This window comes from Acomys russatus, chromosome 6 (genome assembly GCF_903995435.1).
Source record: "Acomys russatus chromosome 6, mAcoRus1.1, whole genome shotgun sequence".
In the NCBI taxonomy this organism is placed as follows: domain Eukaryota; kingdom Metazoa; phylum Chordata; class Mammalia; order Rodentia; family Muridae; genus Acomys; species Acomys russatus.
Genome location: NC_067142.1, coordinates 77,677,388 through 77,748,203, shown reverse-complemented (window position 1 = coordinate 77,748,203; position 70,816 = coordinate 77,677,388). Strand labels below are relative to the sequence as shown.

Here is a 70,816-nt window from a genome sequence, read left to right as displayed (position 1 = left end):
CTCCAGGCCAGCCAGGGTTATACAACAAGGTACTGTCTCAACTAAAAAAAAAAAAAAAAATTAAGGAAACAAACAAGGTAGATAGCTCTTGAAAAAGAACACCTGAGGTTGACCGCTGGTGTGTTCTGTCTCCCCTACCCTCCCACCCCCGCCCCTGCCTGGCTGCCTGCCTCCTACCCCCCCCCCCTACACACACAGACGCACACACACATTCGTTTTTATTCTCCACCCCCCCCCAAATTACTACTAAGAAAATGGCAAGGTTTACTGGAAGAAATAGATCAAGTAAACAGACTTTGTATTTGAATAGTACACATGCCTATTCTGCTTGCTATAATTAAAAACTTAAAAGATCTTGCTTTTTAGAAAGAATAGAAGAAGAAAAATTAGGAAGCCAGGTATAGTGGCCTAGGTTGGTAATCCCAGTGCTCAGGAGGTAGAGACAGGACAGACAGGAGCTCCAGCCCAGCCCAGGCTGCAGAACAAATGTGAGGGCAGCCTCTCCACTACATGACAGCATTTTAAAAGAACACAAAGAACTCACATAGAAAATACCACAGAATAGTTAGATGAAATAAAAACTCTAAAGGGCAAAGAACAATTTTAGAGAATATACTCAAACAAAGCACAGTAAAAAGAATGGGAATATTTTAACAGTTCTTTTGTAAAAATGGGAAGAAACAAATATTTTATTTCTTAAGACTATAATGACTATGGAAGAAAGAGGATTTGAAGTAAATTCTCACTTTGAAACATTAAAAATGCATTTGAGCCAGCAGGAGGGCTCACTTGGTAAAGGTGCTTGCTGCCAAACTGGCAACCCAAGGTAGAAAGAGACCAGCTCCCACCAACTGTCCTCTGAGCTCTCCAAGTGCATCATGACACATGTACAGACACTTGGCACACAGGCAAAACTTAATTTTTAAAATGAATTTGTTCTGTTTCCTGGGATACTTGGACTTTATTTTCAACAGAACAAAAAGCAAACTTTACTAGTTTCTCTAAGTTTTATAAAAGGTCAATAAAGCAAAGGTCAGAAATAAATACCAACACAGCTATTACAGCAGTTATTAAAACTTGGTTCCTATAGTGGCATTTTTCATGATTTATCGATTTATACCTCAACTCAATTTTTACTGAAATGCATGCACTGTTATGGCAAACAAGTACTGTTTGACAGTCAATGTGTTCTCATGAAGTTGAACACATTCATGTAACTGCCACCCAGATCAAGTAATAGAACATGACCAGAGTCCAGAACCTTCTGGTGAGATTTAGGAACCTCTCAGCTACTCGATCCTCAAGGGCTGCCTGGCTGTTCCACCTGCTTTTGTGCCATTTCTCTTTCTCTTCCTGTACTCCAACCCCACACACGGCCTTCCCAGCAAGCCCTGACACAGACCTTCTAGTCAAACACTAGGAAACCTGCGTACCGTAAGAACGCTTATCAGCTTCGCTCTTGGTGCCTTCTCTCTCTTAAGAAATTCATATAAGTAGACATGAGCGTTGGGGTTTGATGGGAACTTTTCATCATACGCATAATTGGTGAGTACCTCTCGGGCGCCATCTTGATCACCATAGAATTCTAGCATCTGTATAAAATAAAGTATGTCTTAGATTAATTCTGTAAAATAACTCCACAGAAAGAAGATACAAGCTTACTGCTGAGAACAGTAAAAATAAATAAATATCACAGAAGTGACAAATACGGTATAGTGGGCGACAGCAACACGACGCTTGCTTTCCCAGCATTCCTACGACTTCTACAAAACAAGATCAAAGGTCTACATGTAGTCTCATTTTTCCCTGTATTTGTTCCTGGAAAATGTAAAACCTCAATGTAAGAACTGTTCTATAAGAAACACAAGTTCCCAAAGCAGAGAACACTATAATGCCCAAGAGAGTGATCAACTGTGTTAGCACCCTCCTAGCTTCAGCCCCAAGCAGTGCATTGTAACTATAGCTCCAATCTCTGAAGACACTCACAGGTGAACAAAATGGGCACTTCAGGACTCAATTCTCACAAAGCAGCACCCAAGCCCTCAGTCCTTCTGCAGCGACTCCAAGACACCAGGACAGCTCTACAAACTGCCTAGTGTTCCTCACCCCACACTTTGTGATTTAGGTGATTTTTACCCACTTCTTTCTACATGCTACCACGTCTTTAGCAACTATCCTGCTTTTTCTTTATGTTCAACAATAAAACACAGATTTTCCATTGACAGTTATAGTGCTAAGCATTTTATAGGTGTCTGGTATGACAGGTGTTAGTTACCTTTCTTGTCACTGCCACCAAGAACTTAACCAAGGCGCTAAAAGGAGGAAGGATTTAGCCAAGCAGTGGTGGTGCATGCCTCTAATCCCAGCACTCAGGAGGCAAAGGCAGGTGGATCTCTGAATTCAAGGCCAGCCTGGTCTACAATATGAGTTCCAGGATGTCGGGGGGCTGGGGGAGGGGGGAGAAAAAGAAGAGGAGGAGGAGAGATTTTTCTGAATGTATCGTTCAGAGAGCTAGAATCCATCAAAATAGAAGACATGGGTGCAGCTTAGCCCCTGAAAGCATGCAGCACCCACTTGTCACATGACACTGAACAGGAAGAGGTCAAGAGCTGGCCCCTCCAGTGGCCCACTTCCTCCAGCTAGGCCTACCACATAAAGGTTCCACTGTCTCACAAAGCAAGTGACTGAGCATTCCACATGAGTCTTTGTGGGACATTTTACATTCAAACCATAAAAAAGTACAGGGGTAAAACTAAACAAGACAAACCTACACAGCATGTTAATAAAATAAGCAGAAATTATTTACACTAAAAAAGAAAAAAATTAGGCATTTTCTGTTTCCTTCTGATTAGATAACAAAAATCAAACTGATACAATCCTGTATTTGTTTCTTGAGACAGAGTTGTACTATGAATGTAGCCAAGCTAGCCTTAAAATCACTTTATACCTCAAGCTGACCTCAAACTTGCTGCAGTCCTGCCTTGGGCTTCTCAGTGCTGGGACCAGGGCATCACCACCCCAGTCTATGCAATCAACAGCTTACCTCCACGTAACTCTTCACAAAAGGGTCCCACACCCCAGGAATTTTAATCAGTGCACATATATTCGCAGATGTCTTGCAGCTCTGGCTGAGCATTTTTTGGGATTTCACAGTGTAAACACAATCATCCTTATCTGCTGAGAAATAAGAGATTGGGAAATTCATCTTAGAGAAGCCATGAGCAGAGCTCCAGTGGGTGGCTCACTGAGCCCTGAAAAGTGTAAGGAGAACACGCGCGCTACTATGGACATGGCAACATCAGGGTCTTGGCAAATTCAGTTTACGCACCCATAAAAAGCAATGATACACCACACCCAAGACTAGCATAGCAGCTGACTATCAATTAGTGCAAGACCCACCCTCTAAACCAAATCAACAGTCATCTCAACAGAGGCAGAAAAAGACAAAGTTCAGTAGCTCTTTATGTGATACAACAGTCACCAGTCTAGGAACGCAAGGCCTCAGCCTGCGTCAGTGCTCTTAGCCACTGAGTCATCTCCAGCCCCACAGCTCGTAGAGCTCTTAATGAATTTTGTTTTTAGGTATTCTGTGTGCCAGGATCATGTCATCTGTACAGGAACGGTTGCATTTTCCTGCTTCGTTGCCCTGACGAAAACCTAGTGTACTGAAAAGAAGTAATGAAAGGGGATGCCTGGTCATTTTCTCAGGTTTCATTAGCTATTTTGTAAATTAAATTTAAAAAAATAAATAATTCAGATAGATATATCACACTCAAACTATAATCTAAGTGACTATTAATTACAGAAGGCATATTTACTGTATATATCACACAGTAAGATTTTTACTATGGTAAAACTGAATAAACTAGACATATTCAATGATATATGTGTCTGAAAACTAATGCTGAGCAAAACATGTGAGGCCCAAAATACAGTACAGTATGAGTCCAAGTATAAACTATTCAGACTCATCCAAGGCTGAGCTGCATCATTTACAGTAGTTATATGGGAAGAATATAAATAAAGTCAGGGGAGTTGTCTTAGCTAGGGAAACACCGTGAGCAAAGCAAGCTGGGGAGGAAAGGGTTTAGCTGGCTTACACTTCCTTGTCGCTGTTCATCACTGTAAACAGAGTAGGAACCTGGAGCTGAGGCAGAAGTCATGGAGAGGTGTTACTTACCAGCTTGCACAGCCTTTCTTAAGCACCTAGGACCACCTACCCAGTAGGGGACCTACCCAGAGGGGGACCCACCCACAATGGACTGCTCCCCCTCCCCCAACAATCACTACTTGAGGAAATGCCCTGCAGGCTTGCCCTCAGCCTAATCACATGGAGGCATTTTTTTCAACTAAGGTTCCCTCTTCTCTAGTGACTCCAACTTGTGTCAAGTTGACAGAAAACTGGCCAGCACAGGAGTGATTACAAGTTAGGTGCGGAAGAAAGGAAGAAGACTGACACACTGGCGACCAGCGGGCTAAGGTGAGAGCAGTGACCAGTTCCTTAACCTGTGTGGTGGTGACAGAGACAGGAATTGTACTCTTTAAACTCCATAAGAGCCTTGAAGCAAAGGTAGTTTTCAAAAGCAATAGCTAACAGAAGCCCAGAGGATACTGCAAAGCAAAAAAGCGCATTGATATTCTTTTCCCAGTGGCTGGATAAGTATTAGTCTGTGCTTAGAAATGAGACCTGGAAAGCAGATTAATGATATGGAAGTAAATGTAAGAAAAAACAGCCAAGCGTGGTGGCGCACGCCTTTAATCCCAGCACTCAGGAGACAGAGGCAGGTGGATCACTGTGAGTTGGAGGCTAGCCTGGTCTACAAAGTGAGCCTAGGACAGCCAAGACGACACAGAGAGACCCTGTCTCGAAAAACAAACAACAAACAAAAACACTAAACAAAAAGAAGAAAGAAGAAAGAAAAGAACAAGAAAGGAAAGAAAGAAGAAAGAAAGAAAGAAAGAAAGAAAGGAAGAAAGAAAGAAAGAACAAAAACCAGATCCCTAGCATTCCTTAGGTTTGAAGGAGGAGCTCGTCAATGAGCAAGCTCATTAAACCGGACAGACACACAGACAGCTGTGGCGGGTTCAGGTCCTCAGCCACATCCTCAGAAGGCTAGAGAAACTAGTGTTTTCATCTCTCTGACTAGTGGCTTTGTTGTTGTTGTTTTTGAAATTGGGGTCTCACTATATAGTCCTGGCTGGCCTGGAACTCACTCTGTAGACCAGGCTGGCCTCAAACTCAGAGTTCTGCTTTGCCTCTGCCTCCAGAGTACTGGGCTTAAAGGTGGTTACCTTTGATAAAATTACATTAAAGTACCAATGACTCTAAAATAGCCATCACTCAACCACCTATTATATGGGCAGGAATGGTTTTCAGTTGTTTTTTGTTTTGTTTTCTTCATTAAAGACACTTGAGGTTAAAGATCTTCTGAAAGCTCCACCTCAGTCATACTACAGAATAAACCATTAATTGCATGCAAAAAAGGAATGTACAAAGTTACCTATCTACAAGAGTGGTAAACATCACAGCCCAAATAGTCACCAAATAACATGAGTTCTAGTGCCACATGGAAGAGGAGTAGATAACAATGTAGATGCTCTTTCCGCCCCCCCCCCCCCCCCCCCGCTCCCTTTTTTAAGGCAAAGGCAGGGTTTCTCTATGTCACACTAGCTGTCCTGGTCTCGCTTTGTGGACCAGGCTGAACTCGAACTCACAGAAATCCACCTGCCTCTGCCTCTGCCTCTGCCTCTGCCCCTGCCTCTGCCTCTGCCTCTGCCTCTGCCTCTGCCTCTGCCTCTGCCTCTGCCTCTGCCTCTGCCTCTGCCTCCGCCTCTGCCTCCCCAAGTGCTGAGATTAAAGACATGCACCACCACACCCATCTATAGGTGCTATTTTTTTTAACTCTATTTTATTTGGGGCTTCCTTAACAGCTCTACTTCCCTTCCAGCCCCAACCATAGGTAGGAAAGACAGAAGGTTAGAAGGGACACGGGCAGAGTTCTCTTTAACTACTTCCAGCTGGTCAGGGTGGGTGGGTTCTTTGGGGCAACACCAATCTCAGTTGTCAGGATATCCAGGAGCAGCAGCCCCCTTCCTTCTCTGACCATCTCCTCCTCCCGCCCACTCCCACCCCCTCCCACCCCGAAGCGTCCCTGGAAGCATCTCTCACTTTTTTTCCCAAAGTGCAGCCCCTGTCTCTGGATTCTGGTATTTATACCATTTCAAGAGTCCTCTGAATAAAACTAACTGCAGGTGGCCAAGACCACGCCCTCTCCACTCCACATGAGGCATTCTCAGCTGTGGATAAACTAAAAGCTGTTCCATATCTCACACCTGGGACTAAAACAAAACCCTGTTTATGTAACATAAGTGAATTTCTAAAGAAATAAGAACTTCCACTACATAACAACTTTAAAACTCACCTATCAGTTTTTACTAGTAAGTGTTGTTAGCTTGCTTGAATTTTTGAGACAAGATCTGGTAATATAAGCCAGTCTGACCTCAAACTCCAGATAGCTTCTGCCTCCCAAGAGCATATCTGTACAGGAATTTTTGTTTTTGCTTTTTTTTTTTGTTGTTGTTGTTGTTTTTCAAGACAGGGTTTCTCTGTGTATGTAGCCTTGGCTGTCCTGGACTCACTTTGTAGACCAGACTGGCCTCAAATTCACAGCAATCGCCTGCCTCTGCCTCCCAAGATTAAGGTGTGCACCACCACACCCGGCGTCTGTACAGATATTTTAATCCAGAAACACGTCTGCTGTGGCAAGGGATGACATCCAAAGACCTAGGTCTGTGTGTCCTGGCTGGAACCACAGGAGACAGGGACAAGCAGATCTCTGAGTTCAAGGCCAGCCTGGCATAGAACAAATTTCAGGTAAAGAAAAGCTTAGGTCCAGGCGTAGTGGTGCAGGCCTCAAATCCCAGCACTCAGAAGACAGAGACTTGCAGATTTCTGAGTTCTAGTCGGTGCCGCTCAGGCAGCTGGCTGAGTATGGGAGTTGAAAAGCAGGCAAGCTGATCCATGGCAGTTCAGAAGCAGTATTACCAGGAGAGATTTAGAGATGGGCTGAAGAGACAAGGAGCCAGATAATGAAAAGCCAGAAGATTAGAACATATTGCCAAAGTTAGAATGCGGCCAAGCAGAGCAATTCAGTCAGAAGCTGAGAGAAGCCAGATTGAATCTGGCAGAGAGGAGTTTAAGCCAGACAACTGAGTTCAGAAAGAGCTAGAAAGGGTGAGCTTGCTCAGAAGTAAGTCTCAGAGGCTGAAAACATTCTAGGCCTAGATTAGATTGTACAGAGGCTAGAAGCTTCCAGGACGCAGTAAGCCTCCAGGATGAAAAATTAGCCAAATAAAAGTTACTTTTACACAAATCTCTTTTCTGTGGCATCTAGATGAGTTCAGTGGTCTGTGTGATCCTCGCTCCCCTTCACCATAAGAAAGTTGGCTGTGCTGACTCACCAAGCTTTGACAACTCCATCTTCTTTCTGGACCAAGTGTAGTGCTGTAAAAGCCCTTTGTAGGCCTGAACAAGGTTGATTAACACTTTCTGAGAAGATGACTTTTCACCGTATCTCCATGTCTCTGCATCACTCAGATTTCTGTTTGCATCCTCCAGCATCCCATGATGTAAAAGATACAGTGCATGTTGTAAGGAGATCTGCACCAATAAGAAAAACCCACTGTGGCTGAAGTCATTACAGGATGATTAGCCAGAAAACTCAGTAAGGACAGAACATGCTGGCCAGAATCTTCATATAAAACTGAACTCTCAACCAGGCACATGCCTTTAATCCCAGCACGCAGGAGGCAGAGGCAGGGGACTCTCTGCGTTCAAGGGCAGCCTGTTCTACAGAGCGAGTTCCAGGACAGCTAGAGCTACACAGAGAAACCCTGCCTCAAAAAACAGAACAAAAAAAAAAAAAGGTGAAAGCTCACACAGTGGTATAGTCCATACTCTGTCATGTACACTTTTCAATCAAGCAAAGAAAGACATATGAAACAACTAACACTAAGTAATTGAGAGTAAAATTATATATACAGAATACAGTGCAACACCAAGAGAAAACTGGGCACAAAACCCATATTATAAGCTCAACTAGTCAGTCCCTCGATGCTTCACCTTCAGCCTTCACGAGAGACTGCACACGACAGTCTTCTCATACACCTAATGCCTGCTGGATCTACAGTCTAACAATTCATCCGTGTCAGATACACTCAAACACATCCTGCCAAGGAGTGTTGAAGAATGGATTTAGTTCAGGCAGGAAAGAGTATCCCAGCACCAGAAAGGTTGAGGTAGGACCGTGAGTTCAAAACTAGCCTGGACTACATAGGAAGGCCCTGTCTCAAAAAGGGTGATTACAGTTGGGGGATGTGGAGCTAGGAAGAGGTGTCAGTGGATAAACTATTCTGAGAAAGCAGATCATGAATCTCCAGAACCCACCAATCAAGTTGGGTGCGCATAGGGTGGACAGAGGACAGAGCAAACTGCCTAGCCAGACTAGGTAGCTGGAGCCAGTCATCGCTTAGTTAGCAAAAACCTGCCTCAATAGGTAAGGAAGATAGGTAATAGATCAGAAAGCCTCCCAGCGTCAACCTCCAGACTACACACACACACACCCCAGAAAGCTGAACAAGAAAAAACAAAACTACATGACAAGAATGCAAGCCAACACCTTTATGGTCAGGAAAAACATAACAATCAATTATTTATAAAGGTACTAAAGAGCAGCGCTCTTTTACTTAGGAGTCTACACAAAGAAGGGACTATAATTCTGTGCCATGGTCTCGGTCCCCTCTGCAGAAAGCTATTATTAAAAAACAGGAATTTGAGAGAAGGTTCTATCCAAACATCAGCGACGTTACAACATTTGAACACGTTTAAGTTCCTAACTTGTCCCATGGTTTTTTTTTTTTCAAAAATGCCAGCTCACTCAAGTAACTTCAGCAAACGCATGAGGGTCTGGTCTGTGTACACAGTGATGTGCAGCCTCATCTCTCAAGGACCACACTTGACAGCCAGAGGCAGAACCACGGGGCTCCATTAGACCCCACGAAAGGTGGCTGAACACGCGGACGTGAGCAGTCCACACACAGAAGGGTCCTCCTGCCTCTCCTTATCCCGAAGCGCTTATCTATTTTCTTCTCAGCATTGATACAAGCAATTATAAACAATCACACAAGTCTACATTCTCACCTTTAAATAATTCAAGACGCCAATATTCTTCATCCGGTCAGCAAAGCTACTGAAAGTCTCCACACTGCTTTTGGGGTGATAAAATAGAATTTCGCTTCCAAGCTTCCAAATGATCTATCAAAGCAGAAATAGTAAAATAATAAATCCTTACCTTATCTGGTTTCTTCCCACAAGACTTTGTTTTTCCTGGTTATAACATTTAAAAGCAACTTGCACTCCCACTCCATGGAGACCAGCGCTGCCAGCCCTTCCCAGAGTTCAGATAGTGAACCAGCACTCCTAACTAGGGGATCACTGCTACCTCCCAAACGCCGTCGTACTGGTGACACCTCTGTTGCTGTGGTAACACCACAACCACAGCACCACTTAGAAGAAGACTGTACCAGAGGGATAGTCCATGACGGCAGGAGCAAGCGGCTCATGTCTCAAATGGCAAGCATGAAGCAGGGAGCGCACTAGAAATGGCGGGAATCTTTAAACTCTGCAAGCCTGCCGCCAGGGACAGGCGTACTTCTTCCAGCAAGGCTGTGCCTCCAAACCCCACAAGCAGTGCCACAAAAGAAACTAGTATTCAAAGGCCAGAGCCTGTGTGGCATTCTCATCCAAACCATCACAGCAGGTAAGAATAACAGTCCCATTATTAAATTAGTACTCTTTACACCATTAGTACACCATTAAGATGCATACTAAATATGAACTTTAAAAAAACAGTATAAAATGGCTAAGTCGGAAAGTAGGTTCCTACAGTGCTGGCTCCCTGGTACCATCTCAATCTCATCCAAACGCAGAAACAGACATGCCCACGTTCCCGGGCACGGCATCCACACTGAGTATACGTGCAGTACATTTAGGATGTCAATCTAAGAAAATTTATTAGGAAAGACAAGTTTTAATGAAATATTGTTCTCAGATCACATTTGGTGACAGAGCTTGAGCTCTGCTTCTCTCAAGGGAGCAAATGTCTATTTCTCTATCAACCTAAAGTAGATTAATAAAATCGCGTGTCTTTAAAAAAAATTTTTTAGAAGGTTGGCTCTGCCTCTGCCTCCCCTTGCTGGAGCTACAGGTATGCACCTCCACATCAGGAGTGCTGGGTAAAAAGCACGGGCAGGTATGAGAGTGAAGTCACTTAACGGGGCCTTGAAGAGGTTGGCAATGGCTGAAGACAGATCCTTCCAAGCAGAGGAAATTACAGGTGGAGTATGGCTGGTCTGGTCCATGAAAAGCAAGGGCGGTGAGGCTAGAGAAGAGAACCCAAGCTGGAGGGAAGAGGTCAGGGACAGATGAGGAAGAGAAGACGCACAGCCTGAAGGAAGCCCACAGCAGGCAGGGCACTGCAGCTGCTGCTCTAGAGAAGTGGGGGAAGGCCATTGGTGTTTTCAGTAGGAGAGGAACACGGTCAGTGTGTGAGGACCTCGGTCTGCACCATTAATCAGTAGGGAAATGCAAATCATGACAAGGAGACCGACCTCACAACCTCAAGTATCAGAAGAAGAGGAGGAGGAGGAGGAAGAAGAGGAGGAAGAGGAAGAGGAAGAAGAGGAAGAGGAAAAAGAGGAAGAGGAGGAGGAAGAAGAATGTCAATAAGAATGTGGAGAAGTTAGAACATTAAATGTTGCTGGTGTAATATAAAATAGCAAAGCCACTTGGGTAAGAAGTCTGGTAAAACCTTGGGGGATTAAAAATACTGTCCTCATAAGCCCTATAATTCCACTCCTCGGTATATACCAAAAAGAAATTAAAGAAAGCACTCTGTGAAAACACATGTGTGAATGTTCAGGGAACCCGCTGATAAACGGATGCATAGAATGTGGCAGATCATACAGTGGAAACTGACAATAAGAGGAGTGGGTAAGCCAGGCATGGTGATGGCATGCCTGTAATTCTGACACTCAGGAAGCGAAGGCAGGAGGATCAGAAGGCTTCTGTGGGTGGAGCTGGAAGTGAGACTGCCAGCAAGCAGCTGTGCCTCCAGCAGCGTCATGCTCTCGTGTACCTCAGGGGCAGCCTGCTTCTTGTAGGTGTCTGAGTCCTCCAGGGTCTGTAGGTAGCTGTGCATGCACTCCGCTGCTTGCTGCCACTGGTGCTTCAGCAGGGCTTCTTGGATCAGGGTTAGACAAGCACTCGTAGTCTGGGCAAAGTCCTTCCTCCTCTTCCCGCCAGTCACTGTAACAATGGACAGAATTCCTCTGGGTCAGGATTCGACAGACGCAAGCTTTAACAAGGGACTGCTGACCACCTAGCCCACCCCAGGAGCAACCACTAACTTACACAAACCCTGCCACACAATATTAGCTCTAGTGGCTTCCCCAACCCATGATTAATGTCAACAGGTAGTTGGGGGCAGGTTTCATGCAAGTAGTCACTGCTGTGATACATATACTCTTTCCATACTCTTGCGATTAGCTGACATAGATAAATCAAAGGAGAATTTAAAAACCAAGCTGGACATGAGGGCACATCACTGTAATCTAAGCACTACAGAGGCTGGCAGGACTGAGTCCAAAGACAGCCTGCACTACATAAGAAAAGTCTGTCTCAAAACCAAACAATTCAAGCATCCTAAATATTAGATATCCCTGTGCTACCGGGCTCCCTATATCTTATAAATCTGACCGTTCTTTTACTAAATAATTTGGAAAGAACCTTCCAAAGGCACGGGCACCAGTATTTAAAATGGAAAAAAGTCATCAATGCTATCCTAGTGAAATATGGTCTTTATGACCTACTGTGTTCAGAGAACTCAACGTGAACCTTTTAAGATCAAGTTTCCAGTAATTCAGTGATAGGAAATGCATAAAGATTAAAGCAGTTGTAAACATTAGCACCTGTTAAGTCTATACAGTACTGACAATCTCCATGTTAAGAGTACTTGGGCTTAGTCACACTATTATAAGAGACATAGGTTACACTGAGACCCCTTTTCCCTTCTAACAGATTCTGTTTAGCTAACAGGGGTATATTTGTTTTTGTTTTGTTTCTGGTTTCCTGGGACTCAGAGGGTCCAGGCTGACCTCAAGCTCACCAGGCAGCCAAGTATTACTTTGGATTCCTTCTGCCTTGTCTCACAGATGTTGGGATTAGAGGTGTGCACAACCATACCCAGCTCTGGGCTCTAGTCATCCAGCTAAATTCCCTTATTCAAGCAAGTAATTAGAGACCAACAGGGACTAGGCAAAGGTACTTTGAACACAATGTAGGCAGGTGCTCGAGAGATGGCACCAAGGTTAAGATCATGTGCTGCTCTTAAAGAAGGCCTGAGAATTCAGTTCCGAGCACCCACATCAGGCAGCTCACAGCACCTATGACTCCAGATCAGGGAATCTGACACCCTCTTCTGGCCTCTGTGGGCACCACATACATGGTACACACACATACATAAATGCTCATACACATAAAAACCAAAATAAATTTAACATAATAAAATAAAATTAAAATTAAACAGTCAGGGCAGAGGCTATAGGTCAGTGGCAGTAGAGGCTATGTGCAAGACTCTGGATTGAACCCCAGCATGCTCAAAACAAACAAAAAGAGCGCACAACCACGTGCATATCCATATCTGCTCCTTCCTAACACTGACCTTCTAGAGAGCTCTGCCTGTGTTCAGGGCCTTACAGCCAGAATGTACAGAACAGCTGAGGCAAAAGATGGGGCTGGCAAAAGGAATGCTTCTAATGCTGCCCTCTGTATGATTTCCAAAATCTGTCTGTCAAAACTGCAGAGACACTGGTCATTCCCCCCCGCCCCCCCGGAACTCAGAGATCTGCCTGCCTCTGCCTCCGAGAGGTAGGATTAAAGGTGTGCGCCACCACACCCAGCTTTGACACTGGTAAACTTTAAGAGCTCCTCCCTCATGGAACTTCAGATATACTGCTTAAACGCCTTTTACCACCAGTCACTTCCTCTTGTGACTCACTATATCTCCAAACTTACTTACAGAAACTGAAACAAACATAACAGAATTGATGCTGAATCTTTCCTCCACAGAGAAAGAAAAATAGAGGCCAGGCAAACTGTGTGGTGCACACCTCTAATCCTATCCTGGCTAGAGAACCAAGTCTGCGGTCTGCCTGGCCAAGAGCAAGATTCCGCCCAAAAATCAGATGTGCGTGCTGGAGAGAGGGGGATAAATACATGACAATTACCATGGATTTATAAACTAACTAGGAAAAAGTGATACCCTATCTATTTTGTTGAGATAAAATACAAATTAAGATTTACTCTAAGAGTTAAGTCCCAACAATCTCCCAACAATACTTTTGTTATTTTGTTATTTTGTCTGTACACAGCCAACAGTCATAGTCATGTCTCAAAGCAAAAGAAATTTTACTACTTACAATACACGACATTAAGAGTGTATATGTAGTGACATACACTTAGTGCAAAAAAGCACTATTTTAAAACTACCATGTAGCCGAGTGTGGTGGTGCAATCTTTTGATCTCAGTACTCAAGAGGTAGAGGAAAGTGGATCTCTGAGTTCAAGACCAGCCTAGTCTACAATGCAAGTTCCAGGACAGCCAGGGCTACACAGAGAAACTTGCCTTGAAAAAAACAAAATAATAAATAACAAATAACCTTCCATCCATTAAAAGCCTTTTTACTCATCTTTTGAGAAATGGTAGCATAATATATTACTTTATGATTTAGATTCCACCAGATCTATGTTGAAAGTAACATAATTTCATTTTAAAATCCATCATGTGGTGAAAATGTTTTCATTGCAACTATTAAACTTGAAATTGCCAAGACAAAATGGGAGCTAAATTCTAGGAGCCAAGAAAAGCATGAAAAGTAGTAAGTAAAGTGCGGATGGAGGTGTACGTGAAGATCTGTCTCACACAGAGCAGCCGGCTCCTTTATAGTCTCACAGAAGTTAACCCATTACAAACTCTCTCTGCTTGGGGCACAGTGGCGCACACGCCTGTAATGCCAGCACTCAGGTAGGATCTCTGTGAGTTCGAAGCCAGCCTGGTCTTCAAAGTAAGTCCAGGACAGCCAAGGCTACACAGAGAGACCCTGTCTTGAAGAAGGAAAATAAAAAATCTTGTCTGCATCAACATTAGGTTAAAAACAAAAATAAATAGATATGTCTTCTATGTGTTCCTTGATGAGAGGTCATATTTTCTTCATCTGCAAGCCCCAATATTTTGCCAATGCCAAAGATATATAAGTGCTCAGTAAAAAAGAACTAAAAATCTAAAAATAAATATAGCTATCATAATATAGACTATGTATTATTAAATGCAAAAAAACTAAAAAATTATTTCTTATAATTTCATTTTTGTCTACAGCTATAAGGAAGAAAAGAAAAACTGCCCATCTAGTCTTAAAAAGATAATCAGGCATCATGGCTCACACCTGCGATCCCGGCACTGGGAGGCTGAAATAAAAGAACAGCCATTAGTTCTAAACCAGCCTGAGCTACATAAGTGAGCTCAAGGCAAGCCCGGGATAAATAGCACAAGCCTGTCTCAACAACAACAAATGAAAATACAAAATAAAATAAAATAAATGAAAAAAAGGAATAAGATGAAGAGCAAACGAGCAAACTAGCTTGGTTATTCATTTTGTGTCTGTGTTTAATCTTAGCACACCTTGGGATTACAGTGACAGGCTTCACTGCTGGTTCACATACCTACAGTTTCCATGTGCTTCTGACGCCATGGGAAATGCATTCCTGTCTCAGACAGCACAGACGTTTCTCTGTTCTGCTCTGCCACAGCAAGCTCTGCCAGTTCTTCATTGAAATAGCTCATATCTATTCCAAACTGAGAGTGACAGTTAGTTTAGGTAGCTGTTAGTCCACAGCCAACTGAACTGTACAGAAAAGTGGCCATCTTTCCAACTAATAAATATCATTTGAGCAACAAAACCCATTGTTCTTTTAAAGTAAAGGTTGAATCTGTTTACATCAACAACAGCCTAAACAAAGGTTCCACTTTTAAAAAAAACAAGAGTCAACACTGGAGAGATAGCTCAGCGGTTAGGAACACATGCTGCCCTTATAGAGGACCTGGGTTCAGTTCCCAGCACCCACACAGCAGTTCATAGCCTTCTGGAAACCCCAATTCCAGGGCATCCAACAATCTCAAGATGCATATATGAGGGAAACAATCACACACAAGATAAAAATAAAATAAGATAAATTTTTTAAATCCATAAAAAATAAGTACCGCAAAGCTCTGTATCAAGTACGTACAAAAACAACACATCCTTAACTGCAAAGTAAAAAAGTTAAGCTGCAGAAAGAATCTGAAGAATACATAACTACAATAATAGCAGCAGCTAGTATTTACAGGAACTACATACCTAGCCCATAAATTATCTAAGAAATCATCATAGTAACCTTATTTCCTTCCATGTTAGGACTGAAAAACTGGCACTTAGACAAATTATGTAACTTGACCAAAAAAAAAAAAAAAAAAAAATAGGGTCTAGGAACCACAGAGCACACAGAGTAGCTGATATGACAAAAATGGCTAAGGGGTGGGCAGGCGACCATGGCAAATAAATGACTCTACAAAAGCAGCCATATGCCAGAGCTTGGATTTAATTGTCAAAATGCTCAGGCCCTCTGTTCTGTGTATCTATCAATTACTGAAGCACCTGGTACTGTGACTTAGAATTCCACCAAATTTCCCTCCTTTTCTGCAATCCGACAGCATTACCCTAGTTCGGCACACCCTCAGCCTTGTCCAGATTAGTGCATTGGTGTTGCTTTTTTTGTTTTCTGCGGTGCGGGAGACCGAACCTGGAGCCTGCTGGCAAACGATTTCTTTTTCTAATATTACACTTTGTTTATGGGCGGGAGTAAGCCACCGCGCACGTGTGGAGATCAGAGGATAGCTTCCATGGGTCCTTCCACCATGGAGATCCCGGGGCTCGAACTCCCCGGGCTTGACGGCAATCGCTATTACCTGCTGAGCTATCTCCCAAGAGTTGGCCTGCCTCAAATTTTGCTTCTCCGCCTTAAGTCCGGATTAAGCTCTTTAAATATCAACCTCAACCGTTCGGCAAAATTTGAAATACCTGGTTTTGAAATCGACCCACCACACACGATAAGCGCATCTAACGTACACACTTCAAGTGTTCAAACTGGCGTGGTGGAGGTTGCCACGGTAACCAAAATTTAGCGGTCTCTAACTCACGGTCTCAGAACCCAGGATTACAGGAAAGAGGAAACGGCAGGGAAAAAAAAAAAGTAGACGGGTCATACCTCTTCCGGTTCCACTGGAGACGCAGGGCGCACAGACCACGCGAGTAGCTAAACACCCGCTTCAGAGTTTGCCGGTCTCCACACTGTAGATCGCCACAGAGAATCCTCTCCGGAAGCAGGGTTAATGAGCGCTTCCTGTGAGTTCGCGTGTAACCAGCCTGGCGGGCGTTCGAGTAGCGCGCAGGCGTGGCTCCGCCCCTCTCTTGTGCACTGCCTATGGGAATGCTGAGGAGCTTCTCCGGCTCTGAAGAGGACTGTGAAAATAAACCGGAAGTGAAAGTTGATTTCCGCCTTCACCTTGGTTTGGCTTAGGTTTACATCCTAGTCTGTGCCGTTACGAAATTGGAAGATTTCCATCGAGGAGGTTTAGGGCAGATGACCGTAGAGAATGACCAGAGATGCAAAAATGCTATTTGAAGAACTGATCTGTTAAATGGACAGACTAGCACAAGAGATGTGAACGAGCGTTAATGAGTAAAAGCTAAAGGGTATAAATGCATAAATGAACGCATATATGTGCATGTTTAATAATACTATGCATAAATAAAGCATAAAAGCAACTTTACAGTTAATGGGAGAAAAGACATGTGCATGATGAAGGCTGCATAAATGAGGCATGGACTCCTCCAATACTCTGGATTTACTGCTCAGGGATGGAACTGAGTATCGTGGAAATCAAAGGGTCTGTGAAAAGAGTTTGTACAAAGACTGTTTTTTTTTAATGCTATAGATAGTTTATCCTATGTTTTCTATATAAACAAATATGCAGTAGCCATAAGCATTAGAGAAAAGTTTTTTATACTGTTCTTTGTGTCATTGGTGCTTGCCCCTAAGCCTGATTTGGTGTTGTTGTTGTTGTTGCTGCTGCTGTTTTTGTTTTATTTTGGTTTTGGTTTTCTAAGACTGAGTCTCAACATAGAGCAGGTATCCTGGAATTCACTCTGTAGACCAGGCTACCCTCAAACTGATAGATCCACCTGCCTCTGTCTCTCCCTCCTAAGTGCTGGGATTAAACCTGAACTCTTAACTACAGGCAAAGCTAAACTAACTGATGATGTGGCCAAGGAGAGGTGGTCACACACACAGTAAGATGGTGATCAGATTGTCATCTGGAAGCTTGGTTCATCAAAATGACTCAACTGACTGTTTGTTCATGCTCATAAAAATAGGGGAAAATACTAGGCAGTGGTGATCATCCTGGTCTGCAAAGCAAGTTCCAGGGCTACAGAGAGAAACCCTGTCTCAAAAAGGGGGGGAGGGCATGTTTTGATATCAAATTTTTCAAACATCTCTTGACATTTGGAATAAAAGTGATAAAAATCTGGGATAACAATTTAGATGTAATATGAATAAATTAATAAAATATATTAAAGAAAAAAGTGATAAAATTCATTCTCTCTATATTTCTTACCACTCCCCTTCGCCACAGTACAATTCTGAGTGAAAATGTGTTGAGAAGGAACATACACAAAACCTTTCCAGACCCCAACCTAAAAGAATGTGTGCTTCAATGGAGAGGAAAATACAAATGCTTTTCACTAAAGGAGCAACTTAACAATGGTGGTGAACTACATTTCCTAAAAGCTTTGATTATGTCTTATAAAATATTATCCCCATCGACCTTTTCTGTATTTTTTTTCTGTATTAAAAAAAAAAAAAAGCTTCACACAACCAAGCAATTAAAAACATCACAAATAGCCTACACTCCAATATAAAAGTATGAGTTAAAGGGAAATATGGCAAAAATAAAAGCATAGAGACAGAGCCAACCTGCATGGCAGCATAGAGAAAACTTATCCAACCATGGGTTTCCCTGAAATACATGGGCTAGGATTCTACCCTATGCTGAGACTTGAGGAAAATCCGCTCTAAAAGACACAGCTTCATTTTTCCCTCCTTGTTTGGTACCCTGAACCAGGGTGAAAGAAACCCACCCTGGCCTTCTGGAGAAAGAGTCTGGATAAAGAGCTCCTGGCATATTAGCACCATGTGGAGAGCACAGCCATCATCCAGCGCCTTGGTTCAAGACTCATAAAAAAGATAAAAAGGCAATGATCTCAGACCTTAGAACATTCCTTGACAAAATGCAGCTATGTGAGTAGTTCCAGGAGACAACAGGTATAGCCAGAGTGAGCTAGGTAGGCCCGACACAAACTTCCGGTTCAACCCCTGAGTGACAAATGGTGGTTAGCTTTAGGCGCTAAGTTTGGCAGTGTTGACTAAGGAGCTATGAGCAAATGGTATTCTATCTATTCTTGCCCTGGCCTTTAAGATACACCTTTGGCTTTTGTTGTAAAGGAGTACTCCTGCCCACAAGTTTAGAATTCATGACTAGGTAATTTAACTGAGGGGTAGATCTATTCCAATCAGTGTGGCCACCACAAAACAGCCACCAGACAATGGAAGGAGGCCATTTTAACCCAGCTCATGTGAAGGAAGTCCTGTGAGTTCAGCCATAGACTCACAGAAGACCATTCAGCTAAGTCCAGACATAAAGTAAGGAGAAATAAATGACTTTTATTTTTAAAATAATTAAATTCATTACATAGTAAGTATAAGATAAGTGTTGATCTGTTTCCACATGGCGAGCCAATTTTAATTCTGGGGTTCCCTTTAGAATTTCCAGTGGTGAAGTTTTGTCGCTAGTGTCCTTGTTTTCGTTTCAGTTTTGAAGACTATTTACACTGGGCTGGCAGGTTTTTTTCCTTCCAGCTCTTTAAACATTCCCATTGACTTTTAGTCTGACTTCTGATGAGATTAAACCTCAACTGTCTTTACTGATTGGTGGTGTGGGCCACTTGTCTCTGGCTGCTTTCATTTTTCTCTCTACTTGATTATGTATTGGCAGTGGCATATTGATCTAGGTTGAATTTTTTTTTTTATTAGACTTTATACACATCAAGTCTCCTACACCCATAAGTTGCTTGTTTGTTAATTTGAAAATGTTTGTAAACATTTGTTTTTGCTTCAGATTAATTTCTGTTTAATCATGTCCCTGCTTTCAAATACTTTGAGGACTCCCCATTATTTATGTGTAACGCCACCTAGTAGTAAGAGATTGTAATAGAATCTCGGCTCACTTTTTTCTTTATGATCCTTAGACCTGATAATTCCTGTTGGTCTGTCTTCAAATTAACCTTGGTTGGTTGGCAGTGTAAAATCTTCTGATAAGCCTGTGCCATTATTTTTTTTAATTTAAAATATTATGTTAATTTATTAAATAACTTATCTTATGTGCATTGCTGTTTTGCCTATATGTACATCTGTGAGATGGTGCCAGCGCCCCTGGAACTGGAGTTAAAGGCAGTTGTGAACTGCTGTGAATTGAACGCAGGTTCTTCGAATGAGAAGCCCATGTTCTTAACCACTGAGCCAGCTCTCCAGGCCCAAAATATTGTTACTTCTGTATTAGAATTTTTTTCCAAAAAATTTTCACTTATATCCTGATAGGCCCTATTTGTTCACCATACCTATGTTTTCCACTAAGTCTTTGGACTAATTTAATTTTTTTCAAGACAAGCTCTCACTATGTAGCCATGGCTGTCCTGGAACTCACTAGGCAGACCAGGCTAGCCTCAAACTCATAAAGATCCACCTGCATCTGCCTCCAGAGTTCTAGAATTAAGGGCATGTGCCACTACACCCATTCAACACAGTAATTTAAATTTTATTTCAACCAATTCTAACATGTGCCGTCTCACAGATATCTTATTATTCATGGCTTTTTTTTTTCCTTTGAAAGTTTCATTTTTCTCTTCCTCCTCTTCCTCCTCCTCCTTCTTCTTCTTCTTTTTGCAATCTGATAAGGTTGAATACTATTGTGAACATTTATAGATTATAGGAAGTTTATATTGTCTGTTTCTAAATTGTAATGGTTAATGTTAATTCTCAGTCTGCGTTCCTTAAAATGCCTAGACTGAGAGTGTATCTGATGATGTTTCCAGAGACAGATCATCAGGGCTCTCAACTAATCAGTGGCTGGAATGGATGCTTAGTATTACCATTCTAAAACTAGGAGGCAGGGCCCAGAGGTAGAAGCCATCTCTCCAGCCCCTAGTCATTTTTTTTCCCAGTTTTTGGAGACAGGGTTTCTCTGTGTAGCCTTGGCTGTCCTTGACTAGCTTTGTAGACCAGGCTGGCCTCAAACTCACAGAGATCTGCGTGCCCTTGCCTCCCAAGTACTGGGATTAAAGGCGTGCACCACCACCGCTCAGGCCTAAAGTTAATTTTTAATAATCATGTGCTAGTGCTATGGCCATAATTAAACATGCCTAATCTGAACTGAGATACATTGTAAGGTTAAAGTAAATATTGGAGTCCAGAGACTTCATAGGAAGTAAAGAATGTAAAGTGGCCCATTAATCTTTTTACACCTATTACAGCTTGAATATGCCATTTTGGATAGATGGAGTTAAATAAAAGGTATCGCTTAAATGGATCTAACCTGTTCTAGCAGATCTAACCTGCAGCAGCAGCAGGAAGGACAGTGAAGCAGCATACAAGAGCCTACAACCTATATATTCAATTTCCGTCAGTGACTCCAGTAATGTGATAGTTATCTGTTCTTATTGAGAATCTAATAGGTAAAGAACAGTTACCTCGGAAGTCCAACTGTGCTGTGTGATCTGTTCCCATTGGGTCTAGTACTAATTACTTTTCTTTTTGTTTTTGGTTTGTTTTTTGTTTGTTTTTTTCAAGACAGGATTTCTCTGCATAGCCTTGGCTGTCCTGGACTCACTTTGTAGACCAGGCTGGCCTCGAACTCACAGCGATCCACCTGCCTCTGCGTCCCGAGTGGGATTAAAGGCGTGCACCACCACGCCCGGCTACTAATTATTTTTCTAAGGGATGTTACAAAATACCGAACAGGCGGGATGGAGAGATGCCTCAGAAGTTAAGATCACTTGCTGCTCTTCCAGAGCAGCAGAGTTTGGATCCCAGCACCCACACTTTGTGGCTTATAACCAGCTGCAAGTCCAACTCTAGGAGAATGGAACATCCACCCTCTCCAGGCCTCCAAAGTCATTGCGTGAATGTGGTATAGATGCCCACACACGTACAACACATGTATAAATAAAAATTAAAACAACAAAAGCAACGGGAGCTAGGAAGAGCTTGTTTTGGCTGACAGTTTGCTGGGATGGTTCATTTTAATGGGGAATTTGTGGTGGTAAGGGTGTGAAACAGCTGGTCTCATTTCTTTCAACACTCTAGAATCATGGTCACATTTATTCTGGCTTGCTTTCTCTTTTTATTCAGTCCAGGACCCAGACCAATAAAATAATGCTACCCAAATTCAGGGTGGGTCTTCCCTTCTCTGTTAAATTCTGGAGATGCCCTCATAGACATATCCAGAAATGTATTTGTGGCGATTCTAATTCTCACCAAGTTGACAGCCAAGATTAACCGTCACAGATTCCTTGGACATCTTCCGAAGTACCGAGGATGACCAATCACAGAAAGCCCAGCTTCCGCCACACCCAGTTTTAGAAGCTCACCTTTACACCTGGATCCCATCTGCTTCCTACAGCCAGCATATCGAATCTCTTTTGCTCAGGTTATGGTTTTGTTTTAGCATTTTAATAGATATACTTTGTTCTTTTTTTTTTTTTTTTTTTTTTTGATTTTTCAAGACAGGGTTTCTCTGTGTAGACCAGGCTGGCCTGGAACTCACAGCAATCCGCCTGCCTCTGCCTCCCGAGTGCTGGGATTAAAGGCATGCGCCACCACGCCCGGCTATTTTGTTCTTTTTTTAATATAGATTTTTGGTTTGTGTTTTGGGTGTTTTGTTTGATTCGTTGTGCTTTGTTTGTTTGGGTTTTGGGGGGGCCTGTCTTTTAAAAAACACTTTTAAATGTACATCGGTGTTTTGCCTGCATGTATGTCTGTGTGAGGGTGTCAAATCACTTTGAGCTGGATGGATTACTGACAGTTGTGAGCTGCCGTGTGCGTGCTGGGAGTTAAACTTGGGTCCTCTGGAAGAGCAGCCAGTGCTCTTAACTACTTAAGCCATCTTTCCAGCTCCTTTTTGGGGGGTTTTCAAGACAAAGTTCTCTCTGTGTAGCTCTGACTTTCCTAGAACTTTCTATGTAGACCAGGATAGCCTCAAACTCAGAGATCTGACTGGCTCTGCCTCCTAAGTGCTAGGATTAAAAGCATGCACCACCACCGGCAAGATGCACATGAGACAAGTGCCAGAGAAACTACATTAATCTATTGGTTGTTCAGAGGGCATAATCCTTGCAAAGTTACTCCATATTTACTTTTTTTTTTTTTAAATAAGGTCTTAGTATGTAGCCCTAGCTGGCCCTCAGCCTCTGCCTCTGCCTCACTGCTGAGATTAAAAGTGTGTGCCACCATACCAAGCCTGTTTAACAGCAATATTATAGCACAACCATGAGTAAAGAGGACAACCAGATCTCCAGATCAACAAGGCACCTTTAAAGACTTGCCCTAAAGATACCTTGGTAACTGCTGTCTGGAGATTTCCTTCCTAGAGGAAGGCTCATGAGAGTCAGAAAGTAACAATCTACACATTTCTTTCTTTCTTTTTTTTTTTTAAAGTTAAATTTATTTATTTTATAGTCTTTTTATTATTATTAACTTATTCTTGTTACATCTCAATGGTTATCCCATCCCTTGTATCCTCCCATTCTTCCCTTTCTCCCATTTTCCCCTTATTCCCCTCCCCTATGACTGTTCCTGAGGAGGATTTCCTCCCCCTGTATATGCTCATAGGGTATCAAGTCTCTTCTTGGTAACCTGCTGTCCTTCCTCTGAGTGCCACCAGGTCTCCCCATCCAGGGGACGTGGTCAAATGTGAGGCACCAGAGTACGTGAGAAAGTCATATTCCACTCTCCGCTCAACTGTGGAGAATGTTCTGACCATTGACTAGATCTGGGTAGGGGTTTAAAGTTTACCACCTGTATTGTCCTTGGCTGGTGCCTTAGTTTGAGTGGGACCGCTGGACCCAAATCTGCCTATCATAATGTTCTACCTGTAGGTTTCTAGGACCCTCTGGATCCTTCTACTTTGCTATTCTCCCATGCTTCTCTCATCTAGAGTCCCAATAGGATGTCCTTCCCTCTGTCCCAGTTTCCTCGTAAGTGAAGGCTTTCGTGGGACATGCCCCTTGGGCTAGTATGCAGATATAAATGGGACCTCATAAGGCTGAGAAGCTTCTGTAAGGCAGGAGACACTGTCAAGAGAACAAAGCGACAGCCTAAAGACTGGGAAAAGATCTTCACCAACCCTACATCTGACAAAGGTCTAATATCCAAAATATATAAAGAACTCAAGAAATTAAACAACAAATAACCCAATAGAGAAATGGGGCTTGGCACTAAATAAAGAATTCTCAACAGAGGAATATCAAATGGCTGAGAAACACTTAAAGAAATGCTCAACCTCCTTAGTCATCAGGGAAATGCAAATCAAAACAACTCTGAGATTCCATCTTACACCCATCAGAATGGCTAAGGTCAAAAATTCAAGCGACACCACATGCTGGCAAGGATGTGGGGAGAGAGGAACACTCCTTCATTGCTGGTGGGAATGCAAACTAGTACAGCCACTTTGGAAATCTATCTGGTGCTATCTCAGAAAACTGGGAATAGGGCTTCCTCAAGACCCAGCTATTCCACTCCTTGGAATATACCCAGAAGATGCTCCAGCACACAACAAGAAAATTTGCTCAACCATGTTCATAGCAGCCTTATTCATAATAGCCAGAACATGGAAACAGCCTAAGTGTCCCTCAGTAGAAGAATGGATAAAGAAACTGTGGTACATATACACTATGGAATACTACTCAGCTATTAAAAACAAGGGATTCCCGAAATTTGTGGATAAATGGATTGAGCGAGAAATGATCATAATGAGTGAGTTAACCCAGAAGCAGAAAGATTCAAATGATCTACACATTTCTAAGGAAGTTGAAACTTCAGGATTCACAGAGCCCCTTCCCCCTCCCCGCTCCACAAGGATATAGAGAGGACGATGTGGGAGGATAGAGCGGCCTAGAGGAGACTTTCCACCCTAGTGTGGTGGCTGCAAGGTATGTAAAGAACTCCAAGGCCACAGCTTCAGGAGCTATCACCCTAGTCGAAGAGGGCTTTTCAGCAATGTAGCTGCCTGGGAGTCATCCATGCTACAGTAAGTAACCTCAATAAACTCATTGGCTCACCAACGCGGACTTTGGTACGATTGTCACTTTGGGCTGTTATCCGGTCCTGACATGAGGTTGTGTTTCGGTCTAGGGTATACAAACATTTGTGTCTCATCACAGGGCAGTAAAGCTCTACCTCTCCTTGTGCTTATAGCATTCTTTTCCTGAGTCCAGGATGTTGTACCTGGACCTCTTTCTGGCTACCCTAGCTCTGGACCTGACCTGTCAGCTCCTTTAGGCAGCAAAAATTAGAAAATTAAAGCCACATCACACTCCAAGGAACTTGAAAAAGAAACATGTCTCTATGGATTACTCAGGTGATAAATACCTTGGAGGTTGGATTCAGGGAAATTTTAAGTGTAGAAGCTGTTTCAGGGCAGACATAAAATAACTGAAACAACACATGGCAGTGTTGAGCAAGACGTTGTTGGAACTCGCTATGGGTTTTTCTTTGTTTTCAGGATGGGACTCTTGCTATGTTGACCAGACTGGCCGCCTACCTTGGCCTCCTGAGTGTTGGGAGTGTAAGTGTGTGTGCCCCCAAGGCCAGTGCACACAACCTGTATAAAGGACTTAGTAAGCCTGTGGTGCTGGAACTGAGGAGAGATCAAGGTTAAGATGAACAAGATGGTCTACAGGACTGAAGGAAAAGAAATGGGAAACAGAAAAAGGAAGGAGGCAAAGAAGGAAAGAAGAAAGGAAGGAAGGAAGCAATTCCCTCATGATAGGACAGAGATCTCACTAGAAGATTTACCATGCAAATTCTACAGCTCCCGGGAAAACAAGTAACAAGGCCAGTCAGCTAGCTCAGCAGGTAAAAATGGGCATCACCGAAACCTAATAACCTAAGTTTGATCCCTGGAACCCACAGAAGGAGAGAATCAACTCCTAAAAGTTGCCCTCTGGCTGTGTGTGTGTGTGTGTTTGTGTGTGTGTGTGTGTGCGTACCTGCGTGTGCACTCATACATATGCACATACATGCATGTAATACAATAATTATAAAATCATTTTTTAAAAAAGAAATAAAACATGAAACTTAATAGACCATGCGAGATGATTGAGTGGTGTCTGTCACACTAGCAACACCTTCCATTGGCCAAAGCTGAAAACTCTAGAAAATAGTATATTCGCTTACATTTTGCTTTTATACTTAAAAATCATCATGGGAATAGAACGGCAAATCAGTTTCTATATAGACAGTAAACATACCTAATTACTGAGCTAAATATGAAACCTTGTGAGAAAAAGCTAAGTTAACCTTTAAACTTTCTAGTATGACTTCTAAAATTTTAAGTTATACTTGCAATTGGTAACTATATTTTCATCGGACACTGTGTTCTGGGGAACCAGAAACAAGGGCAGTAGCTGGCCACTCACAGAGCCCGTCTTTAAGCCATTGGAACTTCAAGTACTCTGACCCATTTCACTTCCCATAGGGGTTCGGATAGGAATGGCCTTTCACACTGAGTCACAGAAAACTTTTACTTTTCCTGTGCACAGTTGCTTATCGTTCAAGTCTTCGTAAGGGACATACGGTCCTATTTATAATTTTATGTGCAAGTACCAATTGAAATGCAAAAGCCTCCAGGGCATCATCATGTGCCTTCGTCCATGTCGCTCAGCTGTATTTTACCCTCAAGAGTGTATTTTCTAGGGTTGGAGAGATGGCTCAGGAGTTAAGAACACCAACTGATTCTGCTGAGGACCAGAGTTCAGTTCCCAGTACCCACATCAGGTGGCTCACAACTTCCTAGAACTCCAGCTCCAAGGGGTCCGATGCTCTAGACCGGCCTCCATGAACATATGTATTCACATGCACATACTCAAACATGGAGACAAGCACACATACACATAATTAAAAATAAACCTTTTTTAAAAAATATATTTCCTCTTTCTTGGCTCTGCATGCCTCCTCCACAAAAGCACCTTTGATCTTCTCAAAGTAACTGTTTGCTAAGACATGTTGCAGCATCCACCAACACTACTGCCTTAGCAGTCTGGGATTTTGCTGTCTAGCTATTTAATCAGCACAAATTAGTCCTTTTTTTGCCTATTTAAAAATCACTGTAAAATTTTAACCTTAACCCCAATTTTATAAAGAATCCGAGAGTTAAAAAAATGAATGGCTCATCATGGTTAACTGACTCCTAGTCCAGGCCTTCAGCTGGCTAGCCCAGGCCTTCAGCTGGCTAGCCCAGGCCTTCAGCTGGCTAGCCCTGGCCTTCAGCTGGCTAGCCCAGGCCTTCAGCTGGCTAGTCCTGTCCTCCAGCTAATTATATCCCCTGCCTCTAAGGCTGCTGCTCTGCCAAGGAAGTAGTGTGTATCTGAAAATGAAATGGACAAAGCCAGGCAGTCTGCTCTGTGGAGCCTAGGCTGCACAGGCCACACCCTGAAATCTGTTCTGCATTTGTTGCAAAACACCAAATATTTGACTTCAGTGAAAATGGTGCCAAGGTAAATTCGGCCCAGCCTGAAACAGGAACCCACGTATGCACCCGTGTGTTGGTGGCAATTGCAGATGTTTGAGGTTCTTTCTTTGTATGATAGAAAGTAGAATAATATTTGTCAGAGCTGAACAAATAGTGCTGGCAGGAAATATGACCTTGTATCTGATTTGCTCCCATAGAAGGAGCACAGTGATGGGGCTTTCTTAGCTGTGAGGGTGGAGTCAGCCTGAGACAAACCCCAATTCTCTGTGTTCTTCAGAACAGGAGGCTCCCTTGCATCCACCTCTGTCACTGGGTCTCTTTACTTGCAGCCCCATAGCTGTCTGTGTTTCTGCTAAGTCTATACTCTTGTGTTGGTTTTTAAGGGCATTCATAACCTGTCTCCTGCTCCCCACCCGGTCTGTCTCCTGTCACTGTCTACAAGCCTTCACTGCAGTTAGATGACGTCTCCTCATTTTCCTTTAAGCACATTGCTCTCTGCCTTTATGCCCAGCACTTGGGAAGCAGACACAGGTGGCTCTCTGTGAGTTCTAGGCCAGCATGCTCTACGTAGTGAGTTCAAGGATAGCCAGGGATCTGTAGAGAGACACTGTCTCAAAAAAATTAAAACCAAACCAAAACAAAACAAAACAAGACAAAAAAAAAAAGAAAAAAGAAAAAGAAAACTCAAAAAGTTTCTAGTCTTCCTAAAACAAGCACGGTACTTTTGATTTTCAAAATATTTTTAAATTATGTGTATCTGCATGCGTGTTTGTGTGCAGGCTTGTGCACATGGGCGCTGGTCACAGGATAGTGTTGGGTACCCTGCAGCTGGAGTACAGGCAGTTGTGAGCCACCCAGCATTGGTGCTAACAAACGAGTTCAGGTCCTCAGCAAGAGCAGTGTGTGCTCTTGAGTGCTAAGCCGTGTGGTGCTTTTGGCCATTAGACTTAGAAAGTAGTGTAGATCAGTCCTACTGGCTAGGAAAATAGTTTCTGATCTGTTAACTGAAAAGCATTCTGACAGACTAGAGTTACTGGCATTCTGCAAGATTCTGCCTTGATTATTTCTGAGGCGAGCTGTTACAGGGCTCCTATGTCAGGAGGTATGGTCATCAGACCTTGCATAATAGCTTTTAACAAACCAGACAAGCAGGAGAAGTAAGTTGTGCACTGGTGGGGGTCTCCACAGCCCCCCTCCCTGCATCCAGCAGATAGTAATCTCAAAGCTGGTCCCCACATCAACTGTCTGCCCTCACTTTAGCCTGTGTCCTACTTGTGCACTGTGTTGTCCTACTGTGTGCTTCAGCCTCAGTAAGCTCTTGATCCTCGTAGGGCTGGGAATTATTTTACTTTTTCCTTTAGACTTTTATGAGATAGTTTCCTGCATGGAGGTTTGTTCACTTTGTTGTGTTTCTTTGCTGTAGATTAAGAACAAGCACTTAACAACTGGAACTATAGCTTCATAGCAAGTTCAAGGCCAGGTCGGGATATATAAAACCCTGTTTTAAAAAAACCCTGTTTTCCTTTAAAGGAAAAAATAAAGAAAACAGGGCTAGAGAAATGGCTCAGTGATTAAGAGCACTGGCTGCTCTTCCAGAAGACACAGGGTTCAATTGCCTCCCAAAAACCATATATAACTGCAGTTCTAGGGATCTGCCTCCCTCTTCTGGTCTCTATTGGAACTGCATACATGTAGGGCACAGACATGCTTCCAGGTGAGATACCCATATGCATAAAATAAAAATAAATCTAAAATATAACCAAAACACTTTAATGAGAAAACAAAGCCAGAAATGGCCCTGCTATAAAAGTATCAAAATATGTAAGTTCTTTACTGAAATCTAAAAACAAAACCTAAAACTAAAAACTAAGGGTTTGTAATACAGAGAACCTCTGATTCCTAATGGGTAGAGGGGGGCATTGTGAGTAGGAAAGGGATGAACCATAAAGGAATAGGCATTACAGCCTTGCCTGGGCAGGAAGGTCGCCTCTAGAACCAATACTGCAGTCTGGTAAAGCCATTGCACATTATTTGCAAATATAGAGTTATAGGGAGGCTTAAGGAGAGGCCAAACACAGCTGGATTTATCTTTACAGATGTCGCTAGAGCTGCAGTTGAGACAGCAGCTATTGGCAACATGAGCTATGAAGTTGGTCTGGCCTACAGTGTTGGCAGAGGAGATGGAAGTTGAACACATTGGTGCTAAATGACTTCTTCCTTTATGGACAGAGACAGGAATCTCAAGATCTTGGGCAGAGGACACTTTCTAATTTACAGTTTCACCCACTATTCCATCAACATTTAAAAGAGGATCATGTGACAGAGGACCCAAAGAAGCCCCATGGAGTTTGAAGTGGGTGGAGGGATATGTGCCTGGATCAGTTGCTCACTGTGGCCAGTCCTGTGTGGGACTTGTCGGTTCACAACTAAGAACTGTAGTTGGAGGAAGAGATGAAGAGGGAGGGCTGTTTAGAATGGACCAAAGATGAAGGAGGAAGGCCAAACCTGTTGGGTTGGCGCAGAGATGCGGAGTGACGAACCCGGTGACGCGGAAGGTCGTTTGTGAGGTCACTGGATCTGAGGCCGGCGATTGGGCGAGGGGAAGGTGCCTGCGGTGGTTGTCAAGGTAGCAGTTCAGGAGGGACACCAAGGCCTCCTCCAAGTCAGAGCGCATTCCGAGCTGAGTCCCTGCAGACGTGTTACTCTCAGCTGCCTGCCTCCCGGGCACCACCCCCTGCCCCGCCCGCCCCGGCACCGCCCCCAGCACCGCCTGCCGGCGGCCTCCGCGTCACCCGCGGTGGCCACAACATGGCTGCGGCGCCGGGGCTGCTCCTTTGGCTGCTCTTGCTCGGGTCGCCCCGGTGGGTCCCGGGCCAGCCGGACGCCAGCCCCGGCCGGCGCTTCTCGGACTTCAAAGTGTGCGCGGACGAAGAGTGCAGCAGTGAGTGCGGGTCGACGGGGCGGCGGGACAGCGGGGCGGCTGGTTCCCGGTGGCGGCGGTGGCCGCGCGGGTCGGAGTCCCACAGCCCTCCCCAGGCCTAGGGGGTCGCAGGCCCGCGAACCGCGCGCGGGTGTGCTCTACTCGGCAATCGCCGGGGTAGCCTTGCCTTAGAGGCCATGCCTACCACTTGTTGCCAGGGTTGCTCTCTGCTGCTCTGACTTGGCTGTGGGGTGGGGGGCGCCGTAGACCCAGCCTGGTTTCCAGGGGTCAGCTCCCTGCTTCCTGATCCCCGATCTCCGCCTGGGTCCCGGAGTGATGGGGTGGCGCGCCCCCGCATCCCGGGCGCCCCGTGCAGCAGCCAAGAGCGTCTCAACGCCGGCCTCGGGGACTTGGGTCCACACAAGATCGAGATTCACGCGCTTCGGAAGCTGGGGCGCAATCCGAGTGGCTGATTGCCGGTGGGGTTCCTCCAGAAGGCAGCCCGACTCTGCCTTTACGCCCTCTTGGCTGCATTGGGACCAGCTCGCATCACCTTTGGAACCAGAGGAACTGGAGTTTAGGTTTGGGATGAGCCCCGAGGCCAGGCACACTGTATATTCCGAGGTCTTCCCGGTACTCTGCCTCAGTGCTGTCGCTCTTTTGCACAGAAGCTTCTTGCTAGCTGCCAAGTGAGGCTGCGGGAAGGTCAAAATCTTTCACTCTTAAAGAGGCCAAGTTGCTGCACCTGTCACCACCTGAGAACCGCAGCCTTCTCCTCTGTGCGCAGTTGCGACCTGGTCCTAGGTTGGAGGAGCCCGGGTTGGAGGTGGGCCCTGTGGAAGGATAGGATTAGAAGAGGCCTATTACTGTAATGGCGATAATAAATACTAGAAGGGTCTCAGAAGTGGTCCAGCCTTTTCCTTAGTCCTCTATGTTGCTGGGACCCATTCCTCTCCCAAATAATTCGTAAGGTTTCCAGGTTGGTCTCCAGCAACTGTGTAACTCACTGCGGACGTCCTTCATAAATCACAAGCAATACTTACAGAAAATTATTCATTCTAAAAGACTAAGAAGAGTGCAGGTTAGCCATTTATATTTCAACTGGTATTATGAAAAACACCAAATTTCATAATTCAAATAGTTTGCACCAATACCATTAAAAAAAAAAAAAAAGGAGATAGCTGTAATTTATATCACCGAGACTCTAGGTTCTAGAGGTAACCCAGGGCCGATATAAACAAACACTGCCAAGGCAGAGCCACCAATGTGAATTTTCCCTTTCATTTTTGATTGTCCCTTGGCTATTGAAGATTGACAAGCCTTTTTTGTTCTTTGCTGTCCAAGAACTGTCTTACCTGAGTTCCTCAAAACCCAGGAGAGAGGACTGTATCATCGATGCTGCCTCAGAACCGAGACTTGTGCTTGTAGGAGTTCTGGGCTACAATATAACTTGAGAAGTGGCCTGTGTCCAAACAGATGTAACCAAACACGACAGGCAATGATAGATAATACTGCCTATAGGAAGTGCCTGTGGTGAGAGGGTGTCAGGTGTCAGTAAAGGTGTCCCTCAGTGTGCCTGTCACTCATAAGCAATAGGCAGTACATAAAGACATAGGCTGTCCTTGAAATACTACTGTACATCCTCAGGAAGCTAAGGAGGGAACTGGAAACTGGTTTCCAATTTGAGTAGAATTCCCCAGCCTCAAATTTCTTTAGTGTGGCCTCTTGCTCAGTCTCATCTGATTAGGATGCTGGCATATCTAAAAATAATCTTATTTTAGCTTTAAAAACCAAGTTACCCCCTCCAAATCTGCATTCTTATCCCTTGAATATGTAGTTTAAAAACATGTCTTTGTGTACTGTTGCTAATTGGCTTTTAGACACATTGCAATCACTTCCATGGCTCTGCCCTTTAATGCACTGTTAATCTCATTTGGCAAATACTGCTTCTGTTGGTGTGGCTGAAGTTCTGTATTTATATTTATTAATTATTCATTTGGGACAGAGTCTCACTATGCAGCCCTGCCTAGCCTGGAATACACTTAAAGACGAGGCTTGTCCAAAACTCACAGAACTCTCACCTGCCTCCTGCCCCCCAGTGCTGGGATTAAAGACACATGCCACCTTGCCTGGCCACAGTTCTGCACTTTAAGTCAGAAAATAACTTCTGACTTAGTCTCATAGTTTTGTTTGGCTCCTGACAAATGAGATATCCATCTTGAACTTTGTTTCTAGGGGAAAAAATGTTTTGAAAGCTCTCTTAGGTTTTTGCTTGTTGTTTGTTTGTGCAGTACTGGGGTACCAAGCCCCAGGGCCCTGCCTATGCCACACAAGCATCAGGCATTCTACTATTGAACTATATCCTCAGTCCCCCTGCCTCAGCTTCCTTAACATTGGAATTGCAGGTCTCTATCACCAGGCCTGGCTAGAAACCTTCTTAATGCTGATGCATCAATGTTAATTTGCTTTTCGAAAACACTGCCTTGTGATTGATTGGATTCCTAATAGGGTGTGATAATATGCCTTCCTGTTAACTCATCCAGTCACTGTGCAGAGACAACAACTTAGCCACAAATGGAACCAACAGTGTTTACTGCTGCAGAGAAGCAATTGCAACCACTTACAGGTAGGGCCTGTTAGTGGTTGGTTCAGGTTAATTGACCCCTTGGGGGTTCCTGGGAGTTCTTCTTGCCTCCCTGTTATCTGCACAGTTAGCTGTGTTTAAACCAGTCAGCACCTGCACCTGCATTTACACATCCACAAAATGAAGACTTTTATGATTATGAAACAGGAAAAAAAAAAAAAAAGGGAGGAAGGGGCTAGAGGATTAGAGAGGAAAACAAAGGGCTGACTCCAGAGCAGCCAGCAGGCACACTGTTTTTGGTTTCTCAGAGTTAGCCAGAGAGAAAAGTAGACACTTTCCCTCATCTGATTATAGGGATGACGTGACTTACAGCAATGAGGCTCTGGGATTTTTAGACGCTTGGAGGACGTGAACTGAAATCACTTCCAGAAGAGTACTGGGAAGGCTTTGGGATTGTTTGTAACAGGATTCTTAGATTTCCTGGCACATCTCTAAGAGGTGGTAATGCTTGCCTAACATGCAGAAAACCCTGGCTCTGGTCTCCAGCATGTGCCTGCAATCTTACCACTTGAGAGGTAAAGGCCGGAGGCTGAGGAGCTCTGGGCTATCTTTGGCTACCAAAACAGTTTAAGGCCACCTGGGATACTTGCAACCCCATCTTTAAAAAAAGAAAAATTAAAAAGTATTGGGGAGGCTGTGAAAAGCCAAATCCTAACATTCTTTTGTTCTTCTCTTTCTGTGTACAGTGTTAATGTACCGCGGTGAGGCTCTTAAAGACTTCACTGGGCCCGATTGTCGTTTTGTGAATTTTAAAAAAGGTGACCATGTATATGTCTACTACAAACTTGCAGGGGGGTCCCGTGAAGTTTGGGCCGGAAGTGTAAGTAAAACTGCAAAAAAAGCTTTGTTTTCTTATTTTGTTGGATTTTGTAGCACTGCAGATTTAAATGACTTTGGTTGAGGTTGTTGATGGTATCTTTCTTAGACTGTAAACAGGAGGCAGCCCTGTGGGCCTGGCACACAGTAGGGGTGAGACAGCTCTGTGGCCCTACTCCTAGCAGTCCTCAGGCCTGACACACAGTAGGGGTGAGACAGCTTAAGGGTCCTAGCAGGCCTCAGGCCTGAAACACAGTAGGGGTAAGGCAGAGGTTTCTCAAACAGAACTGAACTGGTTCTGGCTTTTGCTCCACAGCTAGTCAGAAAGCTGCATGTACAATACAAGTCAAAATGGCAAAGACCTGGAAATCTTTCATTCATTGCTTCAAGAAGGAAGTACTTGTGGCTATTAGATTTAATGTTGTAAGCTATATGCTTAGATAGGACCTGAGTTTGATCCCCAGGACTGACTTTAAAAGTCAGGCTTTGTGGGGTGTACTTATAATGCCAGAGCCAGGGAGGAGCTGGACAGACGGACCTGAGGATTCCCACGGCTGAGGAGCATATGAGAGTTGGCTTGTCTCTTTGAAGAGGGCTGGTTCATGAAGGGTCTATAATGGCCCACGAGATTGTCCCAGCTTAGAAACACCCCCTATTCCCAACTGCAAGCTAAAACACAGAACAAGGTTGTTGTCCCCCTAGGGAGGGAAATGTTTTTTCAGGATATAGCTTCCTTTGCAGGGCTTTTAAAGCACTGGGTGGTGGGGCAGAGCCCTCTTAGCACCCCAGTGGCTGCTCCGGGGCTTCCTCATGGATAGGAGGGGAGTCTGTGCTGATGTCTGGTGTCTGCGACTGGGCATCTGCTTCCCAAGCACTTGCGCTTGATTTGCTCACACACTGGTGATGATCCTTCTGCCTTCCCAGCCTTGGGGCTTTTGGATAAATAGACTAGCTTTGTTTTCCTCTGGCCTGTTAGCTTCCTGCTGGGACACTTTGCTTTTTTAATTTTTACCCCCTAGTGACAGGGTCTCCTGCATCCAGGTTAGCCTTCAGCTTCTAGACCTTCTTCCTCCCCCTCCCCAACGCTGGTATTACAGGTATGCACCATTCGGATCAAACCAAGACTTTATACACAACAGGCAAGCACCGTCACCCTACTTCCTTAAGAAACCCTGCTTTCAGCATCCAACCAGAAAGCCATCTTTGTGGGTAGATACATGTTAGGGTGGGACTCTGTTTGCCCTGCTTCTGTGACAGTCATTTTGCTGCTTTGCTTGTCAGCCAGCTGGTGGCTCAGCTCACTGTCAAGTCAAAAGCCTTATCTGCCTTCATTTTGAGTATTTCCTTACAGGGCAATATAGCACTTTAATTACATTTGTTCTCTTAGTAGCTTGGGCAGAATTGGCCTCTTGAGGCAGACGTTATCTTGTCCATCCCCAATTCAAATCAGCAGTGCTTTCACAAAGATGATAAACAGAAGCAAAGTTAGATGTAAGAATTGCTTCTGGGCCTGTGATTCCGTGAGACCATAGGGAAGGGCAGCACCCAGAGTCTGACCATGGAGCTGTGTGTGAGCTATAGTCTCAGTTGGCAGATTAATATGGAGCCCCACCTTCCTTTGTCACATAACTCTGGATTCCTTCACTTTTCTAGGTCCAGCCCTGGTAGAATTTTTCTGCAGAAGGGAAATGTATTTGTGCCCAGTTCCCCCCTCTCATTTCATGAGCCGCATTATTTGCAGAATTAACAATTCTCCTTAGTTTTCAGAATAACTTCTCTTAGTATCTTAAGTCTCACTCTTAACAGTCTTTTTTGGTTTCCTAGTGTCTTGTAGCTTTTAACACCCCTATCTTATCTAATCTTCAGGGCTTTATTCTACTACTAGCATGGCCTCCAGATGGCTTCTAGATAGACCAAGAACACTGGCGGGTGCGGATATTTTAGAGTTAGTGATAAGGAGGCCTTTTTCATCTGCTGCCTATCCGCCCATCTATCAGTCAACTTCTTCATTGGTTGGAATAGGTCTCTGCTTCCGCTAAGACTGTGGCTGGTGAAGGACAGTTTCTCAGACGGAGCTTCTGCACACTGCATGCACACTTTATGTATCTTAGTGATGTGTGCTGGGAAAGGCTGGGCTTATTTCTGCAGATTTGTTTTACACGGACCTGAAGCCTGAGAGGTAGGGAAGTAAGGATTACGTCATACTTTTATTTAATCTCCCCAAATACTTCTAAATGCTGCTTTTTTTGGGAAAAAAAATCTGCCATAGCATATGGTATCAACAGATATTGTTTCTAGTAACAGCACACATTTCAGAAGTCTCGTTCTGCTTCTACTTATTCCCACGGCTGCTGTGAATTGAAGGGAGCCTTGTAAGGAGTAGCTTAGGAGTGATGCTATCAAGGGCTCAAGTAAATTCCTGACCACTTGCTAGAACTGTGTTTCTATCAGCTTTCGTTTGCCAAGTCTTAACCACATGGTCTCCAGGAAGTGTCTCTTCTACAGATCTCTAATTATTTCTAACTCTAACGTTATGTGTTGATATATGAAAGAACATGTTCACTGCTTAGAGAACTGTTGGTTTAACAATATTAATTTTCATTGGCACAAACGTTGCAGCGTAATTATTAACAGCAACTATCTATTTCTCTTAGTTTTATCTTGGCTATCTACGTATTTCTTCTCCCCGCTGAAAGTCTCTCCATTGTATTTCTCATACAGACTTTGACTAGCATTTCTTCCCTCTGCCCATTATTTCACATAGGTTGGACACTTATTTGGATATTTTCCAAAAGATTTGATCAAGGTGCTTTACAAATACACAGAAGAAGAGCTACACGTCCCAGCGGATGTAAGTTGTTCCCAGCTACAACCTGGCTTATATATTCATCAGCAACTGCTGCTGCTGGTGGTGGAGGTAGCGGTAGTTCAAAAATGTTTTAGGCAAGACAGCTCTTATAAAGTACAATTACCTCTTCTGAAAGTCTTCGACCATGCTGAGACAGGGGAAAAACAAGCCAACATTTTCAAATCAGATTATAATTTGGGATCAGACTAACTAAAAAAGAAGAAACATTTAAAAAGCTTCTATAAGAGATTATATATTCTGAGAGTTGTCTAATATGTTTAAGTTCTTATAGGAGGTTGTAGACTGATATATAAGGTTTTTCTCTGTCCCCTTTTTTTTTAGTATGTGAAAGTTAAGATTTAATAATATCTCAGCTAAGTGTGATGATACTTACTTACAATCCTAGTATTTGGGAGGTGGAGGCAGTAGGAGCCTGAACTATTCAAGACCTTACCTCAAAAAACCAAAAATGAAAAAGAAAAGTCTTTGTTCTTAGTTATCAAAGAGGTAAATATTTCTATTTTTTCAAGCAGAAGGAAGAATCTCAATTTGAACCCTAACTTACACCGAACCTTGTTTTCAAGTTGTTGTTCCAGTAATAATAAAAGTGGGGAGTACCCCCACCCCCTGACACCATTCCTTGTCCCTTTAAATCAGTGGTGGTCAGCCTTCCTAATACTGCGACTCTTTAATGCAGTTCATGTTGTGGTGACTCAACCCATAAAATTATTTTCATACCTGTAATTTTGCTACTGTTACAAATTGGAGTGTACATATCTGATATGCAGGATATCTGACATGCAACCTGTATGAAAGGGTCATTTGACCCTCAAAGTGTTTGACACCCATAAGTTGAGAACCACTGCTTTAAATTCTCATTCTATGTTTCAATAAGATACCTTTTAAGCTGATACATAGTTCCAAGTCCAAGGAAAATATGTTTCTAACATCCATGTAGACTTAGAACATGACAGCCAGGTAAGTCTGCCTGATTCTAGATGGATGGGCCGAGATGAATGGCATAGAGGACACTGGGGTAGAGAGCTGCGTGGTCCAGCAGCTCCCCAGAGAGAAGATTAGGAGTTGAGCATCCTGGTCATCAGGCATCACTACTAGAAATGGGAGACTGAGTATAACCCCCTCTCTCCCCTCTGTTGCTATATTAGTTACTATTCTTATTGGCTCTGGGGGGACACTTGGCAAAAGAAGTTTAAGGAAAGAAGCGCTCCTTCTGGCTCACAACTCGAGGTATAGTTCATCACAGCAGGAAAGTCCTGTCTGCAGAAGCATGAGGCAGCTGCTCATGGTGCCTCTGTAGCTAGGAAGCTGGGAGAGGTGTGTTCTCCATCTCACGTCATCCAGGACCTCAACCCATGAAAGGCTGCTGCCCACATTTAAGGTGGGCCCTTCCCTTCTCAGTTAACCAGAGACTTGTCTCTGTCTCCTAGGCAATTATAAGTACTGTCAAGCTGGCAATAAAACTCATTGTCACCAAGTATTCAGAACACACTGAGAAACGTAGAAGCCATGTAGAGGAAGAGTAACATGTCTCCGTTTGTTTACTCACTGTGCATTTTAGAGAATATGACCCAGCTTTTTTTTTTTCTAATACAGAAATAATTGCAGTGTAGAATAAGACAGATTTACTCAGCCAGAGCTGGCCAACTGGGAGCCTCCAACTGTTCCCATAAAACTGACAGCATGGGGAAACAGATTATTTTCTGAACAGAAACCAGGGATGGGGGCCAAGCAAACTCACCAGCCACATGAGCCATTCTTCTCCTGAGGAAGGGAGAAGGAAAATGGGTTCTAGCCTGATCTCCTTGTACTGGCCAACAGTGGTTCAAAGCCTTCTTAGAGCCAGGCATGAACCCAGAGTTCCCTCCATCGCTGGTGTGGGTGGGAGTTGCTTTTGAGACACTTGGTTGTTGAAATGCTAATGTTTTTGTTTTCTCCATACAGGAGACAGACTTTGTGTGCTTTGAAGGAGGGAGAGATGATTTTGACAGTTATAAAGTAGAAGAACTTTTAGAGTATTTGGAACTGGATGACCCTGCACCTGAAGAGGCTGAAAAAGCTGAGGAAGTTTCTCAGCACAGAGAGAAATCTCCTGAAGTGTCTCGGGAGGGTGAACCTGATGGTCCCCCTGAGCCTGATCCAGTCAGAGCTGAGTCAGGGGATCCAGATGGAGCCTTCTCAGAGAGCAGTGAGGAACTGCAGGAACAGTCCTCAGCTCGGGAGAGCCTCCCTCATGCCAACAGTCCAGCGGATACCACTCAGGGAATGCAGTCTTCACGGGACACCTTCGAAGAAATGCTGCATGATAAATTAAAAGTGCCAGCAAGTGACAACAGAACCAGCAATAGTTCCCCTGTCTCAGTGGAGCAGGAGAAGATAGATGCTTACAAAGTCCTGAAAACAGAAGTGACTCTGAACTTGAAAACCAAGTTTGGCTCCACTGCTGATGCACTTGTGTCTGATGATGAGGCAACCAGACTGGTTACTTCATTAGAAGATGATTTCGATGAAAAGCTGGATGCTGAGTATTACCCAGTAGAGGCTGAAAAAGAGGAGAATGCAGAAAGCTTTGATGAGCCACCATTACTAACCTTTACAGATGAAGATGAGAAAGCTCCTGGGAAGCCTGTGATAGAGAAATATCCAAGCGATAAGAATCCGAACTTGAGTGAAAAGGATAAAGTTGAACCCACTCTGCCTCCTAGCATCAAAAATGACAATAAAGATTTATTGGCAACCTTGGGGGATACTTTCCTCTCCATTGTCACAGGAGGGGAAGGAAAAGCAGGTGTGGTGGATTTAGAGAGTTCTAACTCAGAGGAAGATGAGGAGGAGGAGGATGTGTTGGTTTCAGCTAGCCATCGGAAGGAGCCGCAGTCAACAGCTGGCTATGTGGACCATGAGGGTCAAGGAGATGATGTTTTTGTAGAAGACTCCAAAACAGAGCCAGAATTTGTCATCACAGGAGAAGAGAAGGAAATAGAGGAATCCAGGAGAGGCCCGGGACAGTACGAGTCAGAGGCAGACTCAGAGGAGGAAGCGAAGTCAGAACCAGTGAAAGTAAGTGCTTATCATCCGCAGAGTAGCAAGCTCAACGCCCTGCCAGCTGCTGAGGAGGGCAAAGAATATACACTAAAAGCAGTCTTTGAAAAAAAAGAAAATGGCCTAAAAGAACCAGTTATCCATATCTCAAAGGAAATACTCCACAGGGAAAAGACCAGAGAGATCCAGAGAGGCAGCTTAGAGAGTGGATCAGTACACAGAACTGTGGGGAGTCCAGTGACGGAAACTAACAGTAAACAGGAATCCTTGGGTGCTGTGCCACCCTCAGGAGATAAGCCTCATGCATCCAAGGACAGTGCAGAGGTCACAGGCCCTTCCGCTAGTGGAGCAAAAGCAGGCCAGCAGGACGGATATCTAGAGCCAGGATTTAGAACTGAGAATCGGCCTAGATTTGCCTCTGAAGAGGAAACTGGTCTTTCAAGAGAACAGAGGGGAAAAGTTTCTACTCAGGGAAGAAATCTGTCTCGGCAGCAAGAGGGTGATGTAGATGCTGTGGTGAGTAAGGGTGTGAATGAGAAGACAGGGCTTCCAGAGGAAGAGAGCAAGGAGGACCCTACAGAGGCGGGAGCACCTCACCCCAAGGCCATACAAGGGACACAGGGGGCTGACAGCCAGGAAGTGCTGAGTGTCCAACCTGGACGGTGGGAAGCAGAGGATGACGATTTTCCTGAGGAACTGCTGGAGGATGAAAACGCCGCAAGTGCACGGCAGTCTAAAGAAAACTACCCCAGTGTTCATGAAGGGAAGTCAGGCATGACTTCTCAAGTTTTTGAAAAAGTACTTTTGGGGACCCTTAATCTTGACACTGAGGAAAACAAACAAGCAACTAGTATGATTTTGGGGGTTGGAAAAAAGAGTGAAACAACACCCAAAGAGGCAGGTGGTATGGGCAAGGAGTCAGGTAGTGTGATGGACAAAGAAGATGGAAGAGCCCAGGGGCCACCTGAAGTCAATGGCCTTCGTGAGAAAACAGCAGCTCAGCCCCCAGGCTTCATGGAAGCCATTCAGAGTAAAGACACTAATGACCTGCAAAAAGACAACCCTGAGGAACTAGCCAACACCTTGGGACTTGAGAGCCCTGGGGAAGAAGAAATATCAGAAGAGCCTGAGGCTACCGAGAAGCTTGGAGGCTCAGAAAGCCAGGGGGATGCTGAAGGCCTCAGGGATGGCGCATCCCAGCAAGCCACACCAGAAATTCCCGACATCGTGCTGAAGACTGTAAGGGAAGACCTACCTATCATAAACAGCTTCTTCAAGGAAGACCAGCAGTCCCTGTTTCGTTTCCTGAAGTACTTTGATGTCCACGAGGTGGAGGACATGCTGCAAGATATGTCCATAAGGCTGAAATCAGCGTATCGGGACAGCCTGCCCTACAACGTGGAAAAAGTCCTAGATAAAGTCTTCCGTGCCTCTGAGTCACGAATTCTAAGTGTGACGGAGGCAATGCTTGATACTCAAGTGACCAAAATCAGAGATCTGGGGTTAAAAGAGAACAACGTGTTGGAAGAAGCTGCGGTGTTGGATGACATACAAGACCTGATCTTTTTTGTCAGGTACCAATATTCTGGAGTGGAGACTGCCCCACTGGCCACACCTCCACCTCTGGATGAAGGCTGGGCTGGACCAGGAGAAGGTAAAGGACCTGCCTATATGACCGTGTGGGGCTAGGCTGGAGGAGCCCCGGGGTGGGGAGGGGATGTATGGGGAAGAGGGACATACTGAAGCGCTTGCTTTCCTGTTTGTGTTTCCATGTGTCTAAAGGGGAGGGTCCACACCTAGAGCTTCTCCCTCCAGCTTTCTTTTAGGTTGAACATGAAGGCAGATTATCCCACCCCCACCCCCACCCCCCATAGTAATTTTCCTCCATAGGACAGCTGAAATTGGTTTTCATTTGCAGAAGGAAACTTGAAATAGTTTTGGAAATAATTCACAAATTAAAGCGCTTAACACAGTACAGTGTTCATGTAAGGCTCTAAAAGGGGCTTTACTGAACTTAATTTCATTTATTTATTTACAATGGCACACACACAGCACTGTGCTGCTTTCATAACATTGTGGATATGCAGTGTACTTCAAGCATGTCCCTTCTTTACGCCATGCCACCCTTCCTCGTCTCATCCCTCGCCACCCAGTTAGCCTTCTTTGTCCCCCTAGACAGGTGCGTTCCACTTTCATGTCATATATACATGTATTATTCCATATACCCATATGAATCCTAAGATCCAGAAGTGAGAGGAAATGCCATGTCTGTGCTTTGGAGACAGATGTAATTCACGTCATATGATGATACCGGCCACATCCATCCTCCTGAAAACGATATAACTTCATTCTTCCTCATGACTGCAAATATTGTATCATGTATCTATCCCACATTTTCTGTGTCTGTCCCTCTGTTGTTGGGCACCCAGTTGTCTCCATGACTCCGTAGTTGTGACTAAGCTTGCAGCGAGTGTTGGTGTGCACGCACCTGTGCGTTACGTTGTCTTGGCGTCCATTGGATGAATGCGCAGGAATGGGGAAGCTGCGTCACGTGGTAGATGAAGTTGTCGTTTCTTGATTTCCACAGTAGCTGCGCTAGCAGTTTGCATCTTGTGTGGGTATCCTAGTTCCTGCTTCATAGGGATGGCAGCTTATTCCAGTTGTGCTTCAGATACTAGTTGAACCGACCTCAGGATACCCTGACAAGCTCCCAATTCCTAGTTCATGCTGTATTCTGTTATCCATGCTTTGCAAATGGTAGTAGCTGCACTGGAAGTGAACAGTAGTGGCCATAAAGTTCTAGGAGCATCTGTCTTCCTAGAGTACTAATTTTCCTGAGAATTTGGGGAAGTTTTTTTTTTTTTTTTTTTTTTTTTTTAAATCAAAGTTTTGGTTAAGAATGGAAAATTCAGGCTGGAGAGCTGATTCAGTGGTTAAGAGCACTGGCTGCTCTTGTAGAGGACCGGGGCTGTTTTCAGCACCTCCATGACAGCTTACAACCATCAAGCCTCCAGTCCTAGGGAATCTGATGTCATCTTTCTGCCCTCTATGGGTACTGCATATACACGGTACAACACACACATGCCAACAAAATACCCATACACATAACATAAGTCTTTAAAAAAATATTGAAAACTCAAATAATTTTTGGTGATAAAATATGAGGCTGCAAAGAAACAATTGTTCTTGTGGATGATAATATGCTGTGCATGCAGGCTCACAGGGAACGGGATGGGCCCACTCCTCCTCGCTTAGAGGTACTTTGAAAGTGTTCGAGAGACACTTTAGCAAGTGGCCCATGTGCAGAATGCTCTTCTCTGTATGGGCTCTGTGAGCCCAGCTGCCTGTGCACGAAGGAGATTATGTTCTTTAAGTTGATTCCGGGTTCTGTGCAGGATGGAATTCTCTTCAGTCTGTCTGTCTGGGCATATGCTGACTTGCTGTGGCAAGTCACTGAAGCCTCTATTGTGACTGCATTTATGAAATGCTTCGAAGAGAAGGGCGTCTTTGTAAATCTGCACTTCAGTCATTGTTAATTTGAAGAAAAAAAAACCTAAAACGCTTGCTTCTCTTTTCACTTGTGCACATGGGATCTGGGACATTGGGCTGTGGGGTGGGAGTGCTGGTCAGTTGGATGAACCAAAGTTGATGTCTGACCAAGCTCTCCCTGTTTTCTTCTCCAGAGAGACAGCCACCAAAGCAGGACAAATTGCCACAAGAAAACAAACAAGATCTCAGTGTGCAGCTTCCAGAGGAGTCTGGTCTCTTGGATCAACCTGAGACTGGGCACACCAGTGCCTCAGAGTTGTCCCAGAAGCCAAATACTGAGAAAGACACAGATCTAGGTAAATTTTGTAATTTTTCTCTCCAGAGTACAGGTGTTGTAAAGAAGGCCTGCTAGAATATTCTGAGGGGCTGGAAAGACAGAACAAGTCAGCTGTGTACACGTCTTTAAAATGTCCCACAAGTAACAGGGAAAAGCAACAGTTCAGATGCACAGAGATCAAAAGTAGGGAAGAAGCCAGGGGCCAGTCACTAACTTGCAAGCCAGTGTTTGGCTGTGCCCAGCCGCTGTAAATCATCTCAGTATGAAACTAAGCTCGTGTCCTTCAATGGCCATGTTCTCAAGCAGAGCTTTCCATTACTCAACAGCACATGAAGTGCTGGCCTGGGGACAGCTATCTGTATGAAATCAGCCCCAGAAAGGCCGATGGGTGTCAGCCTCCCTGAGCTTACAGGCCCTTGTTTTCCCTCTTCATGTCCACTCCTCTCAACAGCTACAGTGTAATTCTGTTGTTGTTTGTCACTTGTTGCTTCAATGGGGATAAATTCAGCTTTTTAGAGATGCTAGGAGGAGCCCAGGTGTCTTTCTATGTTTATATTTTTGGGAAACACTAAAGGGATGACAGTCTGAACCAGACTGATATTTGGAATTGCAGAACAATTCAAGTGTGTGTAAGTTTTCCTGTATATAATACAGGAAATACTTCTGGGAGATAAAAAAGTCTTCTTGTTTTTGTTCTTAAACATCTCAATAATGATATTAATGATTTTCTAATTGTTGTGTAGCTCACTCTCAATTCACTAGTAAACAAGATACTCTCATTGTGTTATTTTGCCATCCAATATGGTACCATGAGGATGTCATTACTGGGATTCCTTTTGTGCATGTGTGTGGGGTTTTTGTTTGTTTGTTTGTTTTGTTTTGTTTTTGTTTTTCTCTCAGTGCTGGGGATCACACTCAGGGCCTTCTACATACTAAGCTAGTGTTACTACTGACTGCCAGCTCCAGCACTGTGTGTGTGTGTGTTTGTGCGTGCGCGTGTGCGGGAAGCATAGCTGCAGCGTTAGTCTGTAGAAATGAAGGGTTCGGTGACAATAAGGTAATGTCCTGTGCTCTCCAAGGAATACACAAAGTGTATCTTCACAGTTGCGTTTAGCGGAACCTAGAAGGAATGATGAATCAGGGGTCTCTCATGTTCCAGAGGATGTTGCAGCGTGTGTAACATTTTCCAAGTTCTTCCTAATTCAGAAAGGTCCTGTTTACTGAAAACAAGTCAGCAACCATTGAGATTGGTTGCTTTTTGGCTCAAAACCTTCAGGGTTAGGAAAGTTGTGCTTACAGAACTAGGAACAGATTCTCCAACACAGTGCCTAGCTACCTTTGCAGGCAAGTCTTTCCTGTGTCACTGCATACACCTCAGGTACTAGGATGCTGATACAACTGGGAAAATGTCACCCACTGTCAGTCATAGGTCAATAGTGAGCTGAACTTTATGGCTGGAGAGACCCGTAAGAGGGTCCAGTCCAGCCTTTCATGAACTGCTGTTGAGAATGTGTGCCAGGCTCATTGTAACTCGAGCTGAAATCTAACCCCCGACCCCTTACACTTCTTTGTGTGGAACCCTCTCAGGTATAGCTGGATTTTCTTTAAAAAAGCCTCTATGCCAGTTCCCACTCTGCAAGTAATTCTTTTCATCGTTCCTGGATTTACCCTATTTTATGTAGTTATCACCTGTCCATACAGTTAAAAATTAAGTACTTGCTACAGTGTATTCTGTCTGCAAGACTTTTTATTTTTCATTTTTCCATTTTTATTTAGTGTATTTACACCATGGTACACACGTGGAGAGACAACTTTCAGGAGTCAGATTTCTCCTACTGCAGGGATCAAACTCGGGTCGTTTAGCTTGGCAGCAGGCACCCTGACTCACCAAGCTATCTTACTGGGCCCTGCACATCATTGTTCTGGAACTCTCCTAACGTTTCTACCGCAGTGCTCTGCCATCACCAAGTCAGAGTTCGCAGCGTGACTGTGTCTATATGGCTTTGTTTGAAGATGCTGATGGCTGTAGACCAGGCTGGCCTTGAACTCATAGAGATCCTTCTGCCTCTGCTTCTCAGGCACAGGGATTAAAAGTATTCACTACCCTGCTTGGCAATTTTGTCTATATGAAGAAGGCATAAAAATTTGGGTTTGGTTTTCAGTTTCCTGAATAGACAAGGGACATGATGGGAATACCTAGTCAGTGGCTAGAAATAATTTTTATTTTTATAATTAAAGGGTCTTATGGGTCTAGTTCAGATCCTGGAGGCTTTGCTTTTCTCTCTTAGGAGACTTGAATGTTCTGTGCTTTGTGACTAATATTCAGAGGGCACTCTGAACATTTAAATGAAAAGAAACAATTTTTATTCTAAAGCATAAAAGAAAATATGGTGTTTGTTGCCCCCTTTAGGTTTCTTTGTAAGTAAAAGTTCTCCTGCTGGGGCTGGTGATGCACAAAATCAACTAGAGACAGGAGCAGAGGAGCCAGCGGATGTCCCACCCCTGGAGACAGGAGCAGAGGAGCCAGCGGATGTCCCACCTCTGGAGACAGGAGCAGAGGAGCCAGCGAATGTCCCACCTCTGGAGACAGGTGCAGAGGAGCCAGCGAATGTCCCACTTCTGAAGACAGGTGCAGAGGAGCCAGCGAATGTCCCACCTCCGGAAAATGCACTTGGTTCCCTGTATTCCTTCATTCTTTATTTAAGTAAGATGGTAAGTCTGATACGGTTTCTTCAGCTAGAATGTTGATTAATACAAGGATGTTTTGCAGGGAGGAAGTGTGCATGAGGGCTGACACCAGGTCTTATGTAGGCCAGGCTAGCCTAAAACGCTCTATGTAAGCCAAGGCTAACCTTGAACTCCTGATCCTCCGTGTAACATCTCCCAAGTGCTGATGCTATTGACTTGGGCCGCCACCTTGGCTTGATTTGCAGCAGGCTTTAAGGTGTATCTGAGCCTGGGGTGAATTTTTAAAATATCTTTATAAACTCTGCTTCTGATCCTCTAAAGGTGACGCCCTAAATGAGCCGCAGGTGCATGGCTTTAATTAGGGGTTCTTAGTTTAGCACACAGGAGTTTATTACTTGGCAGGGCTGGGCATGTACACACATAAAGCATGGTTTACCCCCTGGAGACCTTTCAGCACCCCAGGGAGCTGAAGACATTCTCTTGAAACAGAAGAAGATATGGTGTTTGTCATGGTTGGTAGAGGAGCACGGTTAGGAGTTAGCTGAGATGTGCTGTGAGAATCACAGGGAGTGCGTGGTTTAGTTTGTTGTTGAATAGAATGGGTGGGGGAAGGGTGATGGGGCAACAGGGACAGCAGAGCCAACATGTTAGAGAAAGGGAAACATGAAGAAAAAGGGATGTTGGGACACTAGGAATCGTGGTGTCTGTGAAGGGAGGTGTGTGTGCCCTGAGGAGTTCTGTTAAGCTGTCAGTGTTGGGTACCCTTTGAAGGTTTGAGAAAGGGAAGTGGTTGGCCAGATCTATTTCCTAGAAAGAGCTACAGTGACAAAATGTTTATTCAAGCTAATCTTTCTGAAGAGAGTAAGGATCCAAGGAAGACATTTAATGTATCTGGACACTTAGCCAAGTTTGTAGGATTTAGCCCCCCCTTGTGGTGCATGTGGGCATTGGAGATTTTTCTAGGTAAATTGGAAGAGGCCTGAGGCCAAAGTGATACCAGGACTGCAAAGTGTCACCTTGGTCACAGTGGTATCCTGTAGGGCCTGTAATTCTGAGGCTTGTGTAATAGAGTTTTGCTGTTGATATTTTCTGTCCAAAGGTTTTGAGTAAGGGAGATCTGGTTTCAAATTCCAGTTTAAAAGTTTGCAAATTACTAAACCTTGCTTAATTGAAGCATAGTAAGTGTACATCTCTATGGTGTGGGTCATGGTACTTGATAGATGTGTGCATTATGTAACGATCAGATCAGGGTAAGAATCAGGGCAACGATAATCATTTCTATGGTTTCTTTCTTTTTTTTAAATTAATTTATTTATTGTATATGAGTGCTTTATCTGCAGCAGAGGGCATCAGATCACATTATAGATGGTTGTGAGCCACCATGTGGTTGCTGGGAAATGAACTCAGGACCTCTGGAAGAGCAGGCGGGACTCTTAACCACTGAGCCATCTCTCCAGCCCCTCTTTCTTTCTTTATTTCTTTTGGTTTTTCAAGGCAGGGTTTCTCTGTGTAGCCCTTGGCTGTCCTGGACTCACTTTGTAGGCCAGGCTGGTCTTGAACTCACAGGGATCCACCTGCCTCTGCCTCCCGAGTGCTGAGATTAGTGTGCCAACGTGCCTGGCTGGTTTCTCTTATTTTCAAAAATGTTCTTACATTCATTTATTTATTTATTTAATGTTCGTGTGTGAGCGTATGCATATGTATGTGGGAGGCAGTCAGAGGATGGCCTGCAGAAATCAGTTCTCTCCTCCTACATGTGGGTTCTGGGAACCAAACCCAAGTCATCAGCGTTGGTGCAAGCACCATTGCCTGCTGAGCCATCTCTCCAGTCTACTCTTAATCATTTGAAAACATATCACAGGCTATTATAATCCATATACTGTGGTACAGAAAATGTGTTGCTAGTCCCTCTGTGTTTTTCTGTCTCATTTGATACCTTTCTGTCCTCCCCTTCCCATCTCTGCTGACCACTGTTCCATTCCTTTTTTCCATGACAGACAGCACACAACTAAACTCTGAATTTCAGCCCCCTTATCTGAAAAGTACAAATAAAAACTCCTTGCTGCAACAACCAAGTGAGCTGACAGTGTAAAGTGTCTGGGGAGGTACCTGGCATTTTATGGGATTTCCTCCCACTCCTGATTTTTATGTATGGTCAGAATACCCAGCTAACTGAGAGGAGAAGCTGCCTGGGTGAGAAGATGGACAGAGTAATCCATCTTCAGTTTTCTTCATGGTTGCTCATGCTGGTGGCAGCTGTCTGGCAAAGGGGTGATAGCTCTGAGCTCTTACAGTTAGGATGCTTCCAGTGGCTGAGCCAACTCAAGAGGAGCCTCTGAGCATCACAAGGAGTCAGTGGTTGGATGTGGGAGGAAGCCTGTCTTCCTCACATTTTTAGGTATGTACAGGACTCCTTTTGGTCTGAGTTAGACACAGATATGATACAGGATATGGCGTACACTTGTAGGGTGACAGAGGAGACACGGTCATAAAAGGCAAGAAGGGACACGGTGCTAAAGATTCTGGCTTTAACGGCATGCTCCAGAAAGGATTTTAATGGCTCAGTGTGCACAAGGCATCTGCTAGGAATCAAAGATGCTAATATGGGGGCCAGCAAAATAGCTCAGCAGGTAAAGACACTTGCTGTCACGTCTGACTCCCTGAGTTCAGTGACACATCCCACGTTGTAGAAGGAGAGAACCAGTTCCTGCAAGTTATCTTCTGCCCTCCACATGTGCCCCATGCCATGCCATGCATAAAGACCAACAAATAAACAAATATAATAAAAAAAGATTTGAATATGGGCCAAGCATAGTCCTGACTTTTGAAAGGCTTGTGAGGCGAGGATTCCATGTGAAAACTGAGGCAGGAGCATGGCTACTTGATGAGTTTGTTCCGATCAGGGGAACTGCATCAGCACAGGTGAGCTTCACGGTCAGCTGCTGGCTGATACCTGGAGTCTTACTTAGAAGGGACTTTGGAAGCTGACTGCCCTGTGACCCACTAGTTACAGTGACTTCCTGCCATTTCATTCTGAGGCTTGTGGTGATTAGTAATTCTTAGTAATTAATTAGTAATTATCATTAGCAATTCTTTTAATTTTATTTATTTTCAAAATTTTATACAAATACTATGTACTCAACATCTCCCCATCACCACTACGCTTACCCTTTCTCATCCCTTTAGTCTCCTGGACACGCCTACTTCTATTCTCACGTCATATATACATGCATGCTTTCATGTATCTATTTAAACTTTAGGAACTGTAAATGATTAAAAAAACATATTTGTCTTTCTGAGACTGGCTGAATCCGCTTAATATGAGCATCTCTAGTTGGATCTTCTGTCCTGCGTGCATCATTAATTTTTAGTGTGAATTACCTGGCTTTCAGGGCCACATGTTTTTCTGTGGCTAAGTCATTTTTTATCTTGACAAAATTTCTTTCTATATGAAACTCTGTGAGACGTAATTCCTTTTCTATACAGTAATTCTTTGAATATGTGAAGCTTGTTGAAATATTATTGGTATTTAGTATTGATTTATAATTTTAATGAATCAGCAGTTACTCTCTCAGCAGCTTTATATCCCAATATCCACCCAGAGAGACTAGGATCTATTTAATTAACCTGGAGCACAATGCTGCACAGTAACCACTCCATCCTAAACCTCCAAGCTAGGGTAGCTTCCTCCTATTCAGATTTCCCACATTATACTTTCCCTTTACTCAGATCCGAGGCCCAGCTCACTTCCCCTAGTGTTTCTTGGTCCTCTCCATTTGCATCCCTCCTGTCCTTCCTGCTCTTTCTCCTCTTCTCACTCCCCAGGATGTCCATCCTATTCTCCATTATCGCTCAACATTGGCTAGTTGGTTTTTATAGCAATACAGAGAACAAATGGTGACATGTTTACACAAGCTTGAGACAGGAGATACTTAGGATAAATATCACAATACAATGTCCTGATTGAAACCAGATAGCGGGGTAGAGAAACCAGCATTTGAATGAACAAAGGTAAACTGTACACAGTCCACAAGAACACTATGCCAACAGAAGCTGTACCCTGTTTTAAATTTTTAGCCTTTGTTTTGTTGTTGTTGTTGTTTCTTTGAGACAAGGTATCTCTACATAGTCCTGGTTGTCCTAGAGCTCGCCATAGAGACCAGGCTGGCTTCAAACTCAAAAAGATCTGTCTGGCTCTGCCTCCTGAGTACTGGGATTAAAGGTGTGAGCCACCATGCCCAGCTTTTTAATATTCTGATGTGGAAATTTTCAAATAAAAGCAGAGCGACTAACTAGGTGATCAACATTAGAAAGCAACAATGCAGCAATCATTTTCAAACCTCGAAGGAGCTCTGAAAGCATCTGCCATATAGAAATGAAAAGTGAAGTCAGGCGTGGTGGCGCAGGCCTTTAATCCCAGCACTTGGGAGGCAGAGGCAGACGGATCGCTGTGAGTTCGGGACCAGTCTGGTCTACAAAGCAAATCCAGGATAGTCAAGGCTACACAGAGAAACCCTGTCTCAAAACACACCCCCCCCCCCAAAAAAAAGTGCTTGAGACAGGCCCAGGTCTGTAGACTGTTTGTGAAAGATGAATCTTAGGCCAGCTACTTTGCCGATTTTTTTCCTAAGAGTTAGCTGTCCATGCCTTAAATATATTTAGTTCTTAATCCTGTTCCCAGTGGTCAGTATTCTTACTTTCCCATCTTGTCTGTTTAATGTACTTTGGAAACCATATCCTAGCACCAAATACAATTGCTATTGATGTTGGTGTTTTGAGACAGGGTTTTACTCTGTGGCCTATATGGCCTGAAAGTCACTTCTGTAGCACAGGCTACCCCTGAAGCTGTAGCCATCTAACTCCCTTGACTTCCTAAGTGCCAGGTTTGCAAGTGTGGGCCACCACTCCTATCTTATTTTCTTTCTATTTATTTTTTTTTTAATTTTATGTATATAGGGGTTTTTGTTTGTTTTCCTGCATGTGTGTCTGTATACCTCATGTATGCCTGTGCACTATGCAAATGACTGCTGTGCACTATGCATACGACTGGTGTGCATGGAGGCCAGAAGAGGGCATCGGATCCCCTGGGACTGAAGTTCCTGACACTTGTGCAGCCACCATTCGCATGGTGGGGATTGAATCCCAGGTCCTCTGAAAGAGCAGCCAGTGTTCTTAACTGAGCTAACCATTGAGCCATCTCTCCAGCCCCTAATTTTTTTTTTTTTAAATGTGTCTGTGTGTGTCTAGGTGGGGATATATGCATATCATTGCAGTTGTGTGTGGAGGTAAGAAGGGGGGCTTGTGTCCCCTGGAGCTGGAGTTACAAGGCAGTGTCAGCTACCCCAGCAGAGACTGGGAACCTAACCCAGTCATCCTCCAGAGCAGTTTGAGTTCCTAGAGCTGAGGCATCCGTCCTGCTCCTTATTTCTTTTCATTGGCTATGCTAGGGCCTTTGTAGGCCAGTAAACCCCTGATGTAGCCCACATCAGTCACAAAACCACAGCAGTCTTCCGGCTTCAACCCTCAGCCTCCTGTGTGGGGAGATTTCTGGGTTTTCTTTTCTGTTCTATGGTCAATATCCTCGGGTTAGAACTGAGCCTGCCTTCCCTCACTATATTCTTCCACTGTTCTTTCATGGCCTTTTCTTGTTTGGTTGGTCTTCTGCAACTCAGGACCTCACATTTAGGAATGTTCCTCCGCCTCCCCTACCCCGCCCCCAATTAAATATCCCATTGCCTTCAACTTTAAGAACTTTATTCCCAGGCTATTTATTACCCGTGTCCATTTCCACAACGTGCATAACCTTAAAAGGAGAGACCCCAAAAAGAGGATTTGGGGGCAGAACTGGTAATAACGGGATTCCTCCATAAAGGTGTTTGTAGGCAAGTAGTGGTCAGGAGGCTAACCCGAAGAGGACTGGGGTGGGGGGGCAGGAAGGAAGGCCTTACCCAGAAGTCAGTCTGATCCATGACCCTTCAGAGGGGATCCGGAGATACCTGGTGTTGATTGGGCTTCTAGAACCGTCCTGTCTGTGTCTTAGCACCTCACGACAGGTCCAGTTCTGGCCAGCCCTGGCTTTCTCTTTTCCCAGGCTCCACCCATAATCCCCATCTTGACAGCTCTTGTGCCCTGTTGACCCCACGTCTTTGGAGCAGGTGCACTTCCTTCATCTGGAGTGTGCTTCACTGGATCAGTTTGCGGTCCAGCCCCTCCTCCTTCCTCAATGGACTCTTCCGCCCAGCTCTATGTGTTTATACTCCCTTCCTCCTCTACTTTCTCCGGCTTCATCTCTGCGCTTCTCTCCCCTCCCCAGCCGCCTCCCTCACTTGGACTCTTCCAGTCACCTCCGTACCCTTCCCTGTCGCGTGGACTAGTCTCCGCACTAGTCCCGCCCCCTCACCCCTGCTTCCTGGGTGCGCTGACGTCGTCGGCGTCTGATGACGTGTTCTACCGGAGGCCTAGTGCGGAAGGTGCCGCGGCTGGCCCGGGAAGGCGAAGTTCTTTCCCAGTGTCCGCCCCCCTGAGCCGGTCCCCTCGCGAGGCGGAAGCGGTGAAAGTCGGCTCGGTGCTGTCCGCAGGAAGCGTCGCCTCGGTGCAGCTGCCCGCACGCGATGGACTCAGTGCCTGCCACTGTGCCTGCTGTCACTGCCTCCCCGGGGGACCCCGAGCTGCTGGGCCCCCTGTCGGTGCTCTACGCAGCCCTCATAGCCAAGCTCCTGGAGGTGACTGTCCCCACTTCCAGGGAGGCGGGTGGAGCAGTGCTGGGCAGAGGTGTGGGACGCTGCTGTGTCAGTTGCTCGCTGAGTTTTCACACAGCACTGCCAAAGTGACAGGCACTGTGTTATGGGTTGGAGTCCCTTCCTTGGGGCACTGTTGGGGGTGGGGCCAGTATTATAATTTGTAGGCAGTGAAAGTGTGGAGTGGGCAGGTGCATAATAATACTTACTGCCTTTGAGGAAACGTTTAGAGCTAAGGCTCTGAGTCTTGTAGATGACGTTTGAGAGGCTGACCTCTAAACCGGTTATTAAGAGCTGTCTGAACTTACTCAACACTTGTCATTGTTCATGTAAGAATGGAGCCAATACTTAAAACAGTAGGAGAATAATACATTATCACAGTGAATTTATTTGCACCCCACAGAAGTTGATTACTTATATATTTAGAGCTTTTATGTTGTGTTTTTTTAAAGTAATAAAATTCAAATTAGCCAAAGTATGATCCAGGGAATTTCTGACACAATATGGCAGAGCCTATTAGAAACTGGAAATATATCGGGCAGTGGTGGCACATGCCTTTAATCCCAGGGCTCAGTAGGCAGAGGCAGGTGCTCTGCTCTACAAAGAGAGTCCAGGACAGCCAGGGCTCTGTGTAATAGAGAAACCCCGTTCTGAAAAATGGGGGAAAAAAAGGAAAGAAAAGAAAAAGAAAGAAAGAGAAGAAAGAAACTGGAAATATATGCCCAATTTAAAGGTGTTTAGACTCTCTGCCTGAGACCATTATAAGTCAAAGAAACATGAGACTGACATACCCTGTATTTCTTAAGTAGGAGTTTGTGAAGATGTCTGGGAGTGCTTACCTGATGGAGACTGGATTAGAGTTTCTATGAGGATTCTTTGTGAATGTTTTATTGTAAGATTTTTCAAGGTTTTTCATTTCTAATGTGTCCATTTTAGCTAATTGCCACATTGCCTGATACCGTTCAGCCTGGCCCTGACTTTTATGGACTACCGTGGCAGCCTGTGATCGTAACTGCGGTTTTGGGAATTGTTTCATTTGCAGTTTTCTCCTGGACATCTATTCTTGTTGTAAGTAAATTAAGTTATCTTATCATTGGACCCAATAGTACATGAAATATTTTGTAATCACTGGCCCTTTTACTTATTTATTTTTAATTACTAACATGAATGCAAATTAGTGGTTATAATTCTATCTAATTTTGTCAAATAATTTAGTGTAATCAATCTTTGTATTGATAAAGACTTAAGAGAATAAGATAACATTTTAAATTTTGTTAGAGAAACTTTGATTTAAAAAAAAAAAGGCTATACCATTGGGTAGAGATATGTACACTATAAGTAGAACTGGGCATTCTTAAAGCCATCCTAAAAGTAATTTAATAATATGTATCAGACACTTTAAAAATGGGGTAGGATGGATAATAGTTATATCCTCTTAGATAGTATGATGTCTTGTCTAGTAATATATCTGAAAGAAATAACTTATCAATCGTACATTAAAGATCTTATACAAGAATGTTCAACGAGACAGTCTTTATTTTTAGTTAGTTATTAGCAGTGTGTGTGTGTGTGTGTGTGTGCGTATCTTCTGCATGTGCGTATCTTCTGCATGTGCACCTGCACACATGCCATGGACAGTGTGTGGAGGTCAGAGTACAGTTTTGTGGAACTGGTTCTCATCTCGTACCATTGGGAGTTAGCAGACCATGCCATAACGTTCTACCTTTACATGGGTTCCAGGGGTTGAACCCGTCGTCACAAGGCTATCATCCGGCAGCAGGCTCCTTACCTGCTAACGTGGGCTTGCCAGCCCCAGAAGAGTATTTATTGGGGTGGGAACTTGCAACAACCTAATATATATATATTCATATAGTGGGATAGTTGATGATTGCAGACACGGGGATGCAGCTTGTGACTTAGTGTGAAGAGGAATGAGTCACAAACAGCGACTTGAAAGTGATATCAAACTGCACATATCACAAATGCACGCATACACCCTGCAAAATAGTGCTGCACAGTGGCACACACACAGCTAGCAGATGAGGGCATTTCCGCCTCTTTTCATTATGTATTGCATGTATATGCATGTGTGTGTGTGTGCATGTGAATGTGGACGGCGGAGGGATCCAGGAGAGTGTGTCAGACCCACTGCAGCTGGAGTTTCAGGTGGTTGAGGACCTCCCAACACGAGTGCTGGGAACCAGACTCCGTCCTCTGCAGGAGAAGCAGGTGCCCTGCATCTTACAGCCATCTCTCAAGCCTTAGTTGTCTTCTTTATTCATGTTTCCCAGCTTTTCTGATTTGATCATATGCTATGGTGATCCAAAAATATTCTTTTCATTTGGAGTTACAGGTTATATGGTATCCAAAGACACGTTATTACATTTAATTCCTTTTGGTTTTTGTTGTTGTTGTTGTTGTTTTGTTTATTTCTGAGCAGAATTTGTGTTTCAGATATACACAGTTTTGGAATCTTGGTCCTTTTCCTGGTATGCCTGGGTTTTGCTTCTTCCACTTACCTGTTCTTATTAGTTTGGATGAAATGGGACAAGTGAAACGTATTGTTTGATCGGCAAGGCTATAGCATTAGAGGAAGTCATTCATTTCCCTATGTTGGAAGGTTTTTGTTTGTTTTGTCTTGGGCTGGAGTTCCAGACAGTTTTGACCTGCACGTTGGTGCTGGGCATTGACCCCAGATCCTCTTCTAAGTGCTGAGCCATCTCTCCAGCCACTGAATGCATTTTCTTACAACGTGTTTCATGTTGATCAAGACTGATGTTCCACCTAGACAATAGTAACATTTGAGGGGCTGAGGTGATGACAGCGCCATGGTTTAGTACTGTGGCTCTTGCAGAGGACCCAGGCTTGATTCCTAGCACTCACTTGGAGGCACACAGCATCTATGATTCCAGAGGAGCCAATGCCCACTTGCAGCTTCCAGAGCCACTAGACATGCGTGAGGTACACATACTTATGCATATAAAACACTGAAGCATATACAGTAAATATATCTAAAAAAAAATTAATAGTAGCATTTGAAAGGAGAAAATATTTTGATTTTTGTTTTTTAATAAATTATTTAATTTTATTTTATGTGCATAGTTGTGAGGGTGCCAGATCCCTTGTAAATGGAGTCACAGAGAGCTGTGAGCTTCCATGTGGGTGCTGGGAACTGAATATGGGACTTCTGGAAGAGCAGCCAGTGCTCTTAACCACAGAGACATCTCTCTAGCTCCTGAAAGGAGAAATATATTTTGAGTCAGAAAGTAATTTATTGGGTCAGGAAGATGGCTCAGTGGGTAAAGGTGCCTGCATCCAAGACTTAACAACCTCAGTATGATCCCAGGACCCCGTATGGTTGAAGGCAAGAACCAACTTCCACAAGTTGTTTTCTGACCTCCATATGTACATATGTATGCCCTGGCATGTGCATACCCCTATACATAACACACAAACAAATAAATGTAGTTTTTAAAAAAGGAAAATTTGGGCTAGGTGTTATGGCATAAACCTATAACCCCAGTACTTGAGAGGCAGAGGCAGGTGACTACAAGGCTATCCTGGTCTACATAGAGAGTTCCAGACTAGCCTGAGCTACAGAGTGAGACCATATTTCACAAGAAAATAAATAAATTTAGCAACTCTTTCTGTACCAGTTACTGCCTCAACTTTATTGCCCTAGAAGTCATTGCTCTCTTCATGGGAAGAATGGTTTGCTCTGTCAGCTATCTTGTGTGTCTCCTCTGGAAATGGAGTCCTTTTTAGGATAGTACTATGCACCACTGTTAGTAATCTTGGAGTCAGATGACGTACTCCATCAGATTCCTAATTTGTTTTTAGTTTTTGTGTACGTCCATGGGGTTTGTGACCATGGATGTGTGTGAGTGTGCATGTGCGGAGGTCAAAGGTCAACCCCTGGTGTCAGACTTAGCCTTCCTCTTTTTACTTTGTTCATCAGCATATATGGCAGGCTGCTGGCTTCCAGGATTCTGGGAGTCTCCTGTTGACACCTTCCATCTCACCGTAGGAGCGCTGGGATTAGAAATAAATACTACCATCCCCATAGACTCTGGGGATCTGAACTCGGGTCCTCACACTTTCATGGCAAGTGCTTTATTCACTGCCCCAATCCCAACAGATTTTTTCTAAATTCAGCAGGAAGACAATTTGAATAGGAGTTCTAGGATATTTTCTGGTGAGTGAAAGATGCATATCTAAAGACAAAAATTTTCCCTTTAATTTTATTTCTTTGACATCTTTCCAAACATTCATTTTTAGGCTTAAGCTATTCAGAGTTGTCAGATGACAGCAAGTAAACAAAACATTGATGTGTTTATTACTAAGCAAGTAGCCACTTGTGTTATTAAGCATCGGCGCTCATATCTTTTAATAGACATACTTCTAGCTGCAAAACAAGATACACGTCTTAGTGTTTTTTAAATCTACTGAGCTTTTTATGAAGTGTTAGTACCAATTACATTTGAAATACCTTTTACCTTGTCTTTTTCAATTTTTCAAGATTACATTTACTATTTATTTGCATGCATTTGAGCCATGGTACATGTGGGCAGATCAGAGCACAACTTGCATTTTCTCTCTTTGCACCATGTGGGTCCTGGGATGGAATTCAGAATGTCAGGTTAGTGACAAGCACCTTTGCCTGTTGAGCCAATTTGCCAGCTCAACCTTTCCTTATTTTTTAATACAATAGATCTATTATCCTGAACCAAGTTGTTACTGAATTCTCATTTGTTTGTTTTTTTCTCCTGTATTAGGAACAATATGCTAATTATGTGTTTGACACTTAATTTTTTGTTTTTCTTTTCTTCTAGGTAAAGAGTAGAGTATATCAAGGTAAATCTTTAGGGTCATTTCCCCCTATTATCAACCCTGTGCATTGGGGTTTGAAGTGAGTTTCCTGTAAGCTAGACATAGATACCATGACTTCCAATGTCTGATTGCTTCATTAATTCCTAGAAAGTTTCCTGTCTGTAGGCCACCAGCTTGACTGATAGAACAGTGATGATGCCAACTGAGCTAGGCAACAGAGAGCAGCAAGCAGAGGGAGTGGGCAGAGCAACGTTAGTTAACAGGCAGATCAACTTTGAATGTTGATGCAGTGCAAATTTCTTATATGTGACAAATACATATGAATACACATTAAACCCATATCTGAGTAGATGACATGCAGGGCGGTGCACTGAGCTGGCCCTTTCTATTCCTCAGTCCCTCTTTGCAGATGACATTTGAAGGAATCCCATCTTCTGAAATGGGATCGTTACAGCATTTGCTTACATTTTGTATTTCTAAAATGTAAAGTCTGCATACTGTCCTTTTTAGGGTTTGCTATCCTTACACCCTTGTTGTCCTTACTACAGACGGCCTTTAAGGGCAGAGTGGTCATGCAAAGCATGGCTCCCCTCTCCTAGCTCCTGGCAACACACTAGGGCTTTTGGCTTCACCTTGGGCTCACAAACTTACAGATTTCCCTTCTTTTTAGTTTCTGAGAAGCAAATTTCTGAAAAGTTGAAGAATATCAAGAAAGAAAATGCAGAACTTATGCAAAAATTGACAAACTATGAACAAAAGGTATAATTATTCTTTTAGCTTACTCTCCCGACTCCAGTTTGAATATTTATGTCTTAACATTCCACTTAGGATTTTCAAAAGATTCATATTTCATTTCATCATTTCCTGTGAGCCATCCAAGATGTCAGCAGTCCGTGTCTGTAGGAGGTTGCCCACTTGGAAAAGACTTTGGTAACACTATCATTTGTATTTAATTCCAAGTTGTAACATAATCCTAAATATCTTGTTTTACATAGATCAAAGAGTCAAAGAAATATGTTCAAGAGACCAAGAAACAAAATATTGTTCTCACTGATGAAGCTATTAAATATAAGGTAAAATCTCTCTGGGGAGGAACTGCATTCTAAAAGTGAAAGTAAACGGAACGAGTGGTTCTTACTAACCTTAGTATCTTTTTTTTGTTTGTCTTTTGTTAAGGATAAAATCAAGGTACTTGAAGAAACGAATGAAACTCTGGCCGACAAAGCCAAAAGTCTCCGTCTCGAGTTAGAGTCTGAAAGAGAGCAGAACAGCAGGCAGCAGGACGTGGTAAGGCTGGCTGCTCACTGCCCGTGTGACGGAGGCTACGTGAGCTGCTCCCCGTGCTGTTAATGGAAGTGAAAGTGGACCCAGGGAAGGGTGCCCTGCTGTGGCTGTCTTATAGCATTTTAACTTGTAACCCAGCGGGTTACTCTTATGGGCACAGGAAGAGGATTTTTGTTCTAAACACTGAATAACTGTCAGATGGTTTGGTCCTGCCCTCCGAACAGGTACACCAGCTATGAATTCTAGCCTTACTAAAATGGTCCTTAGATCTTTTTTTTCAAATTTTCTTTTCAGTAAACTTATTTCAGTTTTATATAACAGGTACAAAGAAAATATAGAGGCTTCACACTATATCCTACCCCAGCCGAGCTATCCCTCAGCTGAGGACGTGCTCCCCACATTTCTCTGATGTTAAATTATTCTTTTCTGCTCTCTGTTTACTGTCTTCTTTAGAAATCATTGTGCATGGCTCCCAGTTAGAGGCAAGAATTATATTCTCCATCCCCTTGAGGAGCTGGTGTCTTCATACATTTTTGGAATTCTTTTGTATGAGATTTGTCTATTTTCCTCCAAATTCTACTGTTTTCTATTTAGGCAATGGGTTACCCCCCCACTCCCACCCTCTAGGCCACCCTACCCCCCCTCTCCGTACTCTGGGATTTTGACCCTAGTGTCTCACCCAGGGTAAGTGGGTGTTCTAACACTGAGCTCTAGCACTATCCCTTTTCTGCTTTTTAATTTTAAGAGACAATCTCCACTAAGTTGCCCATGCTGGCTTTGAACTCTGTCTGTAGCCAAGATAGGTCTTGAACTCATGATCCTTTCGCCTCAGCCTACTAAATTAGTCTACATTAGCAGGCGTAGCTAGGCAAAGAATTTTTTTTTTTTAGTTTTCCCCTACCACTAGGAGGAGTTGGGGATGGAACACAACCATGACATCAATTTGAATTGGCTTACTTGAAAGATTTTTTATTTTCTTTCACCTTGTTATGCGGTCATCTGTTACATTATGTCATACCTAAGGTTGGATTATTATTACATTGATTTTTCCCTCCCTTAGGCCAAAACTGGATCCCTTACTTTTACCAAAACCATCAGCTGTTATAGGATATGTTGATTAGTGTCTCTTCCTTTAGCGTGTGTGTTAGTTACTGTTATGTCAACTTAACACAGAATGAAGTTCAGTTGAAAAAAAAAAAATGCCCTGACTGGATTGGCTGTGGGAAAGCCTGTGGTGCACTGTATTAGTTGGTGACTCATGTGGGAAGGCTCAGTTCCCTGTGGGCAGTGCTGCCTCTGGGCTGGTGGTCCTACCAACTACAAGAAAGTGGGCTGAGTAAGCCATGGGGAGCAAGCCAGTAAGAAGTATTCCTCTGTGGCCTCCAGGTTGCTGTCCTGACTTCTTAGATGATGGTCTGTCAGCTGTAAGCAGAAAATAAACCCTTTCCTCCCCAAGTTGCTTTCGGGCAGAGTTTATCACAGGTAGAGAACAAATGAAGTCAGCGTGTGTGTACACTAGTGATGCTGCTGAGACCTGAGGCTTTGTGTTGTGCTTTCCTGGGTCAGATAGTGGAAAACAAGAAGTCTGTTGAGAAGTTGAAAGATGTCATTTCGATGAATGCATCAGAACTTTCAGAGGTGAGTTTGCCTGTCTGTCCTACACAAGAAACAGCACCGTCTTAGTCTGCTTGAGCAAAAGTTGGAGGTGTGCTAAACCCTGTAAAAGATGAAACCGAAATGATGTTTGGGTGAGAAAAGATAACTTTTCCCTTTGGATTAATTTACTAATTGGGAATGTTTTGCATTAGGTTCAAATTGCCCTTAACGAAGCCAAGCTCAGTGAAGAGAGTGTAAAATTTGAATGCCATCGGGTTCAAGAAGAAAATGCCAAGCTTAAGAAGAAGGAAAAGCAGGTGAGGCAGGTTACATGTAAGAAGTGAGGCACTTCCTGCCAGTGGTCTTCCCTCAGACCTGTTGTGAGGAGAGGCTGCGCTCAGGCTGGGTGCTGGGAAGTGTGAACTGTGCTTCCCGGACTGAGCCGATGATGTCTGTGCACACTTAACTGGAGCGCAGGCTGTTTACTCTGTATCTTATTAATGCCAGTCAGTTGTTAACTTGAGTAGCTTCAAAACAGTAGTTAGGGTTTTTATAGCCAAGAATTAAACATTTTATAAGCACTTTTGAGTAACTCTTTCTTTACTGACTAAGAGAAGGTTATATGGCCAGAATCTGGATTGAGGAGTCTGTGAGGTGTGCCTCCCCGTTCATACTGGAAGTAAGTTGAATTAGCAACAGTTTTCTGAAGGCTGAAACAGTTGGGGTCAACCTTCTTGCCATACCGATGTTCTTCCCTCAAGCTCTGAGGGTTAGAATCATTCTCCCTCTTTCTTTAACTGAGATTTTAGCTCCTAGTGATAAGCCAAGGAGAAGCTCCTTGCCCCCTACCCCACCTCACACAGGTCAGGTGTCTCCTGTACACCTCTGCCCCATAAGGATTCATCCGTTTTGACTTCTCAGATGCAGCAGCAGATTGAAGAATGGAGTAGATCCCACGCTGAGCTCACTGAAAAGATCAAGGCATTTGAGAAGTCCCAGGCCGACTTAGAAGTAGCTCTTACTCACAAGGACGACAACATTAGTGTAAGTTTATTCTCACGAGTACACACTAATCCCGTGAGTTCCATTTACAGTCAAGAGGCTTCTACACCCATTTGCTCCTTTTCTAGGCTTTGACTAATTGCATTACACAGCTGAATCGGTTAGAATGTGAGCTTGCACCTGAGGATCCAAATAAAGAAGGAAATGAGTCAGATGAGCTGGCCAATGGAGAAGTGGGAGGTAAGGTCTGTCTCAGGGAGGTTGGGCCTATTTTTACCCTCTTCAGTTTCCATTTACTGAGGCTACTTTTCAGCTAGGATAAGTTAGGGCTGTGGGCTCACACTGATGGACTTGTAGCTGTGTATGTCTGTGTTGAGCCAGGTGGGTTACTCAGGTGTAGTGTAGCCATGCAAAGAACACTGACTTTTTTAAAAAATGGTTTTTTGAGACAGGGTTTCTCTGTGTAGTCTGGCTGTCCTGGAACTCATGCAGTAGACCAAGCTGGCCTTGAACTCACAGAGATCTGCCTGCCTCTGCCTCCCTGAGTACTGGGATCACAGGCATGTGCCACCGTGTCCAGCTGAACACTGACATTTTTTTTTATTCATTGAGAATAAGTAGTGCACAGTGGAGTTCCTTCATCTCTTGTCTCTCTAAGTATTAAAAACTGCACAGGGGAGGCTGTCTCATCTTTATGCAGGTGGTCTCAGTAGCTCTGGGTCTTAAGGCCTGTAGCTTGTTTTCAGAGGCGTAAGTGGTTGGACTCACAGCTCAGACTGCAGCATAAGAAGCTGGGGTTGCATAGCCAGCTGCTAGAGGGTAGATGCTAACTGATAAAAAGTTGTCTCTGGATGTTTCCCAAGTTGAATGTTCAGGGCTCTTTAGCACTGTGGGTGCTTTGAATCATACCTAGCAGCGGATTCAAGGGAGAACAAAGGCCTGAATGTCTTTAGGGAGATGTTTGTCCAGGTGGAACTGACCTGAGAGGCTAAAGCACTCTATCTTGGAGAAAGAATGACATTTTTTATTGCACAAACTGATATTTAACTTTGTACATCTAAGTTTCAGTTCCTAATCAGTTCTCTTAGTTGTTTTGTGTTTTTATTCCACTGTCTGAATATGATCATTGTTTGAGGGGAGTCATGAAAATGTCATTAAAAAGCAACTGAAGCCTTTTCTCTTGTAGGTGACAGAAGCGAGAAGATAAAGAGTAGACTTAAGCAAATGATGGACATCTCTCGGGTACCGCCCATTTGTAGTCCCAAATGCACCCGGGAGTCCTTCCTATGGATCGCTTTTAAGACTAGATCTTTCTTCTGTAATTTTAGACACAAACTGCAGTCTCAATAGTTGAAGAGGATCTAAAACTTCTACAAGTTAAGCTAAGAGCATCGATGTCCACTAAGTGTAACCTGGAAGGTAGGTTCTTCTGGACACGAAGTTGCCGTATATTGGAACAGTTTAAAGTTTGCCTGGAGAGGTAACCAGGTCCCTGCGTTCATGCTCCTGGTGTCTCATATTGACTCCACAGCCCTGTCTCGCAAGCTTCTGCCCCCGCACGGAGAAAACTTTTTTATCCCTTACAGACCAAATCAAGAAATTGGACGACGAGCGCAACTCGCTGCAGACTGCAAAAGCTGGGCTAGAAGATGAGTGCAAAACTCTGAGGCAGAAAGTGGAGATCCTGAATGAACTCTACCAGGAGAAGGAGATGGCTCTGCAGAAGTAGGTCTCCGCTACCCTCCTCGCTGTACCCGCTTCCCCTTTGCTGACGTTTATGTATATTTTTTCTATTTATAATTAGTAGACTTGGGTTTTTCTTTGTGCTTTATTTGTATAACTTGCCTCTTTTTTTTTTTTTTTTTTTTTGCATGTATACTTGTGGTTAGGTGTTGGCTCTGTGTCTGTGTGCATACTATATGTACTTGATTATGTATGTTTGTGCAGAGGTCAGAGGTCAAAGTTGGGTATCTTTTCTTACTTTAATGTCCACCTTTATTTTTTGAGACATACCTTTTTTTATTGACGAGAAGAACATCCATTCCATTAGCCTGGCTGGCCAATGAGCTTCAGGGATCTGCCTGCCGCCCTACCCCCAAACCCCCATTACAAGCATACATCTCCATACCTGGCTGTTTATACAGCGGTTTTTCCAGGACAAGATAAAAAAGTAATTAGTTCCTTTTCCAGGGCAGAAAGAAGTATTTTCCCTGCTTTAGTGCGTCAGATTGCAGCTTTCCACAGGGCAGGAAGGAGCTGTCATTACTGATAGTATGACTTATCAGAGCACACTGCTTTCTGTGGTTGTTTACTTGTCATAGGAAATTATGGGGTACACTTAAAATGCAGCTGGCTTGCCAAGATGTTAGAGTTTGATTTCCTAGATGTCAGGAATTTTTAAAATTTTTTGCATGATTTCATGTGTCAGTGTTAAGAGGAAAATAGGAAGCCTGGCACGCCTTTAATCTCAGGAGGCAGAGACAGGTGGGTTTCTGAGTTCAAGGGCAGCCTGGTCTACAGAATGAGTTCCAGGACGGCCAGAGCTATACAGAGAAACCGTGTCTTGAAAAATAAACAAAAATAACAGAGGAGGAGAGGAAATGACAGTTAACTAGAGAGCCGGCTGCTGGAAGGAAAGACGGTCACTTCACTGGCTGTTATCTAGGAAACTGAGTCAAGAAGAGTATGAGCGGCAAGACAAAGAGCAGAGACTATCGGCAGCAGACGGAAAGGTGGTTTTGGCTGCGGAGGAAGTGAAAACTTACAAGTAAGTTCAGGCTCTGCACAGGAGCTGCGCCTTCTTTTAAAAGTGTTAGGTACAAGAAAATAGCACAGAAATGTAAGTGAGGAGGGGCTATGACTCCATTCACTGACAGGGAAACGATTTAACAAATGAAAAATGTGAGCATAAACTCATTTAGCTGGCACACCGATGGGACTGTGGTGGCCTTTGTTCGTGCAGATGCCTCTAGGGCAGCAGGATGGGGAGGAACTTTACAGTCAGAGCAGCGGTCCTCCACCTTCCTAATGCCGCAGCTCTTTAATGCAGCTCCTCATGTTGTGGTGACCCCAACCATAAAATTATTTTCGTTCTTCATAACTGTAATTTTGCTACTGTTATGAATTGTAATATAAATATATTTGTGAAAGGGTTCACAAACCCCAGGCTGAGAACTACTGTATTAGTGTCATTCTTTAAAGAAAGCAGTTTGCTGTGTGACTTCAGAAACCACTGCTGTGGTTATGCCATTTGATAAGTCAGTAGCCATTAGCCTGTTTAATTTCCTATTGCTAGAAGAAAGTAGAAGAGTTGTGTCATTGTGTAGAAGCAAATATCCATAGCAGGCTGTTGTGAGACTATATTGAAGACTATTGGGGAAATGATGATCTAAGAATGTGAGAGCTGGGACTGGAACTCAGGACATTTGGAAGAGCAGGCAGCATTCTTAACTTCTGAGCCAGCTCTCCAGCTGTGACAATCTAAGAATGTCTAGCCATGAAATGATAGGAAAATTAATTTGTTTTCATTATACTGTACTTTGGGTAAATCTATATAAAGCATGTTTTTGTATGTCTGGTGATATCTTTAATACTGTAAGCTATTCCAAGTCAATGGAATATTGTTAGATTGTTGCAAATTTTATCAAGTTGTGCTTTAATTGGTAATGCCAATGGTAATTCTTAGGCTGCGAATTAAAGAAATGGAAGAAGAATTACAGAAAACAGAGCGCTCATTTAAAAACCAGGTAAAAACTATATTGGTCTACACTAGCTGCAGTTTCCTTCCTTCCTTCCTTCCTTCCTTTTTTTCTTTTGGATATATGTTAATATATGTTAAAATGGCATTATAAAGAACCTTGACTGTATATTTGATGTGTTGTCTTTTCAGATTGCTGTTCAGGAGAAGAAAGCTCATGATAACTGGGTGAGGATTCTTTCCCTTTTTAAAAATTTTGCACACAGCCTATCACATCTGAATCACAACACCTTTTTCTTCAATAGCTCAAAGCTCGTGCTGCAGAGAGAGCCCTGGCAGAGGAGAAGAGAGAAGCTGCAAACTTACGGCACAAGTATGGAATGTTGATACCTGTTTTTCAGTGCTTTTGCAGTGTTTGATGTTAGGTGGTATCTAATAAGGAACTGATTGCTATTTCATTTCAAGTCCACTCTTTCTCAATATTTAAGATTACTGGAAATGGCCCAAAAGATGGCAATGAGGCAGGATGAGCCTGTGATTGTAACGCCACTGCCAGGAAGACCGAATGCACAAAACCCTCCCAGGCGAGGTAGGGAGCATTTGTATGTGGCAGCAGGATTTTGGTGTGGAATGTGTGTAAATTAAATTTTATTCTGTAATAGGTATGATGCCCTAGAAAGACTCCTGGGCTTACTGCAGGGAACGGGGCTGTCATGAGTGGTAACGAGGCATTGCTGTCTTCAGGTGTGCTGAGCCAGAACGGCTCCTTTGACCCATCCCCTGTGAGTGGTGGAGAATGTTCCCCTCCCCTACCTGCAGAGCCACCTGGGAGACCTCTCTCTGCCACACTCAGTCGAAGAGATGTGCCTAGAAGTGAATTTGGTGAGCACTGATGCACTCCTGCCCCACGTGACGTGGGTTCTTCCCAGTAGAGAACGTGTCTTAGTCTGTTGTTGCAGAGAGATGGGTCACTGTAAGCTCCATGCAAGACAGAATGGCTTATATTCTAGAGGGCCCTGCATTGCTTTTTAAGAATAAGATTAAGAATAAGATGTACTTTACAGTTTAACTGTGAATATGAAATGTCATCTTACTCTAAGTGTCTGTGACACTTAGGAAGATTAGAAGTCAGACTGGAAAAATGCCAGCCAGTACAGTGCTGTTAAATCTCTAGCTTGAAGCACCAATACTCTTAATATAAAGTGTGTTGCTTATCTTTAAAACTAAGGTGATTCCTAGAGCTGGAGCACTCGCTGCTCTTCCAGAGGATCTGAGTTCAAGTTTCAGCACGCACACAGCAGCTCACAGCAACCTATAACTCCAGTCCCAGATCTGACTCCCTGTTCTGGCCTCCATGGGTACTGCACTCATGTGGTACACACACATACATGCAGGCAAAATACCCATGTATATAAAATAGAGGAAAATGACTTAAAAATAGACTTACAAAAAATGAGGCAATTCTTGTTTTAATACTTGAAGTCTGCATAGATTGTGACTCGTATATTGAGATTAAAGGGAATCTCAAGGTAGCCTGTGCTACCTTACCTAGGAGGGTTCTGTTTGTAGTGCTGTTTTGTAGTTAAGAGTTGAGCCCCATCCACAGCAGGCTTATTCATTCCCTCTAAAAACAACATGTCAGTGGCTGTGTTGCTTCCTTTTCAAGGGTCGTTGGACAGATATTTACCTCGCCCTCGGTGGCCATCAGAGGCATCTGGGAAGCAGTCTGCTTCTGGTAAGGGGCCTGAGTGGGTTCTGAGTCTCCCGCATGCTGGGCTGCGGCTCTTCTCAGAGTGCTTACCTCAGGTGAGCCTAAGTCTGTTCTCTGGCCTCTCCCAGACCCAGGTCCAGCTCCCGCGGTGAACAGCGGCTCCAGGAGCTCCTCTCCTGCTAAGACCATGGATGAGGGCAAGGTAAGCTCTCCAGCGTACTGGCAGATGAGCACTTTCTACTGGTCTCTGCCTCATCTCTTTACATGTCTGTTTGTCTCTTTAAAAGCAAACTGTTCCCCAAGAGCCTGAAGGCCCCCCAGTTTCCAGCATGGCCCCTTTAGCTGAGCATCCAGTAGCAGTAAGTGTGTAGAGATGGAGGGTTGGAGTGGCCTTTGGCTTTGCTTGCTGTGTCCTTAGGCAGCTTATCAAAGCATGCCACTCATTTTGTTCACCTTGTTGAGTGACAGCATCGCTCCCATGCTCCTTGGTTCTGGAGTGTCACTGAGTTAGAGTGGTTGGTGGTTGTCCTTTTTCCTGTTATGGTTAAATTACTAACCAGCTTAGGTCATTTGCTGTAGCTATTCTTACATAGTGAAAAATTATCAGTAAACCTATGCTGTGTGCTGTGTTCTGCTCAAAGCTCTGAGTGAAATAAATGCTAAACCATATGATTCATTGTCATTATGCATTTAGAGCTGCTACTGAAAAACCCCTGCATTTGTGTACCTGGCAAACTGTTTTGAATGTATGAAATCAGACTGTTTACAAACAGAAATGTGTGTAACATCCTGTATAATGGTCCTGAGCAGTGGCCATACTTATTAAGTGTTCACATAAATGTGTGCTCTCAAGACACATGTGGCTGTTGTAGTTGCTGAGCCCTCTGCACTACATTACCACAATAAGGACATTCCTGCCTGTAGTGTGCAGTGTTGCCAGCCAGTGACACTCATTACTGGAGCTTGGTCTCCCTAATTCTGTACGTAACACTGTCACTGTGACGTTCCAGTGCAGGATTCCAGGGATGTACATCTCTTGAGAAGTCTTTTCTATCCAAGACCAGTCTGGAGGAGTCCCAGCACCTTCCAGAGGACTTCGGAGACTGGAGGCTTAAGTTATGGAGGGCTGGGGTTGGGGTAGGGTGCAGGCAGAGCCTTGGAGTACAGCCTGGTGTTTGAGTTCCAGCTTGCCCTCTTACAATATGACCTCCAGAGAGTCAGCTCAACTCCTCTTGCCTTTGCTCACTCATGTTTAAGGCAGGTCACTTGCACTCACAGATTCAAAGATCTGAAAATGTGGCTAATGTAGCGAAGGCATCATGAGCCCTGAGTGGTGCTGTTACTGCTCCTGTAGAAAATGTATTTTCACTGTTCTCTGTATCCGTTTTTAAAATTCTAGTTATAGCTGTTTCTTTTTTAAATTTTAATCTTTTATATGCATTACAATCCAATGTTCCCTGTATTCTTAATATGTACATGTGGAGTTACAGTGATGAGAGATTTGAGAGTATTCCTTTTGATACGGATGGCAATGTGTATGGCTTGACCTATGTCAGTCACTTCTTACAAAGCTGACAGTCCTCTCACTTTTCCCTTTCCTGTGCAGATAACAAGCAGTAACCTGAGTCACTGCTCACAGCATCCTTCTAACCTCTCTGAGTTGTCATTGGCAACATGGGGTGAGGTGGTGTGTTATACTGACTGTTCTTTGGACAGGTGCCAGCTTACTAGTTTTGGCACTTTGTCATGTGAAAGCATTTCCAAACTTTAATTGCTTCTCTTCTGCAGGTTAACATGGCTCCCAAAGGGCCCCCTCCATTTCCAAGGGTACCACCTTTCTTGGGAGGCCCTGTGCCACCACCCATTCGTTATGGACCACCTCCTCCGCTCTGTGGGCCTTTTGGGCCTCGGCCACTCCCTCCACCATTTGGTATGATGTCCTGAATAGTATTCTTACATGTAAAACATATTTATCTTTACTGTTCCTCGCTAAAGTAGTTGCTATCTTAGAGCTTTCCGGTTGAGGCCAAAACTGAGCATACGCTGTAACCTATCCTTAACTTTCTGAGCATATGTGGGCACTATCTAATCTCCCTCAGCTGACTTGGGCATGGCGAGGCAAGGAAAGGGGTCATTTAGGAAAGCCAGTAATGGTCCCTCTTTAGGGGCACCTGAACACCAGTGGCTACATATTATGTATGGAAAAGATGGATGATTTATGCTATGACATTCTGTAGGTCACAGATACATATGTCCTATAATAGAAAGTTTGATATCATTTATAAGAGAAGCATAAGCCACTGGCACAGCATATAGATGGGAAAGCTAAACACTCCCTTCTCAGTGGGACTAGACAAAGAGAGGTGTTACAGACAACACAACAGCAACCTAGTGGATGTGTATCAGTTTGAGTCTAGCTCCCTGACATAGTCCGGCACATGAACTTTCAGTTGACAAGTGGTAGGCAGTAACATTTCCTTTGCCAACTTTGTTGCAATGATACTGTATTTGACAACTACCCTCTTGGCATGACTGTTACTCTGAATGAAGCTGTTCTGAGATGCAGAATTGCAGAGTGTTAAGAAAACTTGGAATTAACCAGAGCCATGTTTAAACTTGCCCTTACCTTAGTGGCCACAAGTTGTAATTTAAATTTGCTAAGCCTCACTTGTCTTAAGTCAGGGAGCCACACTTGATTTTCTAGGGCTGAGAAATTAACAAATATGTTACTTTGCTTGGAATGATTTCCTATTAAATATGTTGCTTGATATTTATGACTTATTTTCCAGTTCCAGTTCCGGGCATGCGCCCACCAATAGGTGTAAGAGAATATGCACCAGGTGTTCTGCCTGGAAAGCAGGACCTGCCTGTTGACCCTCGGGAATTTTTACCAGGACATACACCATTTAGACCTCCGGGATCACTTGGTCCAAGAGAGTTCTTTAGTCCTGGCACCCGATTACCACCTCCAGCGCATGGTCCTCAGGACTACCGGCTGCCATCAACTGCTGCAAGAGACTCACTACCTTCAGGCCCAAGAGAGGAAGCTCCACCTGCCTCTCCAGGCGATGTCCAGGACCGCTCACAGGCTTCAAAACCCAGCCCCTAACTTTTCCTCTATCACTGAGTCAGAGGAAGTGGACAGTGCATTATTCATTAAAGCAAAGGATTTCATTGGCTTTAAAACCTAAAAGTTGGTTTTATAAAGTTTTAGTACTAAGCTGCCTTGGCAGTGTGCATTTTTGAGCCAAATAAAAAATATTTTCCCTTCTAAGTAAGTAAAATCACCTCTTAAGCTATAGCGCATCCTTCCAACTTTGAAATGTGCAATAAAGAATACCTGTGTTTAGTTCATGTAGCATATGTAATGATTGCTAAATGATTTAGAATATCATAAAGTATGAACATTTCCTGTGGAAATGCTTTAAGATCACGTATTTCCATGGCCTTGGTTTAGTGTGTTTACAGCTCCATCTGTGTCTCAAAGACTGTTACACTAAAAGTTTACTCAAGGATCATAAACCCCGTTGCTAAAGTTCTTTGTAGTAATAATAGTTCATAAACTTTGTTTATTAATATTTCCCAGTGTCTGCTGATTCTTTGGGTTGAGACACACATTGTTTGGGAAACCCGACAACTGGGCTTCTCAGCTGCAGTGGTGCAACAATACTGAGTTCTACTAAGCCACTAATGAGCGCTACAAGGAGTTTCTTCCTCCTATTTCAGATAAGCCAGAGACCCTACTCACTCTTCATTTCTGCACTTTCTTGGTACTCACTGCCTAAGAATGATTTTCTGAATATGAGTTTGCATTAGGATCAAGAATTATCTGGGGCTGTGTGTAGTGGCGCACACCTTTAATCCTAGCACGTAGGAGGCAGAGGCAGGCAGATCTTGGATTTCTATGACTGCCAGGGCTATGTAGAGCTTGTCTCAAAAACCAAGAACAAACATCTGGGCTAGTGAGACGGCTCAGCAGGTGACACTTACTGCCAAGCCTGACAGCTTGAGTTTGATCCCTGAACCCACATAGAAGAACCAACTCCCACAAACTGTCCTCTGACCTCCATCCACACATGCCTTGGCACATGTTGGGGAAATTTTTATTAAATTATTTGACCTAATATTTTGTTGCTTTCAAAA

At 43.8% G+C, this 70,816-nt stretch overlaps 2 protein-coding genes across 7 annotated transcripts in view; one reads left to right on the top strand and one right to left on the bottom strand.

Annotated features, from left to right (window-relative positions):
* Taf1a (TATA-box binding protein associated factor, RNA polymerase I subunit A) overlaps positions 1-16,615 on the bottom strand; it is a 23,930-nt gene extending 7,315 nt beyond the window's left edge. For 2 of the 6 annotated variants that reach the window (XM_051148068.1, XM_051148073.1), the window contains exons 1-7: positions 16,418-16,613; positions 14,837-14,969; positions 11,196-11,365; positions 9,200-9,313; positions 7,462-7,660; positions 3,044-3,177; positions 1,434-1,592 (exon numbers count right to left, since the gene is read on the bottom strand). In XM_051148068.1, the coding sequence (XP_051004025.1) occupies positions 1,434-1,592; positions 3,044-3,177; positions 7,462-7,660; positions 9,200-9,313; positions 11,196-11,365; positions 14,837-14,957 (897 nt within the window). In that variant the 5' untranslated portion in view covers positions 14,958-14,969; positions 16,418-16,613. Of the gene's footprint in view, positions 1-1,433; positions 1,593-3,043; positions 3,178-7,461; positions 7,661-9,199; positions 9,314-11,195; positions 11,366-14,836; positions 14,970-16,118; positions 16,375-16,417 lie in introns of those variants that run through there. The other 4 variants (XM_051148069.1, XM_051148070.1, XM_051148071.1 and 1 more) reach the window with 4 other exon arrangements.
* A 13,167-nt stretch (positions 16,616-29,782) lies between these two features.
* Positions 29,783-70,289, top strand: Mia3 (MIA SH3 domain ER export factor 3). Its single transcript, XM_051148066.1, has 29 exons — positions 29,783-29,955; positions 33,265-33,398; positions 36,159-36,245; positions 38,205-40,956; positions 42,986-43,147; positions 44,186-44,195; positions 45,552-45,840; positions 53,490-53,621; positions 57,386-57,407; positions 58,054-58,142; positions 58,379-58,456; positions 58,560-58,670; positions 60,234-60,305; positions 60,476-60,580; positions 61,185-61,307; positions 61,394-61,505; positions 62,452-62,507; positions 62,594-62,684; positions 62,852-62,990; positions 63,931-64,032; positions 64,951-65,011; positions 65,155-65,190; positions 65,268-65,335; positions 65,451-65,551; positions 65,707-65,844; positions 66,629-66,697; positions 66,802-66,875; positions 68,462-68,603; positions 69,463-70,289. The coding sequence occupies exons 1-29, from the start codon at positions 29,823-29,825 to the stop codon at positions 69,780-69,782; spliced, it is 5,808 nt and encodes a 1,935-aa protein (XP_051004023.1). The 5' UTR covers positions 29,783-29,822; the 3' UTR covers positions 69,783-70,289.
* Positions 70,290-70,816: the final 527 nt, after the last annotated feature.

What these genes read in the sequence shown, in the direction of transcription:
- Mia3 (XM_051148066.1), top strand. Translation starts at nt 29,823, where the DNA reads ATGGCTGCGGCGCCGGGGCTGCTCCTTTGGCTGCTCTTGCTCGGGTCG. An exon ending in ATGCATCAGAACTTTCAGAG is followed by an intron (nt 60,306 to 60,475) that starts GTGAGTTTGCCT and finishes GTTTTGCATTAG; the next exon opens with GTTCAAATTGCCCTTAACGA. An exon ending in AAGGAGATGGCTCTGCAGAA is followed by an intron (nt 62,991 to 63,930) that starts GTAGGTCTCCGC and finishes GCTGTTATCTAG; the next exon opens with GAAACTGAGTCAAGAAGAGT.